The following is a 72,089-nucleotide window of genomic DNA, read 5'->3' as shown; positions in this document are numbered from 1 at the left end:
AACGTTCTAATGGAACGCATTTCTCAAAGAGCATGAGAAATGTGTTAAGGAAAGCATTATATTTGTCATCTGTTATCGGCACTATAAACATCCTGCCACTCTTGTTCCTTGATGAGGTTTTAAAAAACTCTGTTACCGTTGGATTAACGTTCCTACGTAGTTTGCAATAACGTGTACATTTTTTGGGGTACAAAAGCCTTTTAGTGTTAAAATCTGTGAGTCATGGTCTGAAAGGCCATTCACCCTCTTACTAACAGAATGCCCATCTAGTAACGAAGAAAGAATTAAAGTATTGTTTAAGGCTGTCCAACTGTTCCCCTGCACCCTACTTGGAAAAAACACAGTCTGCATCAGATGATTCGAATTTATGAAATCTACCAACATCCTTTTCTTGCACAATCCTATACAAAATAAATATTGAAGTCACCACGTATAATTAATTTCCGGTACTTCATATAAAGTGAATCAAGAACCTTCTCTAGCTTGAGCAGAAATGCTATGAAATACGAGGTAGGGGACCTGTAAACAACAGAAATTAGGAGTTTAGTGTCACCAAATTCAACTGCCCCTGCACAAGATTCAAATATCTGTTCAATGCAGTGCCGTGACACGTTTATGGATTCAAATGGATTACTGCTTTTTACGTACATTTCCAGTCCCCCACTCCGCAAGGAACTCCTCGAAAGACAGCCAGGTAATTTGTATCCTGGTAAAGGAAGCCTCTGAGTTGTCAAATTATTTAAGTGGTTCTATGATATTCCATTAATCTCAGATTAAACATCTATAAGCAGTTCACTAACTTTATATGTAATACCTCTTAAATTTTGATGAAACATGCTAATTACTTCTATACCTGGAAACAAGACGTTCTCCAAAGGTGACTCCTTACTTAGAATGACTTCATTTAAGTAGGTATACCTATCAGCTGACTTCAGTCTAAAAATGGTGCATCTCTAACACCGACTACTAATAGAATTTTTCCATGAGAGATCCCACCACCACCCATCACACTGTCACCTATAAGCTTTGCCAGCCTTCCCTTCCTATACCTTTTGAGGTGCAGGCCATGCCTAGAGAAACCCGATCTATTGATAGACTCAACCGGCACCACTGCAGTGCGACCCGCGCCCTTTGCCATCAGGGCCTTCTCCAGCCCCATGGTAACGCACCTAACAGCTGCATTAAGATGAGGCCGATCATGACGCTGAAACAGTTGCACGAAATGCATATTAGTGCCACCAGTTTGAGTAGCTATCTTTACCAGGTCGCCACCAGCATCATATTCCCTGTCTCTATCAAGATTATACTGAAGGAATTGCAGAGAGTGGGTGTCTCTTTTTCTGTATTTCTTTGAAGTTTTGCTGATCATTCTCTATTACCTGTTATACCATGTATTATGTGCTGATAAGCCGTCTGATTGGCTATAATGTTCCAGCGTAGAGGGCCGTTCCATCGGCCATTCTTCAAAAGTCTCAGGACCTTCCAGGTTTCTCTACTTCTTTTGTCATGCCTAGCTCTTCCACCAACTTAACCCAACGTTTTCTCTTTCTTTCACCCATAAACTAGATTACCGCTTGATCAATCTGAATTGTACTCACTAAATGGTTTGTTCTCAAAGAGGGAGAAAAATTCGTTTAACTGATCTGCTGAACTGTTGTCTGAAGCTTGCACGAGACCTACAACCTCTTGGGATCTAGTTATGGAGCATTCTTGTAGAACATGAGTTCGGGACGGATTCGATATCTGCTACTACCATTTTATCTAAAAAACACTTCGTGTGTTTCAACCAGTCATCAGTCTTGAAGTTATATCGCTTCTTCAATTTTATACATTGTGGGTACACTACTAAGACATATGTTGAATCTATGTTGTGTATTGGGTACGGCTGATCTCACAAAAATGAGATTGGATTGCATTGACGTTTAATTGACCACAATTAAGAGAGGCGAGAGAGGCGGGAAGCTTACTGTCTTGTGTTAAGGACAGATGGCTGGACTCCTACCATATAATCACAGCTTCACCATTTTCGCTGTTTCCACTACATACTCGTAGGCAGGTATGGCTATTGAAACCACCCTCCTCTTGCGCTGCAGCTGTTCAGGGAGGTGGAAAGGAACACTCGAGGTTAGACACAATTTGATAGTTCTACTTATAAGAATTCTATATCATTGTTGTGTGCGATGGCAGTAGCTATTATGATTAGTTCTGGCGTTGTGAATATGGCGTTGCCATACTTATCGTGAAGTCTTTCAACTACGAAGCCCATTTCCGTTTGCTGCTACTCCTGTGGGCTTAGTGAACACAGAGCATCCCAAAGAAGGCCTCTTCTGACAGTCTGAAATGCTTGTACGACCGTTCTGTGTGTTTTACTGAAATGGGAAAGACTATGAACCGCACCAGAACCGTTAACACAGCCATCTTAATGTTTGTCATTTTTTACTAATGTATAAGGGTATAAGGGTATAAAATGGGAACTGATTTCGGTGATTTATCGGTGAAAATATCTTACTTTATGAACACTTTATGTAAAAAGTCAATGAGCTAGCATCACATTTTACTGAAAACTGTAATTAATCATAAATTTTAATTTTTTATTTCATAGGTTCTTTCAGACAATTTTCAGCTGTCGATTCCGGTTTCGGCCGTAAGCCATCACCTGGTACGAAAGTCAATTAAAAAATTTCATTTGTCATGAATATTGAAACACAAAGCAACACATGAAGCACGTAATAAAAAAACTCATTCTTAGCATTTACATGTGAAGGCAGAACGATTGCTGCAGTTGCAAATGCTAAGAATGACTTTTTTATGACATGTTTGACGTGGATTAAAATATTCAATGCTTTGTGTTTCAATATTCATGACAAATGAAATGTTTTAAGTGATTTTCGTATCAGACGATGGTTTACATCCGAAACCGGTAGTACTAATAAAATCTAGTTAATGCAGTTCAGTGTGATGAGGTTTTTTTTTTTTTTATTTCCGTTTGTAACACCATACAAAGCTACATTTGAGTTTTTCTACAGTCAGTGACATATTTCTTTTTCATAGAGTAGTTCATTCTTTGTGTAGCTGTGCGGTAAAGTGTTGACATAGCAGTATACAATACCAAGTTCGTGGTTTTGTAAGCTATGTCAATACCTCATATTTTTAGTACATACGCTTACAAGCCAAAAGATTATGACGACTGCGATGCTGGATGCCGCCTGTTAGCGTTGTGGGCACGTGACGGGGTAACAGAAGTATATAAGCGGAGCAGACACGGACGGGGGACGATCCTAGTGAAGATATGGACTGGAAATGGGAAAATCCATTGAGATAAGCGACTTTGACGGATACTTATTACGCAGAGCCTGTGAACGAGTATCTCGAAAACGGCGAAAGTTCACGTGCTACTATCGTGAGCGTCTACGGAAAGTGGTAGAAGAACGGTGAAACTACCAGTAGGCGCTAAGTGGTTGGATGTCCACGATTCTTCACGGAACGTGGGTTTCGGAGGCTTGTCTACTCTATGAAGTAGCATATATGGGTATCTGTCGTATCTCTGCCGAAAGAACACAATGATGGTGCACGAACAAGTGTTTCGGAGCACACCGTTCATCGTACGTTGTTGAAAATGGAGTTCCTCAGCAGACCACCATTACGTGTTTACATGTTGACCCGACGACATCGTCAATTACGATTGCAGTGGGCAGGGGAAAGTCGGGATTCGACCGTCGACCAATTGAAAAGGGTCGGCTCTTAGGGTGAATCGCATTTTTGCTACACTAGCTCTACGGTCGTCTCCACAAACGCCGTCATCGATGTGAATGGTGGCTCGAAACGTTCAGCACGCCACGGATGCAGGCTGGTGAGAGCAGTATTACGCTATGGGGAACATCCTCCTGCGCTTGCATGGTATATGTGGTAGTGATCGAAGACACGCTGACAGCTGCGAAGCACCTGCATTGCTTTATGCCTGATGACTTCCGCGACTACGATCTCGTGTCTCAGCAGTATAATTATCCGTGTCCCGGAGCCACAACCGTGTTGCAGTGGTTTGAGGAGCAGTATAGTGAACTCACGTTGATGTTTCGGCGACAGTCGCTTGATGTAAATCCTACAGAATTCATCTGGGTCGCTATCGGAAGCCACCACCGCGTACGCAAAGCAGCAGACCGTTATTCAAATGTTAAAGGGTCCAAACTACTGAGGTAATCGGTCCCTAGACTTACACACTACTTAAACTAACTTATGCTAAGAACAACACACAGAGCTATGCCCGAGGGAGGACTCGAACCTCCGGCCAGAGCGACCGCGCAGTCCGTGACATGGTGCCTCAAACCACGCGGCTTCTCCGAGAGGCCAGCCCGATATTCACGCGGATTACATGACCTGTGCGTAATGCCACATACCTCCACAAACCTACCAACAAAATGTCTGATCCCTGATAAGCAAAATCAGTTACGTATTTCGTTAGAAAGAAGGTCGTATAATCTATTAAGCAGGTGATCGTAAGTTTTTACTCATCAGTTTATCACGTCTGTGTGTTGTCTTTAAATGTTGAAATGTATCTAGTATTTAGTGTCATTTTTACTGTTCTAGCTTCTGTCTGTAGTCTACATATTCCTCTCAATATTAATACATATTTAAGAAATATTTGCAACTGTTTCTTCCAAAAATTCTTCCAAAAAGTCGGGCAACGATATGATATTGAGCCCAGGGATTTTTATGGTGTGGGGTGAATCATTGGCTTACTGCCCTGTGTGATGACCGTCAGTTTCCGTTCTCAAGCTGCATGAGCTTTCAGACCGCGGTGTTTCCAACCCTTTTGTAAGTGCCACACATACCGTGCTACTTCTAACCCAGCCATTTTGCACCGCAGTTTTTTCCAACAATGGGTTCCGTCATTGCTGATTTGCACTAATCGTCACCAGCAGCGTGTGTACCATCACCATCAGTCAGGCAGTCCTCTCGTCGACAGCTTTCGTTTCCATATAATTTCGTACGCCTAAACTAATTGAGCTCTACACACTGAGGGCAATTCAATTACGAGGGCAAGTCCAAAATTGTCCGAACTTTTCGATATAGTCTCCCTTCTTTGAAATGCACTTGGTCCAGCTGTCCAAAAGTTTCTGTATTGCTACCGAAAAGGTTTTCGTTTGGTTGCAAAGCCACTGATGCACCACTTCTTGCACATCTGCGTCTGAGGAAAATCCATGACCATGCAAAGCATATTTCAGAGGCCAAAAAAAAAAAAAAAAAAAAAATGAAAATCTTAGGAACAAGATATGGACTGTAAGGTGGATGTTCCAGCATCTGGAAACCCAATTTCTGGATCGTTTTACAAAAATGGTTCAAATGGCTCTGAGCACTATGCGACTTAATTTCTGAGGTCATCAGTCGCCTAGAACTTAGAACTAATTAAACCTAACTAAGGACACCACACACATCCATGTCCGAGGCAGGATTAGAACCTGCGACCGGAGCGGTCGCTCGGCTCCAGACTGCAGCGCCTAGAACCGCACGGCCACTCCGGCCGGCGGATCGTTTTACAGGTGAGCCGTGTGAGAACAGGCGTTACCCTGCAACTGCAACACTTTCCGCGACAAAAGATCTCGTCATTTGGTGCGAACTGCTGGTTTAAGATTGTAAGTCAACAATGTACCGTAACCGTCTTTGTTGATGGGTTTCTCCTTGTCCTTGTGATCTTCCACTGTAGGCCCTTTGGCGTGCCAAAACACGGTTTGCATGACCTTCACACCCCGATAACGCAGACTCGAATTCTTCCTTCAGTGGGATTCGGGATACTTCCATTCCATACTCAAGGATTTTGAGTCTGGCTCATGTTTCATCACAGGTCACTTCTCTTTCCAAAAATGACTAGCCTTCTCTGTTGTAACGGTCGATTAAGTGTTGGCAAACATTAACACTCCTGAGTTTGTGTTCTTCAGTGAGTTGTTGTAGCATCCATCGCCAACAAACTTTATGGAAGCCAAGATCGTCATTGATAATGTTAAAGGTAGAACAATGACTGATATTCAACGCAGGCGCTACGCCATCAATAGTAAGCCTCCTATTCGTCAAAACCATCAAGTGAGCTTGTCCCATTTTGTAGGTCATTGTGGACGTTGACTGTCCCAGTATTGGTGCAAACAGTCTACTGCGAATTTCAGAACCTGTACTCCTTTTGACCAACGGAATCATACCACTGCCCTTTGTTCCTCCTTCGCGCAAACTGCTAGCGGAGCGGACATGTTTGCGCTGCCACTGCCGTCTCACTTCTGTTGAGATGAAGGCCAAGTGTGGCGCACGTCGCCACAGTAGTAACAAGCATAAGCACGCATTCGTGTAACGCAATACGACTACTGCAAAAGTCTTTTTTTTCTTTTTTTTAAGAAACTTGGCATAATTTTTACTTACTCTCATAATTATAACAACGAAAGGGAAGCCATGATTTCTCAGGAATTGGTCATCGCTAACAGGTGCACAGAAAATGTGATGAGTATATGAACTGTGCGAATTCCGAAAAGAGTAATCCCCGAGATTGTATAAAAATTGCAAGAGGCAGAATCATGACTGAACAGCTACACTCTATACCACTTTACGAAGCAGATGCGCGGATTAAGAAACGAATGAATAACTGCAGGAAAGGAGTCCACGGAGAATAGAAAGTGCCTAATTTCTACGTAATTAGGTAAATTTCAAAATATAGAAGATAAAGCTTTAGATTTAGTCTCAAATGTCTGATTGTGAGAACTCCGCGACTGCATTGCGCAAGCCAGAAGGGAAGCTATTGGGACAACTCAGAACCGTGGCACTACTTCAGTTCAACTGAGCGAAGACAGGTAGAAGTTAACCGAAGTTCAGAGTTTTATTTATTTATTTATTTATTTATTTATTTATTTTTGACGATAAGACTTTTCCTGACAAAAGGATCCCGGTATTCGGTTGTGAAGAAGCGGAGACAGTTCTGTGTGAAAGTGGAACTGTTCTTACGGACGTGACATTTGACGGCTGTTCGAAATAAGTCAAGTGTTATACACCTTACATATTAACATCGGAAGCAAAGAAGAAATGAAGACATTTCCTGTTTTATTTGCTTTTCTGTCAGGCAAAAGTCAAAATACGTATGAGGGCATGCTGAAAAGTAATGCCTCCGAATTTTTTATGTAAAAATTCATAAACCTTTTTAAATAAAACTAACCTTATTAACATTCTACGTTTTTATTCTTGATGTTTACATATTTATTTCTCGAGATATCTGCCCTGGTGCACACGTTTCTGCCAACGAGAGACGAGTTCGTTCATACCATCACAGGAGAATGTCTGACTTTGCTGACGAAACCATAACCTCACTCTGCTTGCACCGCTTCATCGCTATCAAAGAGAAGTCGTTAAGCTTTTGAAACAGATTAAAATCGGATACAGACGAACTCTTCGAGTTTAAAACGCGATTACAGCACACTGTTTTTCACGCACCGAAATAGTTACGTTAACATTGCCATGTCACATGCTACAATTCGGAGCCCTTTAGCGGTAGAGGGCTGCAAATATGTAAACGTGAAGAATAAGGATGTAGGATGTTAAAAGCGTTTGTTTTGCTTACAAAGCTTCTAGAGTTTTCATATAAAATATTCGAAGGCATTACGTTTCAGTTGGCATTCCTATGCTACATCTTTTTCTGGATTGCAGAGAGAGGTGCCTGAGTGGTCATCGGAAAGAGTTGTGCTAACCTTTCAAATGGCTACAATAAAAGCTGTGAAAACAGTGATCACCGAAACATTGGCAATTTTTGTTTCAACAAATTTCTGCGGAAGAATGTACAACAACGGCGATTAACAGGGGAATAGAGGGCTAGAGAAAAAATTCGATTGCTTGCCACAGCGCGTTGCAGTGGCATGTATATGAGTTAATGAAGCGTGCACGGTAATGTTGGAGGAAATATCCAGTGAAATTCGCATTCGCATAATATATACTCAATCAATGGCTAGAAAATCCTTGAATACCGATTGTGGATTGTTTTAAACTAGCGCCACCGGACCACGAATACTGTCGAAGTTCGGCATAGGACACTAAACTCCTCCATAACTCAAACATCCGAATGTATATTTCTAACACATAAGCTGAAGGAAGCAGCAGTGAATGCTATATTTGACATTAAAAAGGGTTCTACTGGCTTGCCTCTGCAAAAAAAAAGAAAAAAAGAAAAAAAAGAGAGAGAGAGAGAAAAGAAAAAAGAAGAAGCAGAAAAGTACTTATATCTTGACAGAAGATTAAAAGGTGTTAAAAGAAGATATAAAGAGTCTGTAGGTTTTAAGATGTTTAAAATATCTGGCGTCCTTGCAAAAAGCTGTGTGAGAGATCAAAATTCATAAAATACGACAATAAGTTTAGTAATTTACTGCAGTAATGTTTTAGAAACAAAAAAGGTAAAAATAAAAAAATAAAACCTTGTAAAGAGAAAAATTAAAAAGCCTTTAAATATGCCTACGTACTGTGTGTACAGCCAGTCCTAAGCTTGGATAAAATGTGAAGTGATGTTATTACAAAGCGGTCGACAGGGGCTTCCTCACTGTTTGTGGCTCCCTTTGACGGTCGGAAAACCCACGGATGAGATATTTCAGGTCTGAAACACCACGCTGATGTCACGGGTTGGAAAGCCCACGGTCGGAAGGACCACCACACCCTGTGACGTCTTCCGCGTGCGTAAAGTGCTGCCGTCGGCTGAGAAGAAAAAGATGTTGCAAGGGAATTCTTTTCCAGAAAAAGTCGTGAACGTTGTGAGCAGCCAGTGGTGCGAGAAGCAACCAAATTTTATAATCGTCTTCCAGAGCTCGCAATATGATTATTAAGTTTCCTCTATTGCTACCTTTCGACCATCGAAATTCCTCTCTCCATTGCCCATTACGTCTCAATATTTTAAACATTTCCCTCAATAGCCTAACTCAGCTCCCAATTACATGAAATTTTCTTTAACTTTACTAGTCAAAAAACTAACTCCATCCTTTCAAGAAAAAAACGTTTCGTAGTTCTTTCTCTCTGACCTCTGTGTGAACGTACATTCACATAACGCAAAAATCACTTGTCTCTTAGAAACAGCCGTTCAGTCGGAAACAGTTTGCGCTATTAATCTCATTTCCAGTTGATTTTTACTTCCATTTACTGTCATTTCATGTTCTCCATAGCTGGTGTTAAGTTCCTTTAAGACAACTCCCTTTTCTTCTCACTTAGTAATGTCATGTCATCAACAAATAATATGCATTTAATGATCTTTACTCCTATGATCCCACCATCCGTTCTTGAAAGCTGTTTTTAATTAACTCATATTAACAAATAATAAATAGAGCAAGTCATTATGTATAACTTTCTTTTTTTTCGTTGTACTGCAAAATGCTATTCTAGGCAGACTGTTCAGTTATTCTTGCTATATGATCACCACAGATCAGCCTTCTCTTCTTTAAAACTTCGACGATATTACCGTGTTCGTACAGCACTCATAGTTCATGAATTCTTATTCTTCATTCCATGTTTTCGTAAAATAGACGTCCAAAAGTTTTTCTTAATGTTTTCCTTTCGAATATTAACAGTTTTAAATAATGCTTCACGTCCGTATATGTACCCGTACAGTAGCTGAATGATCCAAAGGAATTTCGAAGTTAGTACTATCTTTTCCTCAAGACATGGATACAACTAAAACAGGTATTTCTGTACTCGTTCTGTTATTGTTAGTAAAAGAGTCCCTCAGTACTTAAAGCGGTTAACTGACTTGAAAGTAAATTTATCTACAAAGGTGCCTCACCTTGGATTTTCTTACTTATGACCAGACACTCCGTCCTCTTTTCATTCATACGTAATATTGCTTTCTCAGCAATTTTGTAATAATTTTGCCTCATTCTGATTTATTCTGTTTTGAAATTACTTATTAATCATACGTCATCTGCGTAGCAAACGCTAGTAATGTTGACCGCCTGCAGTTGGATCCCTTGTGGGTCAGTTTTAGTAAATTCTCGGTCGCTCTCCTCTAAGACAAGGTTAAAAATAACAGGTGAAATGGCGTCCCCCTCATCTCATTCCAGTATACAGTTTAAAATTTACACTTACTCCAACGTCCGCAGCTCGTGGTCGTGCGGTAGCGTTCTCGCTTCACGCGCCCGGGTTCCCGGGTTCGATTCCCGGCGGGGTCAGGGATTTTCTCTTCCTCGTGATGACTGGGTGCTGTGTGATGTCCTTAGGTTAGTTAGGTTTACATAGTTGTAAGTTCTAGGGGACTGATGACCATAGATGTTAAGTCCCAAAGTGCTCAGAGCCACTTGAACCATTTTTTAACTTACTCCTACAGGTGTTTTATACGACATGAAGTTTGTTTCACTCAAATTTTAACTAAGCTGATTAACTTTGAGGGCATTTCAAAATCCCTCATTATGTTACGAAGCGCCCGTCGGTGTATACTGTCATGGTTCTTCTTGAGCTCTAAAATAGCTTGTGGACACCTACACTGAATTCCCACGACTTCGCAGTTATGTGTCTTAGAGTGAGTAAATGATCTATTTCTGCAGAAAGTGCATTTTTACTCCACAGTTAGTTCTTCAATTATAAGGATCAGATTGTTTAATAGGCAAATGGATAGGACTTTGTAAATGACATCCAGCAAAGCAGTTCCTTAGTAGTTATCGCACACAAGGGCTTCATTCATCTTAAGAATGCGGCGTATAGTTGCGGTTCTCGAACCTATAGGTATAGATTTTATCTTCCAAACTGTTTCTGTTAAAGACCGTAGCTCTAATTACAGTTGTGGGTTGCCATTTTTCAACAGTTCAGCTTGCGTCTGGTCTTCACCGCAAGGCTTATTATTCTTTAAATTCCTTACTGCTTTCTATAATTCGTTTACTGATGGCGTGGTGACTTGTACATCAACTGTGCCATGTTCTTCACATTTAAAGTTTGACTGCTGATCACTGCCGTTGAGTTGTTATGAAAATTGCCTTCCATGTTTTTCCTAAGCCACTCTAGTTGATTAGTATTTTCCCAAGCTAATCCTTTATAAACTGTTCTCTTTTAGAGAATTTTCCAAAAGACTTTAGTTTGAATTTCGAAACACCTGCCTCCTAGCGCTGTGACGCTCGAAATCATTCTATATTTCTGTTATCGTGTTGTTGAGGTATTGTCTTTTCCCCATATCTTTATTGTGTTTCCTGGTGGATTTTATGGTATCTTGCCTTCAGTGAATTCATGATTTCCTCGCATTTCTTCTCTCCAGCACATTTCTTGGCACTTCGTGGTCTACATCTACATTATTACTCTGCAGTTCACAGTTAAGTGCCTGGCTGAGGGTTCATAGGACCACCTTCAAGCTAATTCTCTACCGTTCCGTTCTCGAACAGCGCGCGGGAAAACACACACTTAAATCTTTCTGTGGGAGCTCTGATTTCTCCTATTTTATTATAAGCATCATTCCTCTCTATGTAGGTGGGCGCCAACAAAATAATTTCACAATGTGAGGAAAAAGTTGGTCATTGAAATTTCAAAAGAAGATCCTGCCGCAACGAAAAATACCTTTTTCAAAATGATAGCCACCCCATCTCACGTATCATATCCGTGGCGCTCTCTTCCATGTTTCGCGATAATACAAAACGAGCTGCGCTTCTTTGAACTTTTTTGTGCCTTCGTCGATCCTATGTGATGCGGATCCCTCACCGCACAGCAGTACTCCAGAAGAAGACGGACAAGCGTGGTGCAAGCAGTCTCTTTATAAGACATGTCACATTATCTCGGTGTTCTGCCAACAGATCGTAGTCTTTGGTTTGCTTTAACCACACTCTTATCTATGTTATCGTTCCGAATTAAGTTACTCGTAATTCCAATCCCTAAGTATTTAGTTGAATTCACAGTCTTTAGATTTGTGTGAGTTGCCATGCAGCCGAAATTTAGCGGATTCCCCCTGTTACTCATGTGAATGACTTTTACCTTGCATTACTTAGAATCGATTGCGACTTTTCGCACCATACAGATACCTTGTCTAAATCGTATTGCTGTATGTTTTGGTCTTCTGATGACTTTATGAGACAGTAAATGACTGCATCAACTGCTAACAGAGTGAGTGCTACTCAAATTGTCTCCTAAATCGTTTGTTCAGATCAGGAACAGCCGAGAGCCTGGTAACACTTCCTTGGGGAACGCCAGATATTACTTCTGCTATACTCGATGACATTCCGTCAATTACCACGAACTGTGACCTTTCTGAAAGGAAATCAGAAATCTAGTCGCGCAACTGAGGCGATAGTCCATAGACGCGCAATTTGATTAGAAGGCGGTTGTGAGGTAAGGTGTCAAAAGCCTTCTGGAAATTTAAAAAATATGGAATCAACCTGATATCACCTGTCAACGGCACACATTATGTCATGAGAATAAAGAGTTGGCTGTGTTTCACAAGAGCGATATTTTGTGAATCCGTGTTGGCTATTTGTCAATAAACCGTTCTCTGTGATAGAACTCACAATCTTCAGTCATAGTACATGTTCCAAAACCCTACTGAAAATCGATGTTAGCGATATGGGTCTGCAATTTAGCGGATTACTTTCTTGGGCATTGGTGTGACTTTTGCAACTTTCCGGTCTTTAGATACGGATTATTCAATGAGTGATCGGTTGTATATGATTACTAAATATGGACCTATTGTACCAGCATTACTCTGAGAGGAACTTGACTGGTAAACAACCGGGAAAGGAGGCCTTGCCTTTATTAAGTCGTTCAAGCTGCTTTACTATACCGACGATGTCTACTTCTAAGTTACTTTTGTAGATAGTTGTTCTCGGTTCGAATTCTGGAATATATACTTCGTCTTCTCTGGTGAATGAATTCCGGGAAACTGTATTTAGTAGCTCTGCTTTAGTGGCATTGTCATCAACTTCATCACCATTGTTCCCGTGCAGTGCAGGTATTGACTGTGTCTTTCCGCTGATATACTATACCTTCGACCATGATCTCTTTGAACTTTCTGCCAGATTTCGAAGCAGAGTTTCGTTGTGGAGAGTGCTGAAAGCATCTCACACTGAAGTTCGCATTACATTTCGAGCTTCTGTATAACTTCGCAAATATTGAGGGTTTCACTTCCTTTGGAATCTGACGTGGTTTTTTCGTTGCTTCTGCAACAGTGTTCTGACCTGTTTTGTGTGCCATGGAGAATCAGTACCATCTCTTATTGATTTATTTGGATACGTCTTTCAGTATTCGTCGATACTCATTCTTTGAATTTAAACTATATTTTGTGTACATATTCAGACTGGAAGGAGTGGAGACTGTTTCTCACGAAGGCCTCAAGTAAAACAAAATTTTGTTACATCGTTTCCTTATTCCTATAACTTTGGAAGTTACGTCTTGAATACTGTTCTTAAGGTGACTCGATCTACTTTCTAAATCTCATTTTTCCCTAAGGGCAAATCCAGTTTTTGTTCGGTTACTTCCTGTTTGTTTTGCGAAGTATTTTTTAAATGTTATTTTCCGACAGATTTCCTTTGTTGTATGTAATAATTTCCACTTCATTTATAATTATGAGAAGCAGTCATATGAAAACAAGACTGATGGAAAAAGTAAGTTAACTGTTTATTATGTCAAAATTAATCGCCATAACTGTTCATACATTTATCCCACCGAGATACAAGAGAATCACTGTTTTCTTGGAAAAATATTTGCGGTTGCCTACGGAACAATGGTTGTACCAAGGCGTGAATCTCTCTGTCCAAAGCAAATCGACGGCCACGAATATCTGTGAATTCAACTAAATACTTAGGGATTGGAATTACGAATAACTTAATTCGGAACGATAACATAGATAAGATACGTGTACGCTTGGCAAAAACTGAGGCACGACATCAAGTCCAAACGTACGGGCGGCATTATTTTTTTGCAGGATAATGTGCTCCCACATGTTGCCAAGGCTCGATTATCCTAAAAAAATGGTTCAAATGGCTCCAAGCAGTATGGGACTTAACATCTGAGGTCATTAGTCCCCTAGAACTTAGAACTACGTAAACCCAACTAACCTAAGGACATCACATAGATCCATGCCCGAGGCAGGATTCGAACCTGCGACCGTAGCGGGCGCGCGGTTCCAGACTGACGCGCCTAGAACCGCTCGGCCACACTGGCCGGCGATTATCCTAAGAAGTTACAGTGAAAGCTCTTATACATCATCCATACAATCCCGATTCCTATTCACGCGATTTCCATATTTTTGGAGCCCTGAAGAAAGACATTCGTGGCTGTCGATTTGCTTCTGACGAAAGGTTGCACGCCTGGGCACAATCCCTGTTCCGTAGGCAACCGCAAACGTTTTCCTGTGAAGGCACTGACCATCTTGTCTCACAACGGGGTAAATGTATTAATAGTTATAGGAGTTACTCTCGAAACAACAAACAATTTATTGTCTGGCGAAGAGTTCTCGGGCTTCCAGCCGGGTGGCGGTGTCTTCAAACTGCGACGTTTCGACGAGTGACATACTCATCATCTTCTGGCGAAGTGCCGAGACTATTTTTTTTTTTTTATAAAGGATGGGGCCCCTCCACGCCCGCACCAACGTGGTAACCAAACCAAAAGTTCTACTGTCACCTCCGTAAACATGTTAGTTTTTGAATCAGGCGTCACAGGATGCAGGCTGTGATGTTATCCATGCGTCTGGGTAAGATTACTCATTAACATGGTCCATCAGGAGATAGAAGTGGTCGAAAACGATTGAAGGGTAGCGGTTGTAAGGGCAGAGGAAAAAAAGTGCCAAGGCCAGCGCCAATGGAAAAAAACCTCTGCGACAGTAGGACGGGTAGTAAGGGCAGTAGCGGCTTGCTAGCTGCGACAGAGCATGCAAGGTGAGGGAAGGTTAGCGTGAGGTATCGTGCATCGTTACCTATGTGCTGCGTGGTCGTTAGCTGGGTCAGACCGGGTGCTGCGGCCGCAGTGGCTTCTTCCCTGTAACATAAGAGTCCGGCGCGGCAACGCATGCGTTGCTGTTAGGCCCTCTGCTGCGCCTTGTCGTCAGTGACTTGGTGCAGCTTCATCAGGCTGGTGCAGAACGGCGGCGATCGGCTACCGTTCAGCGTCCTCCTCTACTGCACGGCGCAGGACTTCTGCATTGCAGCTTCGAGCAGCTCCGCTTGTTCAGTGAGCTGCGCCGCTTCAGCGTCGGAGAAATGTATGCCGTTCGCTCTCGCTGTCGCGAAGATGGACGCTCCGGCAGCGGTCGGCGTCGCCACCGGTTCCGCTGGGGCGGCGGTTGTCTTCTTTGCGCCTCTCACCTGCGGTGCTGCTGGGACAACCGCTGGGATAGGCGCGCGAACTTCCTTCTGCGAGGTCGCAGGAGTGTTCGCAGGTGCGACTGCGCTGAGGCCTCGGGCGAAGACTGCTCGCAGTTGCCTCGAGGCATCTTCCTTCTCTGCAGCCACGGCGGCTGTGAAGGCAGCCCTCTCCGCCGCCATGACGGCTTTGATGGCTGCTGTGGCCTCCTTCACGGCGGTGCCGAGTTCGAGGTCACATCTCTTCACGGGAGAGCGAGCTGCGTCCTGGCTGCCCGTTTCCGAGCGGCCGTCCCCGCCCCTGGCAGGTGGATCTGCTGCTGCGCCGTCCCTCAGCTGCGCCGGGCTGTTCTGCGTCCTACGCCGTTTCCGACGTCGTCTTCGCTTCTGCCGCTGCGTCGGTGCGGCCGCGGCCGCCTCGCCGCCCCCGGCACGGTTGCGGCTCGAGAAAGCCGCAAAACCGCGCCAACTGGCGACGTTCGGGCCGCCACACCGGACACAAGTCGGCAGAGCGTTGCTGCCGCGGTCGCAGGCGCGGCTGTCGTGCTCGCCTGAGCACTTGACGCACCGCGCCGCGTTGCGGCAATACTTCGCAACGTGGCCCTCGCCCTGGCACCTGAAGCACTGGGGCTGAGGGTCCGTGGCGGTCGGGAGAGCCTCCGTCGTAACCGGGAAGCCCAGCAACTTCCGCAAGTCGAAGATGTCGCTCCCGCCGTCGACCGATTGCACGGTCACGGCATACAGCGGCGCCCTCTTCCTGTTGGTCCGGTTGTGCAACCTTGCGGCTGCATTACCAAACCCGGCTCGCAGCAGCCCTTCCCGGACCGCTGCCTCATCACAGCACCGAGGTAACCCCCTGAGGAATGCCTCGGTCGTCTTCGTCACTCCTACGGAAGGTGCCTTCTCACGCGCCGGCGGCGCGTCGACGATGTGGTCGGCCACTGCGACCTCGATCGCCCTGTGGCCGGCCACGTTTGCGGCCCGAATGCAGATCAGCGAGTCTGTATCGACAGACTCGTAGACCAACTCGTTCCTAGCGCAATGCGTCACGGTGTCGAACAGCGCTGTCCACCCGCCTTTGCACTTGACGTACAAAGGGGGGACAGGCCGCGACTCGTCTTCTCGGGAGTTCCTTGCACGGTCGGCAGACTCAGTGAGTTGCACAACGAAGGAGACTTTGAGGATGCCGGTCCCTTTATACCTGCGGTGTGCCCCCCACCACCTGGCCGCGGGAGGCTGGGTCCAGAGGAGCCGGCGGGCGGCGTGGAGGGGGAAGCGGGTGCGCCGTTCGTGTCTCCGTCAGAGCATTCTGATCGCGTCTCGTGAGCTGGACGGTTCTTGTTGCGTTCCTGGCGTATTGCGGCTAATGCTGGATTCCAGGCCGCGCTCGGTTGATAGCCTTCGTCCTTGTTCACAAGATTCTCGTGGACCCGTACTTCTATTGATTCTTTAATGACGCTATCCCAATAGCTCCCGGCTCGGCACAGCACCCTGGTGTTTTCGAAATCAAAGGTGTGGTTTTCTTTGATGCTATGTTCAGCTACAGCAGATTTCTCTATCTGTCCAAGTCGAACATGCCTGATGTGTTCCTCGCACCTTTTAGAGATGCAGCGCTGCGTTTGACCAATGTACTGCACACCACATTCGCAGGCAATGCTGTATATACCAGGTGTGTTTAGTTTGAGTGGGTCTTTAGCCGAGCCCAGCAGCTCTTTCGTCTTCGGCGGTGGTCGGAAGACGGTATTTATGTTTGATTTTCTTAATAGCCTCCAGATTTTGGCTGATGTGGGCACCAAATATGGAAGAAAGGCGAGTCTCTTGTTAACTTCCTCTTCCTCTTCCTGAAATTTCTCAGCCTGTCTCCTCTTGAAGGCCCTGCCAATCTGTGTTTCATTGTACACGTTTTTCCGAAATACCTCTCTTAGGTGGTGTAATTCGTCTGAGAGGTTTTCTTTGTCACAAATGACATGCGCCCTATGTACCAAGGTGGTCAGTACTGACTGGCGTTGCGCCGGATGGTGGCAGCTGGTTGCATGGAGGTACAGGTCTGTGTGCGTCTTTTTTCTATATACTGAATGGCCCAGCGTGCCGTCCGCTTTCTTCCTGATCAGTATGTCCAGGAATGGAATACAGCCATTCTCTTCTACTTCCATCGTGAAGGTGATATTCTCATGTATGCCGTTTAGGTGGTCCATAAACTCCTCCAGTGCCTGCCTGCCATGCTGCCAAATCACGAAAGTGTCGTCCACATAGCGGAAGAAGTGCCTGGGTTTACGGTGAGCAGTTTGTAGTGCCACCTCCTCAAAGGGTTCCATATAAAGATTCGCGATCCCTGTAGCAAGGGGAGATCCGATAGCTACTCCATCCACTTGTTCATAATGCTCTCCATTGCACTTGAAGTAGGTGGTCGTAAGTGCATATTCAAAGAGCCTCACTGTTTCAGGCTCGAAGAGCTGATTAAGGAGCGCCAAGGCGTCTTGTGGCGGTACTTTCGTGAACAAGGAGGTGACGTCGTAGCTCACGAGTACGTCATCACTTTGTATTCGGATGTCCTTCAGTATTCTGACGAAATCTGAGGAGTTTTTCACGTGATGACTGCAGTGTCGCACCAGTGGTTTCAATACTGTCGCCGGCCGCTGGTGGCTCAGCGGTTCTGGCGCTACAGTCTGGAACAGCGCGACCGCTACGGTCGCAGGTTCGAATCCTGCCTCGGGCATGGATGTGTGTGTTGTCCTTAGGTTAGTTAGGTTTAAGTAGTTCTAAGTTCTACGGGACTTATGACCTCAGCAGTTGAGTCCCATAGTGCTCAGAGCCATTTGAACCATCAATAGTGTCGCCAGGTATTTGGCCAGTCCATAACTGTGCGAGTTGATAGTGTCCTGAATCGGCCGTAGAGGCACCCCATCTTTGTGAATCTTGGGCAATCCATACAGGCGCGGTGTCGTTGGCGCTCTGGGATACAGCCGTTTCTGCACTGCCTCTGGTGCTGTGCCGAGCCGGGAGCTATTGGGATAGCGTCATTAAAGAATCAATAGAAATACGGGTCCACGAGAATCTTGTGAACAGGGACGAATGCTATCAACTGAGCGCGGCCTGGAATCCAGCATTAGCCGCAATACGCCAGGAACGCAACAATAACCGCCCAGCTCACGAGACGCGATCAGAATGCTCTGACGGAGACACGAACGGCGCACCCGCTTCCCCCTCCACCCCGCCCGCCGGCTCCTCTGGACCCAGCCTCCCGCGGCCAGGTGGTGGGGGGCACACCGCAGGTATAAAGGGACCGGCATCCGCAAAGTCTCGGCACTTCGCCAGAAGATGATGAGTATGTCACTCGTCGAAACGTCGCAGTTTGAAGACACCGCCACCCGGCTGGAAGCCCGAGAACTCTTCGCCAGCTGTATACGCCGGGAAAGCATACATTCAAATTTACTGTCTTTTTGCCATCTGCGTCGTTTTCATTTGACTGCGCCTTATCCCTTGTATGGTTTGTAGCTCATTTTCGGCATTCAAGAAAAGTGATGTAAGCTCTTTTTTTATTCGATGTGCCATACTTCATATCTGTGCATGGGATACTTCTCAGAGGTTTTAAATAGGTGATGTGTTACGCCATAGAGGTTCTCAATATAAGCTACGTGCTCTTTGGTTGCTAGTAGCAGTGTTGTTGCTATAGCATTCTCAGAGAAGCTAATGGGTTGGGTATTGGTCATTGTACTGAGGGGTTTGCAAATAGCTTACAGAACATTAAGATAAAGATACAAAGGACGTTGAATTTGGGAAATGTGATTTGCTAAAGATTAATTTGAGAAGTAATGATTTCCAGGTATTGTTGTTGCTGCACTGTTGCTTGCGCTTAATTTATGATATGTCTGGCAAAAATAATTTTTTGGTAGGATTTTTCTTTATTTGGCTTTGTGTTATTGTTCAGACGTGATAAAGTATTCAGCTCTCATCGTTTGCACTCAGAATGTATACATTTACCACTCCTTTACGATTTCATTACCTAATTCAAAAATGGCTCTGAGCACTATGGGACTCAACTGCTGAGGTCATTAGTCCCCTAGAACTTAGAACTAGTTAAACCTAACTAACCTAAGGACATCACAAACATCCATGCCCGAGGCAGGATTCGAACCTGCGACCGTAGCGGTCTCGCGGCTCCAGACTGCAGCGCCTTTAACCGCACGGCCACTTCGGCCGGCATTACCTAATTAATTTGTCAAAATAGTCACACGTTTTAGTAAGAAATAATTTCTGCAAAGGCAGTTGCAATACCTAAAGAATGAATTTAATTATTCACAATACACAGTAGCTAAAGAATGAATTTAATTATTCACAATACACGGTAGCGACAATAAGTATTTTGACACATTTTTAACGCAAGGGTGTGCGTAGTACGTTTCCCTGCCTAGCTAGCCCGTCTCTATGCACTAGTGATGTGAAAAACACTGTTGTTAACAAGCGATTGGTCAATCGATTTCTCTGTCGTTCAGTCGGTTTTTTCAGTCGAATGAAACAACCCAATGAAACTAGTCTTCGCAGCCATGGCAGCTTTATGGATGTTTTCACTCGTTCGCTGGTTTTACTTATTGCGAGACAACCGACTGAAACAAGTCTCCATCAGCTGCAGCCGTCATATGGATGTTTTCGCTCGATCATCAGGTTTGAGTGGTTTCATTCGATGTGAGACAACCAACTTACACAACTGTCTATCGGTTGCGACCGTTATACGAATTTTTTCACTCAGTGTCCGCATTTGAGTTATTTTGTTCACATTCTCTTGTATGACACTATACGTGGCGGCATGCCTATTCCAGTGATACCACAGCTTAATTAGTTAGGCGCTAATGGAACTTGGAACAACTTGATCCACACTTATATACACTACTGGCCATCAAAATTGCTACACCATGAAGATGACGTGCTACAGACGCGAAATTTAGCCGACAGGAAGAAGATGCTGTGATATGCAAATGATAAGCTTTCCATAGCATTCACGCAAGGTTGGCGCCGGTGGCGACACATACAACATGCTGACATGAGGAAAGTTTCCAACCGATTTCTCATACACAAACAGCAGTTGACCGGCGTTGCCTGGTGAAACGTTGTTGTGATGCCTTGTGTAAGGAGGAGAAATGCGTACCATCACGTTTCCGACTTTGATAAAGATCGGATTGTAGCCTGTCGCGATTGCGGTTTATCATATCGCGACATTGCTGCTCGCATTCGTCGATATCCAATGGCTGTTAGCAGAATATGGAATCCGTGGGTTCAGGAGTGTAATCCGGAATGCCGTGCTGGATCCCAACGGCCTCGTATCACTAGCAGTCGAGATGACAGGTATCTTATCCGCATGACTCTAACTGATCGTGCAGCCACGTCTCGATCCCTGAGTCAACAGATGGGGACGTTTGCAAGACAGCAACCATGTGCTCGAACAGTTCGACGACGTTTGCAGCAGCTTGGACTATCAGCTCGGAGACCATGGCTGCGGTTACCCTTGACGCGGCATCACCGACAGGAGCGCCTGCGACGGAGTTCTCAACTACGAACCTGGGTGCAGGAATGGCAAAACGTCATGTTTTCGGATGAATCCAGGTTCTGTTTACAGCATCATGATATACGCATCCGTGTTTGGCGACATCGCGGTGAACGCACATTGGAATCTTACATTCCTCATCGTCATACTGGCGTATCACCAGGCGTGACGGTATGGGGTGCCATTGGTTACACCTCTCGGTCACCTCTTGTTCGCATTCACGGCACTTTGAACAGTGGAAATTACATTTCAGATGTGTTACGAACCGAGGCTCTACCCTTAATTCGATCCCTGCGAAACCCTACATTGCAGCAGGATAATGCACGACCGCATGTTGCAGGTCCTGTACGGGCCTTTCTGGGTACAGAAAATGTTCGACTGCTGCTCTGGCGAGCACATTTTCCAAGTCTCTCACCAATTGAAAACGTCTGGTCAATGGTGGCCGAGCAACTGGCTCGTCACAATACGCCAGTCACTACTCTTGATGAACTGTGGCATCGTGTTGAATATGCATGGGCAGCTGTACATGTACACGCCATCCAAGCTCTGTTTGACTCAACGCCCAGGCGTATCAAGGCCGTTATTACGGGCAGAGGTGGTTGATCTGGGTACTGATTTCTCAGGATCTATGCACCCAAATTGCGTGAAAATGTAATCACATGTCAGTTCTAGTATAATATATTTGTTCAATGAATACCCGTTTATCATCTGCATTTCTTCTTGGTGTAGCAATTTTAATGGCCAGTAGTGTATGAATCAGTTTCAAGCAATGAAAAGAAAAATTACTCCACCCTGTATATAATTAAGCGAACATGTATACTGCTTACTTCATGTTCAGCATACCGCCTGAGATATGTCTTCACTTACCCCTGGGGTTACGGCTACCTTTTAGCAGCATAATGTAGCACTGCTTTAGTTCATTTACTGAAAGTACTGCAGGCTGATTTCACTCAGAAGAATGAATGAGTATTCCAACCGACTGAATCGATTGTTTTTATTCGGTTGCTCCCACAAACCAGTTTCATTCAAAATAATGAATGAAAAATTCAGGCAGTACATAAAACTACAACCGAATGAGTCGATTTTTTTCCAACAACCGAATGAGTCGATTGTTTTCATTCGGTTGTTCCCTTCACTGCTGTGCAGCAACACGAGTCCATGTAAACACATACATCTGCATTCAGGGCAGTGGCGGAAGTTACAACACTGACAATACTGTGGTGGCCGGTCTAAAAGTATTTTGACACTGTGCTTTATTATCGGGACACAAATGCCCTACAGCGAGGCAAATTTCAGGTAGACGTTGCGCGGGATTCTGGGTTGTCCAGACAAATTGAGTGTTTAGAATAAGAAGAAATGATTAACAGGGACCACAGACAATAAACAAAGACACACACCAAATGAAGAACCTCGTAAGGAGGATGTCAAAGGGCAACGTAAAGAATGTTACTGTTGACATAAAGGGAGAGCTACGTGAATTCCGCAACGTGGAAATACAGAACAGTATCGCAAAACGGATTCTCGGCGAGTCTAACCTTCATAGACGGCGCTCAAACGAAAAGCCTTTAATATCGCCAAAGAATCGGCAAGCCCGACTTCACTTTGCCAGGGCGCATAAGGACTGAATACCTCGCCAGTACTGGCGTGCGCTCTGAATAGCTGAAAATAGTTTTAATTTTTTTTCCTATGGGATTCGATATGTTCTAAGACCGGTCAGTACCAAGTGCCCAAGTAGCATGACAGCGGGAAATTTGTGGTGCGGGGATGCTTCTCCCGTTTCGGCCCTCTGGTGCCTATTGAAGGCATAATGTGAAATCTTGAAAACGCAAGTGATGCCCCATGACAAAGACAAAATGCGACGAAACTGGGACTTTCAGTATGACAATGATCCTAAGCACACCTCTGCTCTTGTCACGAACTTCTTGAGAAGGATGTGAGTAAGGGTGCTTAAGTGGCCTAGCCAGAGCCCATATCTCATTCCCATTGAACACCTGTGGTAGAAACTGGATCGAAGGACGAAAATTCTCCATCCATGACCAACTATTACAATCTTTGGTTAAAGTATGGCAGAAATCACCCCCCCCCCCCCCCCCCCCGCGTCGTTTGGCTCCCTCTTTGATTCCACTTCATCACGCTGTAATTAAGGCGATAGAATACACTGCAACTCACCTGTATTGAATATTATAGAATTTATATTGGCAGTCTATGAAGGGGATGCTTATTTTTGCTAGCAGGAATTTCTTTTATTCTTTTTGTTCCGGCCTGCTGTGATAGAACATCTTCGGCACATTCTTATTTTTGGCGACGTAACCTTCTCTGATTAAGGTTTAGGCCCACCGAAGTTTTCACAACAATCTTTATACCAATTGAATTTATTATTTCCGGGTGTTCCTTTTCACCCGCGGATATTATAAGGTCGCAACGGATAACGCAAAAATTTTTTGGGGGGCAGTCAGAGAAAGCTACGTGCTGTGAACTAATCTTGTGCCAAGAACCTTAGATTCGAGGAGCGTATTCATCAAATGCAACTAATATTACGCTCTTTTCCGGCATTTTCAGAAATAAATTAGCGATAACGGAAATTGGCTTCAAATGACAAAATCTTTAGTTTTGATTAATCTTTTGCATTTTTAACAGTAATCTTTTTGCATTTAACAGATGGACAAACATTCATGATATTTTTGTAAGGGATCCTATGTCTTTCTCACATGAGAATTACAAGCCCCATTGGCTTTAACGTGCATAGTCCTGTGGGGATCGGAAGATCTGGGGAGCACGTGGTCACTGCTCTATTTTAAAACACAGACATTCACATGCACTAAATCCACACGGGTAAGCGAATGTCGACAGCATTTTTAGTCAAAAGAATTGTATACACCTCGTGGCTGGAATCGAGCAGGATTTGGTGGCGGCATATTTTTAGCGTGAAGCCCTTGGAAACAAATCGACTCATTTTGCAACATGCACACTCGATACCGTTTTTTTCTTTTTTTTTTTTTTGTTAATTTAAAACTGTGCACCACAAATAAAAATAAGAAGGCAAGCTGTAACTTTTAAGGTTTGGATTGAGATATGAATTTATAGACAGCGTGGTCGCGCCTAGTGGAAATCACATTATTCTGCACCCGATTAATTAAACTAAAAATTATAACCGGTATCTAAATGATCATTGCAAAAATAACTACGAGAAAAATTGTTGAGTTTAACAAATAAGTAACATACTCAAATACCTTATATGTCGTGTTCGACGCAGCCGTTCTGAGGGAACGTCTGGTCGCTTACCCGTCTTCAAACACACTCTCCAGACTAAGCATCGCGCGGAGCTCTCCCCGAGCAGCCCGAGGTGGTGGCGGAGGCCCATGACCAACCTCTGCTAGGAAAACGTTTAGCTTTACACATCTTTGGCCAAACCCTTGTCTTCCTGCTCTCTCCCTTCCACTGACACCATTTAGGTTGGTAGAAGATTAAGAAACCCACCACTTCTCTCGTTTGTCTGCTACTACATTCAAATCACTCACATATGAACACTCACTTTAAGGAAGGGCGAAAAAACAGAAATAAGGACACAGGACGTGCACGCAAGAGTGAAAAATAAAATACGTCGACCTTTATAGTTTCTACAGGCATGCGGTTGTTGGTGCTGAGATTATCTGACAGTTAATTAGTTGCATGAAAGATCGATTTCATTCTGTTTTTGTATAGTATGAAGATAAGTTTTATCACTAATTTTAATCATATAACGACACCTATTGTGACTTTCAATACAACCAAGTTCTAACGACAGTTCGAGTTCCACAAGTCTTTTAAGCTGTAACATGACTCTGACAAAAGTAGTTTTGTAACACTATCTGTGATATTAGCAGTTACGGAACACATTGCTCCATGTTTTGGAATATTAGCACAATTAGCGCTGTTAATCGAGTGGAATAACATTGACAAAGATTCTCCTTTGAGTAATTTATTTTTCTTGTGAAAATGTGTTTGTCGAAATACTTGTTCGCTAATGTAGCTCTTTAAGAAAGGTTATTCTCCTTTCATTCATTCGGTAAACTTAGATTCTAGCACAGTCTCCTCACAAAATTTTATTTTTCTGGTTATGGGTATCACGGCATTGCACTGAGTGGAACACAGTTGCTTAAAAAAGTAAGCAAGATATGTTTAGAAGCGGTTGCACGTCCCTGCATTAGACTGCGCAAAGCTTATTCTTTTATTTAGCTAATCTGCTGCTGCGCTACATATTTATGTTCATGGCTTCGAGCAGTGCTGCATTTCCGTTGTCAGAGGTAATCCAGGAAAATTTGTTGGAGCCAGTTACATTACAGTAGAGACAATAAGATCACTCATAATTAGGTGTTACACTTCAAAATTGTCAGTGTGAGATTAAGTGAAATTCATTTCGGATCTGATCTCCGGTGCAGATGCTTTCATTTTCACAGTGCTGCCTCACATTTTCATGTGTATCATGCAGACTTAGGAAATTTGTTTGGTAAGTTTGCGTTCGCAAAATTACAGGGTTGTTATTGTTGTTGTTGTGGTCTTCAGTCCTTAGATTGGTTTGGTGCACCTCTCCATGCTACTCTATCCTGTGCAAGCTTCTTCATCTCCCAGTACCTACTGCAACTTACATCCTTCTGAATCTGCTTAGTGTATTCATCGCTTGGTCTCTCTCTACGATTTTTACCCTTCATGCTGCCCTCCAGTACTAAATTGGTGATCCCTTGATGCCTTAGAACATGTCCTACCAACCGGTCCCTTCGTCTTGTCAAGTTGTGCCACAAACTCCTCTTCCCCCCAATTCTATTCAATACTTCCTCATTAGTTATGTGATCTACCCATCTAATCTTCAGCATTCTTCTGTAGCACCACATTTCGAAAGCTTCTTTTCTCTTCTTGTCCAAACTATTTATCGTCCACGTTTCACTTCCATACATGGCTACACTCCATACAAATACTTTCAGAAACGACTTCCTGACACTTAAATCTATACTCGATGTTAACAAATTTCTCTTCTTCAGAAACGCTTTCCTTGCCATTGCCAGTCTACATTTTATATCTTCTCTACTTCGACCATCATCAGTTATTTTGCTCCCCAAATAGCAAAACTCCTTTACTACTTTAAGTGTCTCATTTCCTAATCTAATTCCCTCAGCATCACCCGACTTAATTCGACTACATTCCATTATCCTCGTTTGGTTTTGTTGATGTTCATCTTATATCCTCCTTTCAAGACACTGTCCATTCCGTTCAACTGCTCTTCCAAGTCCTTTGCTGTCTCTGACAGAATTACAATGTCATCGGCGAACCTCAAAGTTTTTACTTCTTCTCCATGAATTTTAATACCTACTCCGAATTTTTCTTTTGTTTCCTTTACTGCTTGCTCAATATACAGATTGAATAGCATCGGGGAGAGGCTACAACCCTGTCTCACTCCCTTCTCAACCACTGCTTCCCTTTCATGTCCCTCGACTCTTATAATTTCCATCTGCTTTCTGTACAAATTGTAAATAGCCTTTCGCTCCCTGTATTTTACCCCTGCCACCTTCAGAATTTGAAAGAGAGTATTCCAGTCAACATTGTCAAATGCTTTCTCTAAGTCTACAAATGCTAGAAACGTAGGTTTGTCTTTCCTTAATCTTTCTTCTAAGATAAGTCGTAGGGTCAATATTGCCTCACGTGTTCCAACATTTCTACGGAATACAAACTGATCTTCCCCGAGTTCGGCTTCCATTCATCTGTAAAGAATTCGCGTTAGTATTTTGCAGCTGTGACTTATTAAATTGATAGTTCGGTAATTTTCACATCTGTCAACACCTGCTTTCTTTGTGATTGGGTTTCTTATATTCTTCTGAGGGAATTTCGCCTGTCTCATACATCTTGCTCACCAGATGGTAGAGTTTTGTCAGGACTGGCTCTCCCAAGGCTGTCAGTAGTTTCCGGGGTCTTGTTTCGACTTAGGTCTTTCAGTCCTCTGTCAAACTCTTCACGCAGTATCATATCTCCCATTTTATCTTCATCTACATCCTCTTCCATTTCCATAATATTGTCCTCAAGAACATCGCCCCTGTATAGACCCTCTATATACTCCTTCCACATTTCTGCTTTCCCTTCTTTGCTTAGAACTGGGTTTCCATCTGCGCTATTGATATTCATGCAAGTGGTTCTCTTTTCTCCAAAGGTCTCTTTAATTTTCCAGTAGGCAGTATCTATCTTACCCCTCGTGAGATAAGCCTCTACATCCCAACATTTGTCTTCTAGCCATCCCTGCTTAGCCATTTTGCACTTCCTGTCGATCTCATTTTTGAGACGTTCGTATTCGTTTTTGCCAGCTTCGTTTACTGCAGTTTTATATTTTCTCCTTTCATCAATTAAATTCAATATTTCTTCTGTTACCCTCGTCTTTTTACCTACTTGATCCTCTGCTGCCTTCACTACTTCATCCCTCAGAGCTACCCATTCATCTTCTACTGTATTTCTTTCCCCCACTCCTGTCAATTGTTCCCTTATGCTCTCCCTGAAACTGTACAACCTCTGGTTTAGCCAGTTTATCCAGGTCCCATCTCCTTAAATTCCCACCTTTTTGCAGTTTCTTCAGTTTTAACCGACATTTCATAACCAATAGATTGTGGTCAGAGTCCACATCTGCCACTGTAAATGTCTTACAATTTAAAATCTGGTTCCTAAATCTCTGTCTTACCATTATATAATCTATCTGAAACATTCTAGTATCTCTGGGGTTCTTCCATGTATACTACCTTCTTTGATGTTTCTTGAACCAAGTGTTAGCTATGATTAAGTTATGCTCTGTGCAAAATTCTACCAGGCGGCTTCCTCTTGCATTTCTTACCCCCAATCCATATTCACCTACTACGTTTCCTTCCCGTCCTTTTCCTACTGTCGAATTCCAGTCACCCATGACTATTAAATTTTCATCTCCGTTTACTATCTCAATAATTTATTTTATCTCATCATATATTTCATCAATTTCTTCATCATTTGCGAAGCTAGTTGACATATAAACTTGTACTACTGTAGTAGGCATGGGCTTCGCGTCTATCTTGGCCACAATAATGCGTTCACTATGTTGTTTCTAGTAGGTTACCCGCACTCCTATGTTTTTATTCATTATTAAACCTACTCCTGCATTACCCCTATTTGATTTTGTATTTGTAACCCTGTATTCACCTGACCAAAAGTCTTGTTCCTCCTGCCACCGAACTTCACTAATTCCCACTAAATCTAACTTTAACCTATCCATTTCCCTTTTGAAATTTTCTAACCTACCTGCCCGATTAAGGGATCTGACATTCAACGCTCCGATCCGTAGAACGCCAGTTTTCTTTCTCCTGATAACGACGTCCTCTTGAGTAGTCCCCGCCCAGAGATCCCAATGGGGGACTATTTTACGTCCGGAATATTTTACCCAAGAGGACTCCATCATCATTTAATCGTACAGTAAAGCTGCATGCCCTCGGGAAAAATTACGGCTGTAGTTTCCCCTTGCTTTCAACCGTTCACAGTACCAGCACAGCAAGGCCATTTTGGTTAGTGTTACAAGACGAGGTCAGTCAATCATGCAGACTGTTGCCCCTGCTACTACAGAAAAGGCAGCTGCCCCTCTTCAGGAACCACACGTTTGTCTGGGGTATTTCACAGAAATGACTACTCATCTGTTTATGAGCATATGCTATCCCATCACTTTTGTCTCCCCAGTGTAGTTCACAATCAATAAAAATACGATATCACAGTGCCTGGGTTATTCTGAATTACGGTGCAAATTTCCTTTAAATATGCTGTTCGTACACGGACAGCCAAATCAAATGAAATGGGCGTATGGGTGCGGAGTGGCCGCGCGGTTTGAGGCGTCCTGTCACGGACTGCGCGGCCCCTCCCGCCGGAGGTTCGAGTCCTCTCTCGGGCTTGGGTGTGTGTGTTGTTGTTAGTATAAGTTAGTTTACATAATGCAGCAGTCTAGGGACCGATGACATAAGCAGTTTCGTCCTTTAGGAATTAACACACATTTGAACATTTGGGCGTATGGTAGCGTTGGCCTGGAGGCCCCTATTCGGGGAAATTCGGCCGACAGGTGCAAGTCTTGTTTTAGTCGACACCACATTGGGCGACTTGCGCGCCGGCGATGAGGATGAAATGATGACGAGGACAACACAACACCCAGTCCCCGAATGGAGGAAATCTCCAACCCGGCCGGGAATCGAACCTGGGCCCGCTTGCATGGGAGGCGAGCACGTAACCACCCCCCCCACTCCCCCACCAACCCCCACTCCAGGTAAGCAGGCGGACACGGATAGCGAAACGGTCGACCGGACGCGATAATGGATGTACGAGTACAGACTATAGATGAGTGTTTCGCCACATAGGGAAGCTTGGTTCTGGTCTGAGTTGCGTGCATATAGCCAGCTGGTAAGGCGATCACTCGCGGTAAGCGGAAAATCCGTGTTCGAGTCCCGGACCCTACAAATTTTCATTGTCGTCATTCCATTCTACACCTGATGGTCGTCCATATTCGCTATTGCAAGTATGTACGAGTAAAAATTGTTATTGTTTGAGCTTTATTTTCATTTGTGATACTGTTAATAAAAATAATCTGTCTCTCAGTCCTCTCCCCTAAAACTTCTAACATCGTTAACACTGTTCTGAAATCTTTCTGGATAGTTACATAGTCAATCTGATTCACTACTTCTTCAGACATCGCTAAGCCAAAGCGCAATCTGGCAATGTTCGTTCGTCCTCGAAGCTTCCACACATGGATACGACTATCGTGTTGCTGTAGAGACCATATGGTGCCGGCGTTGCCTCCAGTGTAGTCATTGGGAGCACCACGGGCTCTGCCCCTGTGTCAGGGGGACCCGCAGTAATGCTCGCCGTACCGACAGACACTCCATGATTCTGCATACCTCGTCGTACTCTACGTATGACTACATTTCGTTTTGCACACAAGACCATTTCCTGACTCAGAGTACATGACTGGTTCTACGATCCTGCACGGGCATGCAAGTAGTACAAGTTTTGGGACAAACAGAATAGTTTTCTATTTACTTTGAGAAATAACAGATAAACAATTAAACGTATTATGTTTGTTATTCCAACAGACAGAGTAATATTGACAGAGCAATAAACTGAACATTTTACTGCATTTAATGACTCACAAAACAAGTTTGATTCCATATTTACTTGAAATGACATAGATTTGTCTTCGCAAAAGTTTTGGGACAAAGTGCTGAAATAAACCGAAAACTAGGAAATAATGAGGAATTAGTATTTTGTACTTCTACCGTAACGTTGTAACACTTGTGTCAGCCGTTTTGGCAGCCTTTGTACAAGCTTCTGTAAGTACGAAATACTTAGATTTTTCCCATTCTTCTTGCAGCCGTCTCTTGACGTCTTGTCTGGACTGGCTCAAATGGCTCTGAGCACTATGGGACGTAACATCTGAGGTCTTCAGTCACTTAGAACTACCTAAACCTAACTAACCTAAGGACATCACACACATCCATGACAGAGGCAGGATTCGAACCTGCGACCATAGCCTTGTTAGGACTGTATGGAGACTTTTCGAACTTTTCTTTCAAACGCTTCCCGTAAATTCTCTGTAGGGTTCATGTCCGGATTTTGTGGAGGGAGGATGTACAACTTTTGGACAGCTGTACAGGAGTCACAACCGTACAATATAGGTGGTGTGTTTGGGGTCGTTGTCCTGATGAAATTTGAAACAGTCTCCAATCCCGATATTTGTTGTGCTCTTCTTCAAATTGTTCCCTAGAATCTGCAGGTATACTTTTTTATCCATTCCTTCCTCAATGAAGACCTGCTCACCCACTCCCCCGGCAGCCATACAACGCCAAACCGTAACATGGCCCCTGCCATGTCTCACTGTAGCTTGCACATCTTTTTTCTTCCAGCCCTTTGTTGGGCTGCTGCCAGACCGTTATTCGTCCACCCGGCCCTGATATAATACATTTTGATTCGTCCGAAAAAATTGATTCCACCACTCCATGTTTTTGTTCATGTGTTCCCTTGCGAATAGCAGCCTCTCCTTCCTATCGGCAGGACTGATGTAAGGTTTCCTTCTTGCTGTTCGCCTATGGTAATTTTCTCTGTACAGTACTCGTCTGATTGTCTAGGTCTGGCCTTCTTCCCAAACTCTTCCTAAGCTTCAATGGCAATTCGTGTAGCTGTGATTCGTGGATTTTTTTGATCTTTTGTACTATTGCCCTCTCTTCTCTCCTCACAAATATCCTTGAACGGGCGGTCTGTGTCAGATTTTCTGTCATGTCTTCATATTTATGTCGACGGACGATGTTCCCTGCAGAACTTTTCTTCATATCGAGTAACGTTGCTATTTCTCGGCATGTTCTTCCGTTTTCGTGGCGGAATGTTACCAACCGCTTCTGTTGAAAAGTACTCTTTTCACCTCTACGTACCATTGTATACAAACACACTTGTGTTTTGTTTCAGCTCTCGACAGGTAATCACTGACATTGCAGGAACTAACGAATAACAGAGATGCACACTTACACTGTTGCCAACATTTGTCCCGAAACTTTTGAAGTGCAGAGTTTCATATCTCGCAGTAATAAATCGGTCTTGTTCTGTTGCAAACAAGCAAACATATGTTATTGCACTTTTCATCGCCCATAATTATATGTGCAACTTGCAGACGTACATCTATACTTCTGTATTAACCGTTATAAATTCTTTCATAGGCAGACATATTGTTCACACTGTTTGCCCCAAAACTTATGAGAGGCACTATATCCGTCCTCTCAGGTGCTAGTCGCGTGGGTGGGGCCGTTGAGACCTGTGCCAATACGTCGACAGCATCACAAGTGTCGACAGGTTTGTGTATTCGATTTAACTTGCAAAGAGCTTTCCTCCTCGTGCTTTTGTCGGAAGAACTGAGTCAGCAGCCGGCCGTGTCAATATGTGGGATGGAGTTCCACGCCTGTTTCACTTGCTAGGAAAATACAGGGGCGGTTAATGCTGGTCGCGGATGACGCTGGGTTGTCGTCCGATAATACCATACGTGCTCGATTCGAGACAGATCTGGTGGTCGAACAGGCCAAGGCAACATGTCGGCACCCTGTAGAGCATGCTGGGTTGCAACAGTGATATGTGGGCGAGCGTTACCCTGCTGGAAAAGGCCTCCCAGAAAGATGTTCATAAATGGCAGCAAGACATGTCGAATCACCAGCCTGACGTAGAGTTTTGCAGTCAGTATGCGCGGGATAACCACGAGAGTGGTCCAGCTGTCTTACGAAATTTCACCGCACGCAGTAACTCCAGGTGTAGATCCAACGTGACTACAACGCAGACAGGTTAGTTGCCGGTCCTCAGCCGGCCTCCTTCTAACCAACACACGGCCATCACTGGCACACTGGCAGAACCAGCTTCCATCAAAAAACACAACAGACTTACACCCGCCCCTCCAATGGACTCTCGCTTAACACCACTGAAGTCGCAAATGGCGGTGGTTTGGGATCAGTGGAATGCACGCTACAGGGCGTCTGGCTCGGAGTTGTACTCCAAATAAGCTGTTTGCAACAGTTCGTAGCGTCACTGCGGCGCCAACGGCTGCTCAGACTGTTGCTGAAGATGCAGTGCGATGCGCCGCAATCGTGCGTCGAACTGGACGGCCTTCCATCTCGGTAGTGCCACGTGGCCGTCCGGAGCACGGTGTTCTTGCGATGCTGTATTCCCGTTACACCGCTGCCAGCCAAAACGTGCAGTGGCTACATTCATGCCAAATCTTTCTGTAGTATCGCGGAAGGAACATTCAGCTTCTCATAGTCCTATTGCACAACCACGTTCAAACTCAGATAGCCATAATGATGTTTTGTCACCTTAAAGACATTCTCGACTAATATCAACTCACCACGTCCAATCTCAACAGTAACTAACGCTCACGACCGCTACAGCTTGTATTTCAAGCAAAACCTGATTTCCTTCATCATACTGGTGCTTCTAGTGCCACTCTTATGCGGCTGGTGCGAAATTTTAATGCATATCGTCTTTGAGATGTAGAAACGCGCCTGATAACTTTTCCTTACGTCGCACAACTCCTTAGTGTTGAAATTTTTCTTACGTCAGTGTAGAAAATCAAAACAACCCTCGGCGACAGCAGTAAAATTAAGAGTTAAATGGTAATTCAACTGTTAAATGCTCAGGAGAGCGCCGATCGATAGAAAGAGTACACTGGGGGCCTCTGTGAAGGGGTATATTTGTCCGATGACGTGACAGAAGAACAAACAGGAGTCCACAGGAAACAAATAGGGGATCCAGTATTAGAAAGAAATGGTTCAAATGGCTCTGAGCACTATGGGACTTAACTTCTAAGGTCATCAGTCCCCTAGAATTTAGAACTACTTAAGCCTAACTAACCTAAAGACATCACACACAGCCATGCCCGAGGCAGGATTCGAACCTGCGACAGTAGCATTCGCGCGGTTGCAGACTGTAGCGCCTAAAACCGCTCGGCCATCCCGGCCGGCTCCAGTATAAGAACCAGAATTTAACACAGCTTCGGAAGACTAAGGCAGAAGGGATAGATACCATTCCAGCAGAATTTCCAAAATCGTTGGGAGGCGTGACGACAATATTACTGTTTATGTTGGTGTGTACAATGTATGAGACTTTCGGAAAAACATCATCCACACAATTCCCAAGATTGCAACAGAGAATTACCGCACATTCAGCTTAACAGCTCGTACATCCAAGATTATGACAAGAATAATAGACAGAAGAATGGAAAGGAAAATGGAAGATGTGTTAGAGGACGATCAGTTTGGCTTTAGAAAAAGTAACGGCACAATGGAGGCAGTTCTGACGTTGCGGTTGATAATGGGGGCAAGAGGTGAACAAATATCAAGACATGGTCATAGGATTTGTCGACCTTAGAAATATAGGAGTCAACTATAGGGAAAGATGGGTAACGTACAATACGTACCAGAACCAAGAGGGAACAATAAGAGTGGAATATCAAGAACGAAGTACTCTGATTAAAAAGGTTGTAAGACAAGGATGTCCTCTTTCAGCACTACTGTTCAGTCTATACATAGAATAAGCAATGACGGAAATAAAAGAAAGGCTCAAGAGTGGAACTGAAGCTCTAAGTGAAAGGTTATGGGCAATAAGATCCGCTGACATTGCTACCCTCAGTGAAAGTAAAGGAGAATTACAAGATGTGCTCAACGGAATAAACAGTCTACTAAGTACAGAATATGGACTGAGAGTAAATCAATGAAAGACGAAAGCAACCAGAAGTAGCAAAAATGCGAACAGCGAGAAACTGAACGTCAGAATTGGTGACCATGAAGTAGACGAAGTTGAAGAATTCGTGGCGGGTCGTATCAAACCAGTCGGAAGACGGATGACAATAAATGAAAAATAAAAAAAGTGATGGCTAATCGAAGGACAGTGGAATGTTACAATACCTATTAAGGAGTTCCTGCTGTAGTGTGTTGCTACATCAGTTAGCCTCCATATACCAGGGAGGCTTTTTCGACTCTTTAAGTAGCAGCTGTTTTTCTTGCGTCTGGTAGAGAGTAACGCAGATTATTCTGCTGATCTTCCACGCCACATCACGTGATGATAATTATCTTCATTTCATGCGTTTTACTGCGTAAAAGATTAATCCTTTTACGTACAGAAGTGGTAAGAGTTAACATCTCCCTCAAAGTTCGGGCATCCACTAATTTTTGATCACTTCTATAACTGTATTTGAATACGATACAAAACACACCAAAGACACACAGAAAGTCGAGAACAATGCTGGTGGACACAGCAATGTAGTCATGCCAGCGGCACCTGCTGTGTAAGAGCACAAGAGCACGTGAACACCCTAACTTCCGACACCTTGCCGATTTTTCCGTTAAAAGTAACTTATATGCTGCAATCTGAAACATAAGGGAATTAAATCTGCTGTGCCACTGTTCGTCTATATTCTGTGAAACTTGCAATGAGTGTCGTGAGCACACCTTCTGTTGTGACACATTTTAAGGAGATTTTGCACATGCACAACTCCCGTGACGAATTTGCCTTATGGGCCTCCCCTTCACAGAGGCCTCCAGTGTACTCTTTCTATCTTTCTATCTATCTGCGCTCTCCTCTGCATTTAACAGCGGAATTCCCATTCAACTCTTAACTTTACTGCTCTTGCCGAGGGTTGTTTTGATTTTTCTACACTGACGTAAAAAAAATTGCCACGAAGGAGTTGTGCGACATAAACAAAAGTTAGTAGGCGTGTTTCTACATGTCAGAGACGATATCTATTAAAACAATGTGCATGGTTCACAATGTGAACAGGTAGCCCATGAAGTTTACGTCAGTACCACCAGATGGTAGCACACTGCGGCAGACGTCATCCCCGTTCGCTCGGCATCAATCCTGCTAGATGATAGCACACTCCTCACATACGCTAATTCATTCAATATATACTATAATACAATTAGATCGGACGTCAGTATGTGTTACAGTTGTACTGACAGTAAACGTACTTTATATGTTTCTGAATGAGTGTATTAAATTATGGATTTTATCGTACAGTATTCCATTTGAGAGGCTGAGAATCACAAGGGTCTAAAGCACATCACTGTCGAATGTGAGATTATAGAATTTATTCATACTTCTGAAATTTGTTTATCTTACGGTGAGTCAGGTTTATCTGTGCTGTGGGCCCACATTGTGTATACGAAAATTCACAGGTTTCTCTGACATTCACTTAAATAAGGGATCGACGGCGGTGTGCTTTAGGCCCTTATGGATTTCAGCTCCTCTTTTGTATTCTAGTCAAGTGACCATGTTGATGGACATTACTACTTGAATTTAATCATTTCCACAAACGGTACTTCGTATTTGGAGTTGACTGTTTACTGTGCGGGAATCGGCTTTCGTCCGCAATCTAAACATGAACTATGCTGAATCTGTTTTAAATGCTAACAGAAAAGTAAAGCTGTGAGGACTGGTCGTGAGACGTGCTTGGGTACTTCAGTCGGTAGAGCATTTGCCCGCGAAAAGCAAAGGTCCCGAGTTCGAGTCTCTGTCCGGCACACAGCTTTAATCTGCCAGAAACGTATCAGCGCACACTTCACTGCAGAGTGAAAATCTAATACTGGAAACAGAAAAGTAAATTACCAGGAAAAGTTAGCCACTAAGGAACTAGGGCCTCCGACAACAGATCCTTTGATTGGGAGAGTGACGAAACCAAATAAGCGTGACTACAACGACCATTTAACAAGGAAGTGTACCGTTAGTTGTTGTATGGGTACAGCGTAATAATAGGTGATTTTCAGCCTGGAAGTAAATTCGTGAGCTAATACATCTGTTAAGGATCTTGTGCATTTATCCGAAAAAATGTAAAAGTGTGAAAACTCCCAGTTACACAAAAATGCAAAATGGAGAGTTGCGAAAGCTTACACAATGTTTCGTTATTGCCCTAGACTGTACTTAATTATGTACAAAATAACACAATTCCGCAAAATATTTTTTTCTTTTGTCGCATAAGTTACGCATCTTATTATTATCATTACTGTTGTTATTATTATCGGCAGTGGCTGTAGCTATATAAACTTGTTGATAAGCATAACTGTTATGCAGCGGGCGCTATTAACTTTACACTATCACATTTATCTGAAACTAAAACTTTCTGAACAACCAGAATGTATACTCACGAACCACGACTGAGTAAACCGTATTGCAACTTTTGACAATTCTGCTACTCCCATCAACCACCCCCGTAGTGTCAGCTCGGACTGCGCGAGTAGTATACTGCAGTTGCGACCAGCAGCCTTAACGATCGTCTTCCATCTGAACATCAGCGGCGATCCTCGGACTTCGCCAACGGCATCCCTGCAGGCTGGTTGGCTTCTTTTCCATCTTTTCAATTTTCACGCAATTCCTTTTTTTGGTGTGTGATCAAGCGTACAAAAAAATACAAATGCCGTCTCGGTGCTCAAGGCCGGTGCCTACCCGGCCTTTGCGTAAATCCGGCCCTGTACACGAAATAGGCAGGTTCTTACGGACCAGTAATAGATATTTTAAACAGTAGAAAGCCTCAGCCACCGTTATTTCCCGTGCATCCCCTTAGTACTTCCACGAAATGTCATCAAGGCGACTGACTTCGACAGACAAATTAACTTCTGTGTGTTGATATTCAGATGTTCCGCGCTGCACAAAATGTGCGTCGGCAAAGTAAAGGAAAGAAAGACGAGATCTTTGGTTGCCGTCAGTCCATTTAGCGGTTAATTAAAGGGAAACGTGCTTTCCTCGTAGGACGCCACATAATTAGAGTCTTAATGAGTGCTGTGTTTGGAATTTCGCAGTAGGGAACCGATTCTCCCAACAGACTCGTCAAGAACCATTATTAACCTTGTCTGTGTACATTCCTATTCAAACATCCAAAAAATATTCCGCACTTTTCAGTTAAATATCAGTTCATTTACTTTAAATTTAAGAGCCCTGTCCAGCAGCTCACGGGACATATAATTAAAACAAAATACCATATTTTTTGTACATAATGTGCAAACCATTGCGAAGAGGGTAATTAGCATTTTAACACAAGTTGGGACATTTTTTCCCCGTTGCGATAGCGGATGAAGCGATAGAAAAGCGACTGCTTAAATGTCTCTATAACGGCTATAATTAGTCTAATCTTGTCCTTGCAAATAGTAGAGCTAGGTACACACGAACACAACAGGCCCAGTGTTCTCTTTATGTAAGTAATGACGTCACTTTACCTGATCGCCTTGTATTAACAAGATACACTTGGCTGAGGCCCTGATGTGAAGAAAATGGTAGGAAACGCTTTGATTCTAATGTAAAAAAAAAAAAAACTCACTTTGCTTAGTGTCTTTAAGTAAACAAAATGGTGGTCTGATTCTTTGATCCTCATGTAAACAAACCATGCTTGTGCGCTCTTAAGTTATGTTTATGCATGTGTAATTTCTGATTCCAGAGTAAACAAACTGCGCTCTTTCAAGTTTCTGCCTCCTCCTCCTATCCCGCCCTAAACCACTCACCACATTCCTCCAGGATAACTGGATGACGTATAAATGTTGGATTGGGTTGAATTATGCTAATTATCATAATTTTTACTAAAAAAAACATCAAACACTTTGACTGTACAGTGGATGTGTGAAAAATAGCGAGACGTTTCCTATTAGCTGAAGTTTAGTAGCATTCATCATCTATAGTTTATTACCCAGTTACATAATCACTATATTTATGTCACTCATGTCTTAATTACTATAAATTGTACAATTCCACTTACCTTAATTAACATAATTGATGACCACTGGCCGGCCAATGTGGCCGAATGGTTCTACGCGCTTTAGTTTGGAACCGCGCGACCGCTACGGTCGCAGGTTCAAATCCTGCCTCGGGCATGGTTGTGTGTGATGTCCTTCGGTTAGTTAGGTTTAAGTAGTTCTACGTTCTAGGGGACTGATGACCTCAGATGTTAAGTCCCATGGTGCTCAGAGCCATTCGATGACCACCATCGAAATTTGGCTGCCTCTAACACACCCTTACGTCACTATGATTTATGACCCAAAAATGACATCAGGCACTTAGACAGCACAGTGTACATGTGAAAAATGGAGGGCTGTTTTCCTACTGGCTCAATTACTAAAATTTAACGATATCATGGCTTTCTAGTGATATCTTCTGCAGTGTATGACCACCTTCCATTTATATTTACAGTTTTGGAGAAACCTGTAACATTTTTTGTCACTTTTCTGCCAGTATTCAAAATACACACTTTTCAGAATCACGGATAAATACGAGAGTTTAAACCTTTAACAATTAACACAGTGCATTGTTTCAACAAATTACACAGACATCTCGCATTTATAACTTTTGACGTTGTTAACCAGAAGACACATCCACTGCAGCTCTCACACAAGATACCGCTCACATCCCTTTCTCACACTGGCACAGTCTTCATAGATCACAGTCGGTTGTAGTATGAGTGCAGCAGGATGAGAGACGTAAGCGCTGTATTTAAAACAAGCAAAGATGTGGAGGGTTATTTTCTGTCGTTTGCTTAGTATGCACCGCGCCAACTCCGGCGAACATTTGCACTGTTCCTGGTCACTGCCCCCTTCTGGTCAGCTACCACTGTGGCGGAGAGAGCCATTCAGCCTGCTGGTGTGTGCAGGCAGAATAACGCCGCTGAACCTAGCGCTCGGAGGACAGTTAGCCTCTGTTCAGTAGCCATGTGCCAGAACCACGATCTGCCACGACCACCGTGTCTGGCGGATGGAACTGCCGCAAGTCTTAAACACACTCTAAGAATTTTATGTAACATGTCTGGCTGCCACTGCGGATTTTTCAAGAAACGTGACACTAAAAATATTTCTTCATCCTGACGTCAGGTATACAATGTTTAAATGAGCTATGATGGCCATCCCGATGTCACTGAACTAGCACACTTGAAGCAGACAGGGATGCACATATATAATCCATCTTTCCTTAGGACACCGAATCTTCAGTACATGTTAAACAACTCCACACGCGCACGCGGGCACACACACACACACACACACACACACACACACACTCTCTCTCTCTCTCTCTCTCTCTCTCTCTCTCTCTTTTTCGACGAACACTGACTGCCACAGATAAAAAAAATGATGAAACTCTTGTAAAGTAACGACATAGTGACTGCATCAACGGTCACCAATATCATGGGTCGTCAATAAAGTCACTAACTGGGCCTTCGCTCGCTGGTCAAACAGTTCTTTTACTACCGGGAGGAAAGTTACTTTATAGCCAAATTCTTTACTTAAATTTCGTTCCAAAGACGGAAATTCTGGTACTATACTAATTAACGTCAGTCCCTGCTGGTACTACCGTTTAACGTATATTCCCGTTCCACTCATCACTGGAGCATGCATAGGATGTTTGTCGGTAGGCCTCCATATTAACTTTAATTTCTCGCCCTGCTTATACCACGAGATACGTCTAGGAGGAAGTAATATAAGACTTATTTTATAAACAAGTCGGTAACTCACATTTCGTTAAGAAGACACAGTCTTTGTGAGCAGAGTGTAATCTATTACTACTGTACAAACCTAATGCTAGAAAGAGGTCAATTATATTTTGCTTCACAGAGCAGAATCCTCCAATACCTAGATATCGAATACTCCAACAGCGATGACGTCGCTTCCCTTTTAGCTAACCTTGTCGTACTCTGCGATCTACATTGTGCATGCTCTGTATGATGAAACGTATGTGGACATCTACTGGTAGACATTAATACAGTGTGTGTGTCTACCAGTCAAAATGCAGATCGTATTAAGGATTATTGTGGAAAAGTACGGAAGATGCAATCTTCTGTATATCTCGAAGAGAATGGTTGTGATAGTGAGGATAGGGAGAGCAAGACTAATAGTTTTCCAGAGAAATGGTCAAATAACCCTTGCTGCTGCGCATTTAATTATACATTGTGAAACACGTGCATCTACCTTGCACTTCTTTCATTTATTTACGATTTACGAAATTATAGTCATACTATCATTACTAATACGGCAGTAGCATGCCTGATATACTGCTCATTTTTCGGTATCGACAGCATAATGAAACTGGAGGGAGGATTGGAGCAAGGTACTTTTATTTTATTTTCGTATTCAGTAGTCTCTATCAGCTAGCCATGTTGGCTTTCCTTTTCCCGCTTTGACCTTTGAGTTTGGAACTATGGGCCGATACCCAGAATGAGATTTTCACTCTGCAGCGGAGTGTGCGCTGATATGAAACTTCCTGGCAGCGCACACTCCGCTGCAGAGTGAAAATCTCATTCTGGAAACATCCCCCAGGCTGTGGCTAAGCCATGTCTCCGCTATATCCTTTCTTTCAGGAGTGCTAGTTCTGCAGGTTCGCAGGAGAGCTTCTGTGAAGTTTGGAAGGTAGGAGACGAGATACTGGCAGAAGTAAAGCTGTGAGTACCGGCCGTGAGTCGTGCTTCGGTAGCTCATATGGTAGAGCACTTGCCCGCGAAAGGCAAAGGTCCCGAGTTCGAGTCTCGGTCGGGCACACAGTTTTAATCTGCCAGGAAGTTTCATATCAGCGCACACTCCGCTGCAGAGTGAAAATCTCATTCTGGAAACATCCCCCAGGCTGTGGCTAAGCCATGTCTCCGCTATATCTTTTCTTTCAGGAGTGCTAGTTCTGCAGGTTCGCAGGAGAGCTTCTGTGAAGTTTGGAAGGTAGGAGACGAGATACTGGCAGAAGTAAAGCTGTGAGAACCGGGCGTGAGTCGTGCTTCGGTAGCTCAGATGGTAGAGCACTTGCCCGCGAAAGGCAAAGGTCCCGAGTTCGAGTCTGGGTCGGGCACACAGTTATAATCTGCCAGGAAGTTTTATGGGCCGATAGTTTGAACGACTTGGAGAAGCCAAAGTAGTCCTTCTTCTTATTCTTCTAAGTAGTAGCACCAAACTAAAACTCATTTTCTCGTGCACGTTTGGTTCTGTAAAGAAGCCTTCCTGACAAATCCTTGACTAAATTCTATCCAATCACGAGTCACACCGCCAGTCTGGAATGTCTGCTTGAACGGCAGCTAGTTCGGCAGCAGATCCGTTCTCCCTGGTTGGCCGGCGAAAAATACGCCAATTCCCACCCCCCACAAGGCGCGGCTCCGCTGGAGCAAAGGTAGTAAGCGGTTAGCAGTCGCGGGGAGTCGGTGGCGAGATCCAGAAGAAGACGGTTGCAAGCTGGTAGGCATGCGTGCTCTTGCGAGGTTCAGAAGTGGACTGAGTCGCGAGTACATATTAAAGTGTTAGGTGATCTTTAATTTCGGGAGGATTTGCGCCTCAAAGCTTTTGGTTCTTCCTCAATTTGCAATTTTGTTCTTGGCCTTGGCATCAGAGCATAGTCGGCTGCAGTATGCAAAATATACGTGGTTCTCTCAGTCACCACGTTCGGTAAAATTCAGCCCCCTTGTTACCACTTCGCTTTCAGCGAATGTCTTTCCTTCTCCAATACTCCGGGATATTAGTAAACATTCCATAACGGCCTTCTTTATTGCCTGTGTGTGAACACGTGACGAGTAGTACCGGACACAATATCTAAATGGCCCAGTTTCCTTGTTATTCGTATTTGTAAATCAAGGTGTTGCGGAATGAGTTTTATGAATTTTATTCGTTTACGGACGGGAGGCCGCTTTAACAAAGTGTACCCACAAGTAGTTCATAGTCTGCCTTTTCAATACATCGACTTTTTTTATTAAATAACTCTTATATTAATTATTCGCAAACACGTCTCACAAAATGGCACGACAATAAATTCGAGTAAATGCGGAAGTTTACTGTCAAACATGCTTTCCATGCTTCATTCTACACTCCTGGAAATTGAAATAAGAACACCGTGAATTCATTGTCCCAGGAAGGGGAAACTTTATTGACACATTCCTGGGGTCAGATACATCACATGATCACACTGCCAGAACCACAGGCATATAGACACAGGCAACAGAGCATGCACAATGTCGGCACTAGTACAGTGTATATCCACCTTTAGCAGCAATGCAGGCTGCTATTCTCTCATGGAGACGATCGTAGAGATGCTGGATGTATTCCTGTGGAACGGCTTGCCATGCCATTTCCACCTGGCGCCTCAGTTGGACCAGCGTTCGTGCTGGACGTGCAGACCGCGTGAGACGACGCTTCATCCAGTCCCAAACATGCTCAATGGGGGACAGATCCGGAGATCTTGCTGGCCAGGGTAGTTGACTTACACCTTCTAGAGCACGTTGGGTGGCACGGGATACATGCGGACGTGCATTGTCCTGTTGGAACAGCAAGTTCCCTTGCCGGTCTAGGAATGGTAGAACGATGGGTTCGATGACGGTTTGGATGTACCGTGCACTATTCAGTGTCCCCTCGACGATCACCAGTGGTGTACGGCCAGTGTAGGAGATCGCTCCCCACACCATGATGCCGGGTGTTGGCCCTGTGTGCCTCGGTCGTATGCAGTCCTGATTGTGGCGCTCACCTGCACGGCGCCAAACACGCATACGACCATCATTGGCACCAAGGCAGAAGCGACTCTCATCGCTGAAGACGACACGTCTCCATTCGTCCCTCCATTCACGCCTGTCGCGACACCACTGGAGGCGGGCTGCACGATGTTGGGGCGTGAGCGGAAGACGGCCTAACGGTGTGCGGAACCGTAGCCCAGCTTCATGGAGACGGTTGCGAATGGTCCTCGCCGATACCCCAGGAGCAACAGTGTCCCTAATTTGCTGGGAAGTGGCGGTGCGGTCCCCTACGGCACTGCGTAGGATCCTACGGTCTTGGCGTGCATCCGTGCGTCGCTGCGGTCCGGTCCCAGGTCGACGGGCACGTGAACCTTCCGCCGATCACTGGCGACAACATCGATGTACTGTGGAGACCTCACGCCCCACGTGTTGAGCTATTCGGCGGTACGTCCACCCGGCCTCCCGCATGCCCACTATACGCCCTCGCTCAAAGTCCGTCAACTGCACATACGGTTCACGTCCACGCTGTCGCGGCATGCTACCAGTGTTAAAGACTGCGATGGAGCTCCGTATGCCACGGCAAACTGGCTGACACTGACGGCGGCGGTGCACAAATGCTGCGCAGCTAGCGCCATTCGACGGCCAACACCGCGGTTCCTGGTGTGTCCGCTGTGCCGTGCGTGTGATCATTGCTTGTACAGCCCTCTCGCAGTGTCCGGAGCAAGTATGGTGGGTCTGACACACCGGTGTCAATGTGTTCTTTTTTCCATTTCCAGGAGTGTAGAATGGGACAGGAGTAGATGTTAAATGATGGTAGTAAAAGAAGTTCTGTGTTTGTAACGAGATACACGTAATTACCTTGGTTATAAAACAACTTTTTTCTAAGCTTATAAGTACATAATCGAAGAATTCTTTAGCCAGCAAGGGGAAGCACAACTAGCATTAGTAACAGAGTCCCATGGTCTTGGCTGTTGTCGCTGCATTCCTTATGTCACTACTGCAAAGGAGTTTCATAATTTTTTTAATCAGTAGTAGTCAATCTCGTCCCAGTAGTGGGCGTTTCAGTTTTCATGGTGGGGTGCAGAAGGTAAGGATTTTTAAAAATGTCCATCAGGTTTTCAGAAAGTTTTGACATAAAATGCAATGTAATTATTATTTTATTCTTTAAACTCTGCATTATTAGTATTATGAGGAAAAGCTGCGATTATTTCATAACTCACTATTGCTGCGGTACCAGTGGGAGGTCAGAAAAGTTTACTAGTAACAGAAATTTAAACGTGGACAGTGCGTAAAAAAGCTGTCTACCACTGGCTTTAATGTTCATACCTGAAACGTGTGTGTGAATCTCTATGCTGGGAAATGTTGTTTAATATGTACTACGAGGCGCGGCTAGAAAAAAACCGGACTGATGCTGGAAAAAACATTTATTTACAATTATTTACAATTTCATGTTATCTCCTTCAATGTACTCTCCTCCTCGGTCTCTACACCGCTCCATACGAATTTTCCACTGTTCATAGCAATGCTGCAGATCATTTTCGGTAAGTCCATACATTACTTCCGTCGCTTTTTCTTTTACTGCTTCAACAGTCTCAAATCTAGTTCCTTTCAAAGCTGACTTGACTTTAGGGAAAAGAAAAAAGTCACAGGGGGCCAAATCAGGTGAGTAGGGTGGATGATCTAAGATGGGAATGTTGTGTTTTGCCAAAAACGTCTTCACTGACAACGCACTGTGAGCTGGGGAATTGTCTTGGTGAAGGATCCATGACTTTTTTTTTCCACAAATCGTTCCGTTTTCTCCGTACTCGCTCACGTAGGGTAGCCAGGACGCTAATGTAGTAATGCTGATTCACTGTTTGTCCCTCTGGTACCCAATCAATGTGCACAATCCCTTTGATGTCAGTTTTTGCTGACAATGGTCTGCCAGTGCGAGTGTCATCACTGGTGTCTTCGCGGCCATCTTTAAATCGTTTAAACCACTCAAACACTTGTGTTCGCGATAAACAATCATCGCCGTACACTTGTTGTAACATTACAAACGTTTCACTTGCAGATTTTCCTAGTTTGAAACAAAATCTGATGTTAACACGCTGTTCTTTCTGTACACTCAACATTTTCCGACGCACAGACAAAACGTCAACTACTTAAAACAGACGCCACGGGCAGACTGAGTGCAGGAGGCAGATGAAACTCGAGCAGTAGGCGGAGCGAGAGTCACGTGACAGGCCACGCGACTTTCAGCCTTATTGCATTCGTTTTATTGTTTCACCAGTACTAGTCCGGTTTTTTTCTAGCCACACCTTGTACATATTAGGTGTCTTGAAAAAAGACGAATTACACGTAAGCCGGCCGGGGTGGCCGAGCAGTTCTAGGCGCTACAGTCTGGAACCGCGCGACCGCTACGGCGCAGGTTCGAATCCTGCCTCGGGCATGGTTGTGTGTGATGTCCTTGGGTTAGTTAGGTTTAATTAGTTCTAAGTTCTAGGGGACTGATGACCTTAGAAGTTAAGGCCAATAGTGCTCAGAGCCATTTGACCCAAATTACACGTAACAGTGTTCGAAGTCAGAGCATCCCTGGCTACTGACGTTCGGACAGCCATGATTACTCATCTGAATATAATACAGCTGACATAAAAATTGTTATTGTACTGGTCTGTCTATGGAGAATATATTTCAGGGTGTCTGAATGTTTATGATGTATCATTTCCGGAAACGTCCCCAATGGTTAATGGACAACTTACGTAAAATTATTGAAGTGTGTCTAGCACTCGCGGCTACTCCGTCCATCACAAAAGATGGCCATGGCAGTGGATGGCTCAGGCAGATGGCAAACCGAACAACGGCTATCTGGTCTCCAAGCGCTAGACTGGGAGGGCTTTACTCTGCTTGCATGCACCAGCAGTCACACTGGCTGCATCCACCACAGTGGTGGGCGGTGGCTGTGAGCAGTGTAGAGTTTTGTCGCTGTTGACATGGTGCATACAAAGTACACAACGAAAGATACCATCCTTTATTTTTGCTTGTTTTAAATAAAGTGCATAGATTTTCCGTTTGTTCCTACTACAAACTACTGTGACCTGTGTTTCAGATTGCGCCATTGTGGTAAATTAATTTAACATCAAATATGAAAGATACCTTGTGTAACCTGCTGTGGATGCGTTCCCAGATTAACAATATTAAGTTATAAAAATGTTATATCAGTGTAATTTGTTTCAATAATGCATTGGGCTTAACTGTTAAACATTTAAAGTCTCGCATTTATGTGTGTCTGAATGATATTGAAAAGTAGCTATCTGAAATAATGGGAGAAAATCAGCAAAACTTGTAACAACAAATTTCCCCAAAACTGTAAACAGAATGCACCGCAAAAATGCCATTACATAGCGATGACGTCATTAAATTACAGTAATTCAGCCAATAGGATACCACCCCACCAGTTTTCACTCATCCACTGTACTGCCAACATACGGGAAGTATTTTTTTTTTGAAGGGGACAGGAAACATCGTAATTTAGGTATATCAGCACAACCAAAAGTTTATACATCACCCAACTGACTTTGGGGAATGGGGCGAGAGGTTGAGAGGGATGAGAGAGGAAATGAGGTCGCAACTTGAAATAGTATCGTACATCAGGGCCACAACTTACACTTGCATGAAAGTAACTTAAGCTCACACATGTGCAGTTTGTTTGCGTAAGTATCAAAGCATCTGGCCACCACTCGATTTATATACAGGGTGTTACAAAAAGGTACGGCCAAACTTTAAGGAAACATTCCTCACACACAAAGAAAGAAAATATGTTATGTGGATATGTGTCCGGAAACACTTACTTTCCATGTTAGAGCTCATTTTATTACTTCTCTTCAAATCACATTAATCATGGAATGGAAACACACAGCAACAGAAAGTACCAGCGTGACTTCAAACACTTCGTTACAGGAAATGTTCAAAATGTTCTCCGTTAGCGAGGATACATGCATCCACCCTCCGTCGCATGGAATCCCTGATGCGCTGATGCAGCCCTGGAGAATGGCGTATTGTATCACAGCCGTCCACAATACGAGCACGAAGAGTCTCTACATTTGGTACCGGGGTTGCGTAGACAAGAGCTTTCAAATGCCCCATAAATGAAAGTCAAGAGGGTTGAGGTCAGGAGAGCGTGGAGGCCATGGAATTGGTCCGCCTCTACCAATCCATCGGTCACCGAATCTGTTGTTGAGAAGCGTACGAACATTTCGACTGAAATATGCAGGAGCTCCATCGTGCATGAACCACATTTTGTGTCGTACTTGTAAAGGCACATGTTCTAGCAGCACAGGTAGTGTATCCCGTATGAAGTCATGATAACGTGCTCCATTGTGCGTAGGTGGAAGAACATGGGGCCCAATCAAGACATCACCAATACTGCCTGCCTAAACGTTCACACAAAATCTGTGTTGATGACGTGATTGCACAACTGCGTGCGGATTCTCGACAGCCCACACATGTTGATTGTGAAAATTTACAATTTGATCTCGTTGGAATGAAGCCGCATCCGTAAAGAGAACATTTGCACTGAAATGAGGATTGACACATTGTTGGATGAACCATTCGCAGAAGTGTACCCGTGGAGGCCAATCAGCTGCTGATAGTGCCTGCACAAGCTGTACATGGTACGGAAACAACTGGTTCTCCCGTAGCACTCTCTATACAGTGACGTGGTCAACGTTACCTTGTACAGCAGCAACTTCTCTGACGCTGATATTAGGGTTATCGTCAACTGCACGAAGAACTGCCTCGTCCATTGCAGGTGTCCTCGTCGTTCTAGGTCTTCCCCAGTCGCGAGTCATAGGCTGGAATGTTCCGTGCTCCCTAAGACGCCGATCAATTGCTTCGAACGTCTTCCTGTCGGGACACCTTCGTTCTGGAAATCTGTCTCGATACAAACGTACCGCGCCACGGCTATTGCCCCGTGCTAATCCATACATCAAATGGGCATCTACCAACTCCGCATTTGTAAACGTTGCACTGACTGCAAAACCACGTTCGTGATTAACACTAACCTGTTGATGCTACGTACTGATGTGCTTGATGCTAGTACTGTAGGGCAATGAGTCGCATGTCAACACAAGCACCGAAGTCAGCATTACCTTCCTTCAGTTGGGCCAACTGGCGGTGAATGGAGGAAGTACAGTACTGACGAAAGTAAAATGAGCTCTAACATGGAAATTGAGCGTACAGGAAGTACAGTACTGACGAAAGTAAAATGAGCTCTAACATGGAAATTGAGCGTTTCCAGACACATGTCCACATAACATCTTTTCTTTATTTGTGTGTGAGGGATATTTCCTGAAAGTTTGGTCTTACCTTTTTGTAACACCCTGTATAAGGGCGCTATGCAAAGTGAGTGCTTTGTTTACATTGAGATCTAAGTATCAGCCACAATTTTGTTTCTTAAGAGCCTCAGTCAAGTGACTGGTTAACTGAGTGTATGTTTACAAACAACGTCAGGAAAGACCTTCTGACCAGTACATGAACAATCACAATGGTAACAGACCTGCACGACAAACTGGTGTGATGCAACAGTTTTGTTCATGTGTGTAGACAAACAAGGTAACCGATTCACGATCTGTAAGCTCCTACGTTTGGTTAAATAAATATTGTCTACCTTCCAAGGGAAATACGACGAAGGACCTTGGTGAATCCACGTTACTGAGGCAAATACGTTCCATTCTCTAAGCAAAAAAATGGTTCAAATGGCTCTGAGCACTATGGGACTCAACTGCTGAGGTCATAAGTCCCCTAGAACTTAGAACTACATAAACCTAACTAACTTAAGGACATCACACACATCCATGCCCGAGGCAGGATTCGAACCTGCGACCGTAGCGGTCGCGCGGTTCCAGACTGTAGTGCCTAGAACCGCTCGGCCACTCCGGCCGGCTTTCTCTAAGCACAACGCTGACTTACTGAGAGATCTAATCTTAGTTAATGTTTTGGAGTTCTTCTGGATTTAGAATATCTTTAAGGGAGTGGATGGTCCACCTAGTCGATAGGTGGCATGTCTAAGCGTTTTGCAGTATGCGAGGAGGGCAACATTTTTTGGGTTTTCGGCGACGTTGATATTCGAAGATGAGAGCTGTGATTTGGCCTAGGCGAACGTGTCTTTTCGGCCCACTCTTATGTGATGACAGCTTTTTCAGTAGTTACGACCTCACTAAAAAAGACAAAAACTGCTGTCCGTATGTAACGGCAGAGACATTATTCTACCGAACAGAATTAGTGTGGACTCTGCGTCGTCCTACGATGTCTGTTCGTAACTGACGTCCACTGTATCACCGTGGCGCACGGTGCATATGTGAGGAGTCTTTCATGTGTGAAACTGTGTGAAGGTAGCAAAAAAGATACAGAATACGTTTGGTGTTTTGCATAACTTTCCTTTGAATGCGGCAGACGCCGTTAACACATCTGAAAGTATGTTTTTAATGTGCCATATGTTTCCATTTCAGTTTCCAGTTAAGCAATTGGACATGGAGGGGGAAGTAGACAGGTCGTGTCCGCTTCAGAGGTACCATCCCGACATTTGCTTTAACTGATCTAGGACACCGTGGGAAACCTAAATCAGGATGGCCGGTGTAGTATTTGAACTGATGTCGTCCCACGACCAAATCCATTGCTTAACACTACGCCCCCTCACCCGGTCACATTCGTCACGTAATTCGCACTTTGTCTTGTTCTGATCCATTACTGGAACTACTCTTTAAACGATTGAAAGTGTGGAAACCATGATATATTGCCATAGATTATTATTTCAGTATCCATTTAACTGATATAAACACAACTTTTCGCAGTATCGACCATTACAGGGCCCATACACTGTACGTTTGTGTAATTCATTAATACATTTAACCAACTATATATCTCAGCGTATGTCATCAATAACACAGTTATTTCATTTTTCTAACTCTCACACTACATATCTATGTAAAAATTTCTAAATAAGTGAAACGAAACATGGAAGATTTATCTGAATTACAGTTAAAATAACAGAAAATAAAATGTTAAAACTTCTTACCCATGAGCAATAATACATGAAACAGAAAAAACTTAGAGGCAGATCAGTTTTGGAGTCTTTCCCAGAGAGCGCTCGTCTTTCCAGACTGCCAACTTGTAAGTGCAAAAGAAGGAAAGACGATGAGCAAGCTGCTAAAATGTTTGTTTCCTGTATGAAGTCGTGTAAAATTTACTGCACGAAAAGATATGTCCAAGTGGAAAATTTTTCCATCATAACGCCGATCACAGCACTTTGTCATCAGCGTGGAAGAGGAAAGTAACAAGCTTGTGACTGTATCATTACAAGGCTGGCGGCTTTTCGGAAACCCGACAACGTTATTGAAATAAAGAGTAGTTACGGTCTCCTGGTGCTAGTGGTTCAACCATAAGAAAATAAATTACGCTAATCTCGGGACCAGTTGATGGTAACTCTGTTTACCGAAACCGGTCATCGTAAATAAAGTTTTACAAATGCGATCTTGGCTGAGAAATCGTTCCTCAAACTGAATATTTACAGATCTCCCCCTTGTCACCGAGTATGAGGAAATTAATAGATGAAATATGCGTAGAACAATGTATGAAACATGTTAAATATGTCATCGCGGCAAGAACAGTGATTCCTCTCAGAACTATAGTACTTGAGAAAACTAGCCTTAATGAATTAACTCTATAATGGTCGTATAGGAATAGTAATAGCTTCCTTTAAATTTCAAGGATATATTGTTGGCAGTAAATTCCATTACATTTTTCGTAAGCGTTGGGGCCACTTCAGACGTGCTTTTCAGTGACATAAACTTGTCATTTGTCTTGCTAAATTGCAGTATGTGTAATATGTGACATGTGCGCATGCAGAAAAAGACTTACTTGTCACATAAATGCATTTAATATTTCTGCTGCAGAAATAGAATAGTTTTAATACTTAAAATATTAAAGCTTTTCGTTTAAAGGCTTGTGATTAGTTGCACACTGATGGCAAGAAATACATTATAATGAAATCACTTTTCTGCTTGAGTAATCACTCTGTTTTTAACTGACTTTAGTTAGTAGCAGGATTATTTCTGCTTTGTTTTCGTTTTAATTTGTTCGCTTGCTTTAATAGGTTATACAATGAAGCACCAAAGAAACTGGTATAAGCATGCGTATTCAAATACAGATACATGTAAACAGCCAAAATAGGGCGTAGCGGTCGGCAACGCCTATACAAGAAAACAAGTGTCTGGTGCAGTAGTTAGATCGGTTACTGCTGCTACAATGGCAGGTTAAGATTTATGAGAGTTTCAACGTGGTGATACAGTCAGTGCACGAGCGATGGGACACAGCATCTCTGAGGTAGCGCTGAAGTGGGGATTCACCCGTACGACCATTTCACGAGTGCACCGTGAATATCGGGAATCCGGTAGAACATCAAAACTCCGACATCGCTGTGGCCGGAAAAAAGATCCTGCGAGAACTTGACCAAGGACGACTGAACAGAACGGTTCAACGTGACAGAAATGCAACGCTTCCGCAAGTTGCACCAGATTTCAGTGCTGGGTCATCAACAAGTGTGAGCGTGCGAACGATTCAACGAAACATCATCGATATGGGCTTTCGGAGCCGAAGGTCCACTCGAGTACCCTTGACTGCACGACAAGGCTTTACGCCTCGGTTGGACCCTTCAACACCGACACTGTACTGTTGATGACTGGAAAAAATGTAACCTGGTAGGAAGAGTCTCGCTTCAAATTGTATCTCGTGGATGGATGAGTACGGGTAGGGAGAGAATCTCATGAATGCATGGACCCTCCATGTCAGAAGGGACTGTTCAAGCTGGTGGAGGCTATGTGAAAAAGCTGAATCAATATCAGCCAAACTTGGTACACATGTTACCCTACTATCTGGAAACATACTGTGGGGACTAGAACGAGCAACCTTCTATCGGGGTGGGTGTGGCAACATGGAAAGAGGAGGGTGGAGGGTGGAGGAAGGGAAGGAAAGGAAAGGATGGATGGAGAGGGAGAAGAGGAGATGGACAGGAAAAGGGGGAGGACAAGGTCTACAGAGAAAGAGCAGGAAGGAGAAGAGGAGGAGGAGGGGGAGGACGTACTGGACTCGGAGAGGGTGATGATGGGGTAGGAGCAGCAGGAGATGGGCATAGAGGTGTGAAGAAGAAATGGGTGTAGGGGGCGAGGAGAAGATGGACGGAGGGGGAAAGTGCAGGTGGACAGAGAGAGGGGGAAAAGTGGTTGGGCCGAGAGAAGGGCAGGAGAAGTCAAGTTACACGTATGTTTGAAGTGGCCAATGTTACTGAACATCTTTCCGGTTTTGCTCTCTTATAATAGATAGTTTGTTTACTTTCTTTAACGAAAGCTTTTTAGTCAATTATTACATGAAATTGATTGTTAACAAACTTCTGCAGATATACAGGTGATTGCTCCTGTTTAAAATAGGTAGTCTGGCATTTAGCGCAAAATGTTCGTCCACATTTAGCACTGAATCCAGCTTTCCAATTTGTGGACGTGAAATCTCTCGTTGTGTATCCCCAACACGTAAGTTTCCCTCCGGCGTCCATTCACTCATCGTGATGTTGGTTTTGTCATAGTTAATTTTTAGACCAACTTCAGAGCAGATCTAAACAGATCCCCTACCTGGTATTTTAAGAGCGTGTCTCAAGTTATTTAATACCTTTTGCGGAAATAGGATTCCCTTTCTTTTCCACTTTAATTCAGACGTTGATTTACTAACACTGCTCAGAATAGTTTTGTAAAAATAGCGTCAGCATGTGTTGCACCATTTTCAGTGATAATTTTACTGATATGAAAAATGAAAACTGTTATATATAATAAATTAATCCTTGAAATTATCATTGAAAATTGTGTAAAACAATATATATCGGCAGAAAATATATATATATATATATATATATATATATATATATATATATATATATATATAACCATACAATAGGTACCCACTGTTTTTGACACGTCACTCCCACTCCCCACCGTAAAGGATGTTCTTTAAATTACCCATGATTCACTTATTGCATGTGAATACAGTACTTAAAGATGGACGTATAAATAAATGGCGTTTAGGAGTCGATGTGAAGGGACACTGAGACTGCAGAGACGATGCAGGCAGCAGGTACCTGAACGCAGCACCCTCTAGGTATCTCTGCTGTTTGCTCTAGCCGGCTTGCTCCGTGTCTTGCAAGTACGCCAGGAACGCCAGGTGGCCCGGATTCCACGGAAAGTTGGGCCTTCCCTGTCCTCCAGCCAGTCGCCTATCGGCCGCCGAACGCCTGTGGTGTCACACAGCCGCAAACTGCCTTCGCTAGGGGCTGGCTAGGAGAGCCGTGGGATTATCTCTGAGTAATCTCCATCACCGTGCAAGCACACTCCTTGATGCTTCAGATATGACTGATTGTTTTGAAATAAACAGGCAGACATTCTGATGTGCGATTTCAGAAGAGCGTATCATTGAGACACTAATTAGGAAGGAAAACATAGATTACGGCAGGACAGCATATAGGGTTGTTCAGCAGTTACATAAATTAAAAGAAAAACCTTTCCTATAACAGAAGTCTGATACTGCTAGGTATTAGGCCACAGAAAATTTTAACTGCAAAATTTAGTAAGCCTTTATTTTAATTTTTAATTTATCAAACTTCACAAGTAATAGCAAACATCGTAAACATAAGTTATTTTTGTGGTGTCACCGCCAGACACCACACTTGCTAGGTGGTAGCTTTTAAATCGGCCGCGGTCCATTAGTATACGTCGGACCCGCGTGTCGCCACTGTCAGTAATTGCAGACCGAGCGCCGCCACACGGCAGGTGTAGAGAGACTTACTAGCACTCGCCCCAGTTGTACAGCCGACGTTGCTAGGAAAGGTTCACTGAGAATTACGCTCTCATTAGCCGAGACGATAGTTAGCATAGCCTTCAGCTTAGTCAATTGCTACGATCTAGCAAGGCGCCATTTATCCTTTGCTATGTATCTAATGAAGCATGTACACTAACAAGACGAATGTTCACCAATTGTGGATTAAAGTTAAGTATTCCAGCAGCTACGTACTTTTCATTATAGCATTCATTAAGTATCCTGTTTCAGACCTCACGCCAGCCTGCGTGAGCTTATAACGTGCATTTCGGCTTCCTCAAACAACACGGTGTTGGCACTTCTGCCGACACTTCAATTTTCATAAGTTTAACAAGCATTACAGGAAAGGCGTTAACCTTAATTATTACAGAATGTGGAATTTAACACAAAAGGTTTTCGTCATAACAAATCTGAAGCCAGTTCATTCTTCGTCTCCGCTCATAGGCACCCACTATTGAAACGGTTAAATACAGTTCAATAAAACTGAAACAGAGAAGAGTGTACAATGTAAAACTATCACAAGATGCACTGAACAGCCAAAGCAAGTAGAACTGCCGCAACACGACGTGGCATGGACTCGAATAATGCCTGAAGTGGTGCTGGAGGGAGCTGGCACCATGGATCCTGCAGGGCTGCCCATGAATCCGAAAAAGTACGAGTTGCGACCTCATTTCCTCTCTCATCCCTCTCAACCTCTCGCCCCATTCCCCAAAGTCAGTTGCGTGATGTATAAACTTTTGGTTGTGCTGATATACCTAAAGTACGAGGAGATCTCTTGTGAACAGCACGTAGCAAAGCATTCCAGATATGCTCAATAATGTTCACTTCTGGGAAGTTTGGTGGCCAGTGGAAGTGTTTAAACTCAGAAGAGTGTTCCTGGAACCATTGCGTAGCAATTCTAGACATGTGAGGTGTCGCATTGTCCCTCTGGAATTGCCCAAGTCCGTCGTAATGCACAATGGACATGAATGGATGCAGGTGATCAGACAGGATGCTTACGTACGTGTCACCTGTCAGTCGAATCCAGACGTATCGGGCTCCCACATCACTCCAACTGCACACGCCCCACATCAGTACAGAGCCTCCACCAGCTTGAACAGTCTTATTCTGACATGGGGGGGTCCATGCATTCATGAGATTGTCTCCCTACCCGTACACATACATCCACGAGATACAATTTGAAACGAAACTCTTCCTACCAGGTTACATTTTTTTCCAGTCATCAACAGTACAGTGTCGGTGTTGACGGGCCCAACCGAGGCGTAAAGCCTTGTCGTGCAGTCAAGGGTACTCGAGTGGGCCTTCGGCTCCGAGAGCCCATATCGATGATGTTTCGTTGAATCGTTCGCACGCTCACACTTGTTGATGACCCAGCACTGAAATCTGGTGCAACTTGCGGAAGGGTTGCAGTTCTGTCACGTTGAACCGTTCTGTTCAGTCGTCCTTGGTCACGTTCTCGCAGGATCTTTTTTTCCGGCCACAGCGATGTCGGAGTTTTGATGTTCTAACGGATTCCCGATATTCACGGTACGCTCGTGGAATGGTCGTACGGGTGAATCCCCACTTCATCGCCACCTCGGAGATGCTGGCCCATCGCTCATGCGCCGACTGTATCACCAGATTCAAACTCAGTTAAATCTTGATAACCTGCCATTGTAGCAGCAGTAACCGATGTAACTACTGCGCCAGACACTTGTTGTCTCGTATAGGGGTTGCCGACCGCTGCCCCGTATTTTGCCTGCTTAAATGTATCTGTATTTGAATACGCATGCTTATACCATTTTCTTTGGTGCTTCATTGTATAACCTATTAAAGCAAGTGAAAAAATCAAAACCAAAACAAAGCAAAAATAATCCTGCTACTAACTCAAGTCAGTTAAAAGCAGTGATTACCCAAGCAGAAAAGTGATTTCATTATAATGTACTTCTTGGAATCAGTGTGCAACTAATCACAAGCCTCTAAACGAAAAGCTTAAAATATTGAAGTATTAAAACTATTCTATTTCTGTAGCAGAAATAATAAATGCATTAATAATAAGACATGTAACACTTTAACTGACCAGCTAATGCACATAGTTTAAGAGTACATAGTCGTTTTATTTACCTTTTCTTCTTTCGTTAGCACTATAGTCAGCACAACAGACAGAGTAGAAGCTAGTGACTGTGAAATAAACTGTTATCTAAAATTGTAATTCGTTAAGGTGCGCCTTGTGGTTGCAGCTTGTCCCACACGGAAGTAGAGGCGCCCTGTGTGAACCCAGGTGTCAGTGGAATCACGCACATGTTGGAGGAACAGGCAAGCAGCTACACGCGTCCTCTACTTGGGTGTGAGACGATCACAGTCGCACGGCTCCTAGGTGCAACGCGCACAGGTGCAAACGCACGTTTATAACTATTTGTAAGTGAAATCATGATAATATGATATGATTTTAAAAAATTAAAAGCTTAAAACAGTTGTAGTAGTAGAATTTGACTCAGCTAAATAATTAACCTTTAGTTATACTTCAAATGCTCCTATGCATCGAACACATCCGATGCTCATCTTTGAGTGCGGCCGAGTGCGTTTGTTAGTTCCAAAACCTGTTCCCAATCTGTCTTCCTCTGCTGTTTATACCCTCTAGTACAATGGAACTTATTTCCTGATGTTTTAACAGACGTACTATCACTCTGTCAGTGCTTTCCTTTCCTCACCGATTCTGCGCAGAACTTCCGAATTTCTTACTTTATCAGTCAACCTAATTTTTTCAACATTCGCCCGTAGCACCAGATCTCAAATGCTTCGATTCTCTTCTTTTCTGCTTGTCCCACAGTGTAGGTTTCACCACCATACTCAGAAATTTCTTTCTCAAATTAAGGCCTATGTTTGATACTACTAGACTTCTGTCGGCCAGGTTTCTGCGCAGGTGGCAGAATTCCTTACCTTCGTTTGCTTCGTGACCACCAATCCTGATAAATTTCTCGCTGTTCTCATTTCTGCTAGTTCTCACTAGTTTCGTCTTTCTTCGTTTCACTCTGTGTATATTCTGCACTCATCTGACTGTTCATTCTGTTTAGCAGATCATGTAATTCTTCTTCACTTTCACTGAGGATAGCAACGTCATCAGCGAATCTTATCAATGATATCCTTTCACCTCGAATTTTAATCGCACTCTTGAATCTTCCTTTTATTTCCGTCATTCCTTCTTCGATGTATCGATAGAATAGGAGGGACGAAATACTACATCCCTGTGTTTCACCCTTTTTAATCCAAACTGAGTGTCATGTAGGGCTAACACATTTACAAATGCACACTGTAAATGGCGTCAAATCGCTGCGCACGGAGCCGGCTACACCCCGCACTAACTGGAACTTCCTTCGCTGCAGTAGACGTCAGTATCGTCAAATAAGCCGCCGAATGATCTCGAATTTGCGGGTTTATGCCTTTGTTAAAACAGATTAAGCCCCCTGCAGAACTTGGCCACCGCATCTGAATAGCTCGTGGTGACGTAAATCAAAATCGTCAGTGCGCATCTTGCAGAGAGATGTGGCTGACTGTCAGCCGAGACTGCGAGAAAGCCTCTTAGCCACCGGCGACTTGGAATCATAATGTCGTCGTAGCGCTTGCGACACGCAACCTAGTGGGCGCTACAACGCATGCCGACCGGGCGGCCGTGTCGTAACTGACCAACCGCACTCGAGACAGCACTAAACTGAGTCAAAAGTCAGCGCTTCGTACTCAATAGGGATAAACCCAGGCGTGGCAGAATTTTCAGGTGCACCCAGACTGATTCGTACACCACCGTTATTGTTCAGCATATGCATGGATTATGTTGTGAATAAGAGCGAAAGCACTTACTGATGCATATATTAATGCTTATTGGGGCGCTCCTCCCCTTCCTACTGCTGCCCACAGCTTTCAGTCATTGCTGGCACCACTTCTCGCCACTAACTTAGCAGTTGCCGACGAGAGGCAGGGAGGCATGAGGAGTGGTTTGTCTGGATCTGATTCTGAGAGATTATTGATGTAGCAGCTGGAGACAGTGGTCATGTGTGCATGAGTTGTCTGAGTGATTGTGTGAATGTGTGTGTGTGTGTGTGTGTGTGTGTGTGTGTGTGTATGCTCTCATTTTGTGACAAAGGCTATTGCCGAAAGTTTTGTTGTGAGGGTCTGATTCTTTTCTACATGCCTGTCTGCTGCTCAGAGATCATCTTTATGGTGAGTTGATGATGATGATATTTGGTTTGTGGGGCGCTCAACTGCATGGTCATCAGCGCCTGTACAAAGTCCGAATTTTTACAAAGTCCAATTTTTTCACAATCCAATCTAGCCACTGTCACAAATAACAGAAACACCCATACCCTGGGCAGAGAAAATCCCCAACCCAGCTGGGAATCGCACCTGGGATCCCATGATCCAGAGGCAGCAGTGCTAGTCACTAGACAACGAGCTGCTGACTTTATGGTGCGCTGATACCTATCCTCATTAGTATTGATTCACAGAGTATTTGAGGAAGTTATCTGTTGCATGGATTGATCACCAAAGTCTCATTTCATCGGCACGGTGTCTGTGATCCATGAGTAGCTGGCTACATCTGTGGACTTCCACAATGGGCCAAAACTGCAGGCCATTTCTACGGGCATCTCTAATGTATTGGGCCTACTGATGTGAAGCCCATTGTTTCCCACTAATGTGCAGGCCCTGCCCATTGGATCTAGTCTCACCGATCTGCCCACAGACTGGTCTGTTTATGTGTGGCATAATGCAGTGGACGGACTTCCACAGTTTATACAACGACCCAGGAGACTGCGGTGCTCATCGGCAGGCCAGAGGCCACGGGCGATGGATTTCAGGAATTGCGACTGTCTCACCACAAGTAGAATCTACAGTATTGTTGAGGCTTTCGTGGCCACTTGTTGACAAACTGCCTATTGGCTTCTGTCTCGGGTTCTTCGGCCGACGTTCATCTAATGATTTTTCTGACGTTTCGCCAGCACGAGTGGCTGGCATTGTCAAAGCTTCACCCTCCATTGCCGGCGGTGAACTGGAGCCGAGCTCGCGGGCGCAGGCTATATGTACCTGGCGCGCCAACGTCCGAGGGCTTCTCCGCGGTCATTTCCGGTGCGGTTCTCCTCTTGCTACCTGCGACGGTCGTTCGCTGCAGTACGGGAAGCCAGGATCCGTTGACCTTAAGGCTTTCCTCTTTCTTGTTCAAACTGTTCGCGTGTTTTTGTATTTCTACAGCTTCTCTGAACAAGCGCGTGTGATAGTGCTTCTCTACAGCCAGAACTTCCGTGTCGGCGAATTTTATTACATGGTCGGTCTCATTCAGTGCGTGCTCTGCCACGGCCGATTTCTCCACCTGCCCCAACCTGCAATGTCGCTTATGCTCTTTGATCCTGGTGTTAATGGATCGTCCAGTCATTCCGACATAAACTTTTCCGCATGTGCATGGTATGCGGTATATTCCCGACATTGCAAGTGGGTCTCTTTTCTCCTTCGCCGATCTAAGACACTCTTTGATCTTCCTTGTCGGTTTGAAAATAGTCTTTACGCCATGTTTGCGCAATATACGGCCGATTCTGTCCGTCACTCTGGAAATGTATGGCAGAAAGGCCGTACCCGACAATTCTTTTTCCGGTTCCTTACTTCGCCGAGGGTTGGGCTCTGTTACACTTCTAATATAATTTGTGGAGTAACCATTGCTCCTCAGGACAGTTTCCAGGTGTTGCATTTCTCGTTTGAGGTGTTGCGGCTCACATATTCGTCCTGCTCTCGTTACGAGCGTACTAATCATGCCTCTTTTCTGGCTCGGGTGGTGGTTTGACAATTTGTGCAGGTATCGGTCCGTGTGAGTCGGTTTTCGATACACGCTGTGTCCCAGATCTTCGCCGTCCCTTGTGACCAGAACATCTAGAAATGGCAGTTTCTTGTCCTTTTCTACTTCCATGGTAAATGTTATGTTGGCATGGAGGCTGTTCAAGTGTCTTAGGAAGTCACTGAGCTGTTCTTCACCATGGCTCCACACCACGAAAGTATCATCGACGTACCTGTACCACACCTTAGGTTTGCAAGTCGCCGAGTCCAGTGCCTGTGCTTCGAATTGTTCCATGAAGAAGTTGGCCACCACTGGACTGAGAGGACTACCCATGGCGACGCCTTCCAGCTGTTCGTAGAAATCGCCATTCCACGTGAAATAGCTCGTGGTGAGACATGCATGGAAGAGCTTTCTGATGTCTAGCGGAAAAATGGAACCGATGTGCTCCAGAGCGTCACTGAGTGGCACTTTCGTAAATAACGAAACAACATCAAAGCTGACCAGGATGTCGTTTGGTGCAAGTTTCACTTTCTTCAGCTTCTCAATGAAATGTCCTGAGTCCTTAATGTATGTGTCGGTCTTTCCCACGTGTGGCTGGAGCAGAGAGGCCAAGTGTTTTGCCAGTTTATATGTCGGTGATCCAGGAGCGCTAACGATCGGTCTCAGTGGAACGTTGTTCTTATGGATCTTGGGTAATCCATACAGCCGAGGTGGTAGGGCTTCTGTGTTGCGCAGGTTTCTCTGTATGTCCGCCGGCAGAGAAGACGCCTTGATTAATCGATTCGTATTCCGTGTGATACGTTGCGTCGGATCTGCGCTTAGTTTTCGGTACGTCGTCGGATCTAATAGGTCTCGGATCTTTTGCTCATAATCTTCGGTCTTCATTACGACGGTCGCATTCCCCTTATCGGCAGGCAGTACCAATATACTCTTGTCGGCGTTGAGATTCTTAATGGCTTGTACCTCTTCTTTCTTCAGGTTGCAAGCTGGTGGTTTTGCTCGGCGCAGTATCCTGGCTGTTTCCGTGCGTATTTCCTCTGCCCTTTCACAAGGAAGGGTACGAATGGCTGCTTCGGTGCTGGCAATGATGTCCTCCATAGGTATAGTTCTTGGGATGATAGCGAAATTCCCTCCTTTTTGAAGAACAGACACTTCCTCTTCGGTCAATTGTCGTTCAGTGAGGTTGACCACTGTGTGTGACATGTCGGGAGTCGCCTTGTCGGTGTGCTTCCGGCATCTTTCAAACTTTTTCTTCTGTCGCTCGGTGCAGCGCTCGAGTTCGTTCTGCATGCTCCTGTGAGTGATGCTGTCAATCTTGTCCCAGTCGTCTCGATGCATTCTGCTACTTAGTTGATAGAAAAGGTCCAGAAGTTCCTGATCCGTTCTTGCCAAGTCTCTCCGTGTTGTATGTATTCGCTCACGAAGAAAAGCTCGTTCCATTCTGTCGTAGATACGATGTGCTTGGGCGGTGGTGAATAGGCGCTTACATCTCAAGAACTTCGGTGTAGCACATTCATCTCGGCAACGTGACAGAAAGGCGAGAGAGGACATCAGTCGCGCTTTCTTCTTCCGTCGTTGGTCAAGGCGTCGGTACAATATGCAAATCTCCTCCCCGTAGAGGCGTAATACAAAATTGTTGAGGCTTTCGTGGCCACTTGTTGACAAACTGCCCATTGGCTTCTGTCTCGGGTTCTTCGGCCGACGTTCATCTAATGATTTTTCTGACGTTTCGCCAGCACGAGTGGCTGGCATTGTCAAAGCTTCACCCTCCATTGCCGGTGGTGAACTGGAGCCGAGCTCGCGGGCGCAGGCTATATGTACCTGGCGCGCCAACGTCCGAGGGCTTCTCCGCGGTCATTTCCGGTGCGGTTCTCCTCTTGCTACCTGCGACGGTCGTTCGCTGCAGTACGGGAAGCCAGGATCCGTTGACCTTAAGGCTTTCCTCTTTCTTGTTCAAACTGTTCGCGTGTTTTTGTATTTCTACAGCTTCTCTGAACAAGCGCGTGTGATAGTGCTTCTCTACAGCCAGAACTTCCGTGTCGGCGAATTTTATTACATGGTCGGTCTCATTCAGTGCGTGCTCTGCCACGGCCGATTTCTCCACCTGCCCCAACCTGCAATGTCGCTTATGCTCTTTGATCCTGGTGTTAATGGATCGTCCAGTCATTCCGACATAAACTTTTCCGCATGTGCATGGTATGCGGTATATTCCCGACATTGCAAGTGGGTCCCTTTTCTCCTTCGCCGATCTAAGACACTCTTTGATCTTCCTTGTCGGTTTGAAAATAGTCTTTACGCCATGTTTGCGCAATATACGGCCGATTCTGTCCGTCACTCTGGAAATGTATGGCAGAAAGGCCGTACCCGACAATTCTTTTTCCGGTTCCTTACTTCGCCGAGGGTTGGGCTCTGTTACACTTCTAATATAATTTGTGGAGTAACCATTGCTCCTCAGGACAGTTTCCAGGTGTTGCATTTCTCGTTTGAGGTGTTGCGGCTCACATATTCGTCCTGCTCTCGTTACGAGCGTACTAATCATGCCTCTTTTCTGGCTCGGGTGGTGGTTTGACAATTTGTGCAGGTATCGGTCCGTGTGAGTCGGTTTTCGATACACGCTGTGTCCCAGATCTTCGCCGTCCCTTGTGACCAGAACATCTAGAAATGGCAGTTTCTTGTCCTTTTCTACTTCCATGGTAAATGTTATGTTGGCATGGAGGCTGTTCAAGTGTCTTAGGAAGTCACTGAGCTGTTCTTCACCATGGCTCCACACCACGAAAGTATCATCGACGTACCTGTACCACACCTTAGGTTTGCAAGTCGCCGAGTCCAGTGCCTGTGCTTCGAATTGTTCCATGAAGAAGTTGGCCACCACTGGACTGAGAGGACTACCCATGGCGACGCCTTCCAGCTGTTCGTAGAAATCGCCATTCCACGTGAAATAGCTCGTGGTGAGACATGCATGGAAGAGCTTTCTGATGTCTAGCGGAAAAATGGAACCGATGTGCTCCAGAGCGTCACTGAGTGGCACTTTCGTAAATAACGAAACAACATCAAAGCTGACCAGGATGTCGTTTGGTGCAAGTTTCACTTTCTTCAGCTTCTCAATGAAATGTCCTGAGTCCTTAATGTATGTGTCGGTCTTTCCCACGTGTGGCTGGAGCAGAGAGGCCAAGTGTTTTGCCAGTTTATATGTCGGTGATCCAGGAGCGCTAACGATCGGTCTCAGTGGAACGTTGTTCTTATGGATCTTGGGTAATCCATACAGCCGAGGTGGTAGGGCTTCTGTGTTGCGCAGGTTTCTCTGTATGTCCGCCGGCAGAGAAGACGCCTTGATTAATCGATTCGTATTCCGTGTGATACGTTGCGTCGGATCTGCGCTTAGTTTTCGGTACGTCGTCGGATCTAATAGGTCTCGGATCTTTTGCTCATAATCTTCGGTCTTCATTACGACGGTCGCATTCCCCTTATCGGCAGGCAGTACCAATATACTCTTGTCGGCGTTGAGATTCTTAATGGCTTGTACCTCTTCTTTCTTCAGGTTGCAAGCTGGTGGTTTTGCTCGGCGCAGTATCCTGGCTGTTTCCGTGCGTATTTCCTCTGCCCTTTCACAAGGAAGGGTACGAATGGCTGCTTCGGTGCTGGCAATGATGTCCTCCATAGGTATAGTTCTTGGGATGATAGCGAAATTCCCTCCTTTTTGAAGAACAGACACTTCCTCTTCGGTCAATTGTCGTTCAGTGAGGTTGACCACTGTGTGTGACATGTCGGGAGTCGCCTTGTCGGTGTGCTTCCGGCATCTTTCAAACTTTTTCTTCTGTCGCTCGGTGCAGCGCTCGAGTTCGTTCTGCATGCTCCTGTGAGTGATGCTGTCAATCTTGTCCCAGTCGTCTCGATGCATTCTGCTACTTAGTTGATAGAAAAGGTCCAGAAGTTCCTGATCCGTTCTTGCCAAGTCTCTCCGTGTTGTATGTATTCGCTCACGAAGAAAAGCTCGTTCCATTCTGTCGTAGATACGATGTGCTTGGGCGGTGGTGAATAGGCGCTTACATCTCAAGAACTTCGGTGTAGCACATTCATCTCGGCAACGTGACAGAAAGGCGAGAGAGGACATCAGTCGCGCTTTCTTCTTCCGTCGTTGGTCAAGGCGTCGGTACAATATGCAAATCTCCTCCCCGTAGAGGCGTAATACAAAATTGTTGAGGCTTTCGTGGCCACTTGTTGACAAACTGCCTATTGGCTTCTGTCTCGGGTTCTTCGGCCGACGTTCATCTAATGATTTTTCTGACGTTTCGCCAGCACGAGTGGCTGGCATTGTCAAAGCTTCACCCTCCATTGCCGGTGGTGAACTGGAGCCGAGCTCGCGGGCGCAGGCTATATGTACCTGGCGCGCCAACGTCCGAGGGCTTCTCCGCGGTCATTTCCGGTGCGGTTCTCCTCTTGCTACCTGCGACGGTCGTTCGCTGCAGTACGGGAAGCCAGGGTCCGTTGACCTTAAGGCTTTCCTCTTTCTTGTTCAAACTGTTCGCGTGTTTTTGTATTTCTACAGCTTCTCTGAACAAGCGCGTGTGATAGTGCTTCTCTACAGCCAGAACTTCCGTGTCGGCGAATTTTATTACATGGTCGGTCTCATTCAGTGCGTGCTCTGCCACGGCCGATTTCTCCACCTGCCCCAACCTGCAATGTCGCTTATGCTCTTTGATCCTGGTGTTAATGGATCGTCCAGTCATTCCGACATAAACTTTTCCGCATGTGCATGGTATGCGGTATATTCCCGACATTGCAAGTGGGTCTCTTTTCTCCTTCGCCGATCTAAGACACTCTTTGATCTTCCTTGTCGGACCGATACCTGCACAAATTGTCAAACCACCACCCGAGCCAGAAAAGAGGCATGATTAGTACGCTCGTAACGAGAGCAGGACGAATATGTGAGCCGCAACACCTCAAACGAGAAATGCAACACCTGGAAACTGTCCTGAGGAGCAATGGTTACTCCACAAATTATATTAGAAGTGTAACAGAGCCCAACCCTCGGCGAAGTAAGGAACCGGAAAAAGAATTGTCGGGTACGGCCTTTCTGCCATACATTTCCAGAGTGACGGACAGAATCGGCCGTATATTGCGCAAACATGGCGTAAAGACTATTTTCAAACCGACAAGGAAGATCAAAGAGTGTCTTAGATCGGCGAAGGAGAAAAGAGACCCACTTGCAATGTCGGGAATATACCGCATACCATGCACATGCGGAAAAGTTTATGTCGGAATGACTGGACGATCCATTAACACCAGGATCAAAGAGCATAAGCGACATTGCAGGTTGGGGCAGGTGGAGAAATCGGCCGTGGCAGAGCACGCACTGAATGAGACCGACCATGTAATAAAATTCGCCGACACGGAAGTTCTGGCTGTAGAGAAGCACTATCACACGCGCTTGTTCAGAGAAGCTGTAGAAATACAAAAACACGCGAACAGTTTGAACAAGAAAGAGGAAAGCCTTAAGGTCAACGGATCCTGGCTTCCCGTACTGCAGCGAACGACCGTCGCAGGTAGCAAGAGGAGAACCGCACCGGAAATGACCGCGGAGAAGCCCTCGGACGTTGGCGCGTCAGGTACATATAGCCTGCGCCCACGAGCTTGGCTCCAGTTCACCACCGGCAATGGAGGGTGAAGCTTTGACAATGCCAGCCACTCGTGCTGGCGAAACGTCAGAAAAATCATTAGATGAACGTCGGCCGAAGAACCCGAGACAGAAGCCAATAGGCAGTTTGTCAGAATCTACAGTGCAGCATTTTAGAGATTTTATTTATTGTAGTAGATTTTGGCATTTCGAAAATCTACATCTACATCCACACTCCTCAAGCCACCTCACGGTGTGTGGCGGAGGGTACCTTGAGTACCTCTATCGGTTCTCCCTTCTATTCCAGTCTCGTACTGTTCGTGGAAAGGAGGATTGTCGGTATGCATATGTGTTGGCTCTAATCTCTCTGATTTTATCCTCATGGTCTCTTCGCGAGATATACGTAGAAGGAAGCAATATACTGCTTGACTCCTCGGTGAAGGTATGTTCTCGAAACTTCAACAAAAGCCCGTACCGAGCTACTGAGCGTCTCTCCTGCAGAGTCATCCACTGCAGTTTACCTATCATCTCCGTAACGCTTTCGCGATTACTAAATGATCCTGTAACGAAACGCACTGCTCTGCATTGGATCTTCTCTATCTATTCTATCAACCCTATCTGGTACGGATCCCACACTGGTGAGCAGTATTCAAGCAGTGGGCGAACAAGTGTACTGTATCCTACTTCCTTTGTTTTCGGATTGCATTTCCTTAGGATTCTTCCAATGAATCTCAGTCTGGTGCCTTCATTACCGATGATCAACTTTAAATGATCATTCCATTTTAAATCACTCCTAATGCCTACTCCCAGATAATTTATGGAATTAACTGCTTCCAGTTGCTGACCTGCTATATTGTAGCTAAATGATAAGGGATCTTTCTTTCTATGTATTCGCAGCACATTATACTTGTCTACAATTTTATTCAGTTGCCTTTCCCTGTACCCTGCGTCAATTCGCTGCAGATCCTCCTGCATTTCAGTACAATTTTCCATTGTTACAACCTCTCGATATACCACAGCATCATCCACAAAACGCCTCAGTGAACTTCCGATGTTATCCACAAAGTCATTTATGTATATTGTGAATAGCAACGGTCCTACGACACTCCCCTGCGGCACACCTGAAATCACTATTACTTCGGAAGACTTCTCTCCACTGAGAATGACATGCTGCGTTCTGTTATCTAGGAACTCTTCAATCTAATCACACAATTGGTCTCATAGTCTATATGCTCTTACTTTGGTCATTAAACGACTGTGGGGAACTGTATCGAACGCTTTGCGGAAGTCGAGAAACACGGCATCTATCTGGGAACCCGAGTCTATGGCCCTCTGAGTCTCGTGGACGAATGGCGCGAACTGGGTTTCACACGATCGTCTTTTTCGAAACTCATGCTGATTCCTACAGAGTAGATTTCTAGTCTCCAGAAAAGTCATTATACTCGAACATAATACGCGTTCCAAAATTCTACAACTGATCGACGTTATATAGGTCACTAGTTCTGCACATCTGTTCGGCGTCCCTTCTTGAAAACGGGGATGACCTGTGCCCTTTTCCAATCCTTTGGAACGCTACGCTCTTCTAGAGACCTACGGTACACCGCTGCAAGAAGGTGGGCAAGTTTCTTTTAATTTTATTTATTCCTTCAAATCCTATATGAATAGAATATATACAAGGATATTGGACATGGTTAGGTATTTACAAGATAAAATACAGTTTGTATTGCAATCCTAAGGACTAGAAGTAATTTAGCACAGATTCATAAATACAACAAACATTACAGGCAACATACAAAGTAGAATATTAATAATGCATCTTTATTTTTGTTGTTTGGCTTTTATATATTCTGTCAGACTCTAAAAGCAATGATCAATTAAATATTCCACTACTTCAGCCTTAAAACTACAGAGTTCACCTATTGATTTAATATGTTCAGGTAGATTATTGAAAATCTTTATCCCAGTATGCAGTGTGCCTCTTTGGCACAATGATGTCCTCACCTGTTTCATATGAAGGTCAGATTTTTGCCTTGTATTCTGTGCAGGTATATCTTCCTTTTTAATAAGATATCTGGGTGTCTATCGATATATTGTTTGATGAAAACTGATGTTTCGTAGATAAAAATGCAAGGAAGAGGAAGAACTGACAGTTTTTTGAATATGGGTCTGCATGATTTCGTATTGTTTACCCCTTCAATAATTCTTAGTATTCTCTTTTGCATCCTGAAAAGTTTAATATTTGTTGTTGTATTGCCCCAGAAGATTATGCCATATTTAATTACAGAATGCACATAGGAGTAGTATACATTTAACAGGCTGGCTTTGCTGCAACAAATTTTTAAGATCCGTATCATGTAACAGGTTTTGTTTAGTTTTCTTTGCAAATATTCAGTGTGTACCTTCCATTTTGTGTTGTTCTGGAGCCAGAGTCCCAGAAATTTAGTGCTGTCAACACTTTCAAGAACTCTGTCCCTAAGTTCTAGTTCTGTGTTTGGGTGGTGTCTTCCTTTTATATTAGAGAAGTTCAGTGCTACTATGTTTTCTTTGTTTATAATTAGCTTGTTGTAGCTGAACCACTGTTCTACACCGTTCATTGTTTGGATAGCGGAGTCTTTTAGTTTTTCTTCCGTTTTACCACTAATAAGGAAGCTTGTATCATCTGCAAATTGGAGGGTAGTTTTTCAATAATTGTTGTACATAAGATCATTGACATAGAGGAGAAACAGAATGGGTCCTAATACTGATCCTTGAGGGACACCATATTTCACATTTTCATATCCTGAATAGTAGTAGCTGATTTTGTTATGGTCAGTATATTGCACTTCAACCACCTGTTTGCAACCACATAAGTATGTCTTGAGCCACTCATTGGATATACCTCTAATTCCTAATTGGTCAAGCTTCTGCAGTAGGGCATTATGGTCAATGACATCAAAAGCTTTAGATAAAGCAAGACATATGCCTGTCACAAACTCACTTGCATCCAGTTTAGTATAGATTTCATTAAGAAATTCAAATATTACACTTTCAGTTGAATAGCCTTTCCTGAAGCCATGCTGTGAAGGAGAGAGAATTTTATTTTTATTTAGGAATTCAGACAATCTCTTATAAAAAACTTTTTCTTAAATTTTTGAAAATTCAGACAGTAGGGCTATTGGTCTATAATTTGAAACACATTCTGGATTTCCTTTTTTTGAACAGTGGTTTCAGCTTTGCTGTTTTTAAGTATGAAGGGAAGGTTCCTGATGCCAGTGAGCTGTTGCACAAATGTGTCAAGTGTTCAGCTAAGGCAAGACATCATTTTTTAATAATTTCATCTGGTATTCCATCAATTCCACATGAGTACCCTGTTTTCAAGGTTTTTATAACTGATAAAATTTCTTCAGAATTTATGGGTGAAAGGAACAAAGATGTAGACACATTTCTCACACTATTGCATGGTGGAGGTGATATTCTGTTGTGTTCTTCCAGTCCACTCACCAACTGTTCACTTACGTTTGCAAAATATTTGTTGAAGGTCCCTGCAATTTCTGTTGGGCAAGAAATCATTTGTCCTTCATAACATAAGTGCATATTTTTATATTGTTTCTCTGCCCCATCAGGTCCAGCGGCCTTTCCTCTTTTGAGCGATTTTAATTGTTTCTCTATCCCTCTGTCATCTATTTCGATATGTAGCATTTTGTTATCTCAGCGACAATCTAGAGAAGGAACTACAGTGCAATCTCCCTCTGTGAAACAGCTTTGGAAAAAGACATTTAGTATTTATTTATTTTTATTTATTTATTTATTTATTTATTGTTCCGTGGGACCACATTTAGGAGAAGTCTCAATGGTCATGGAACGAGTCAATACATGAAATTATAACACGATTGTAGAAACAGATAAAATGAAATATAAGAAACATATTCAGGCGACAAGTCGTTAGTTTAAATAAAGAAAATCAAGAATGTAACGCTGGAATTTGCTTAATTTTTTAGGTCTTCCAGGAGCTCCTCGACAGAATAGGAGGAGTGAGCCATGAGGAAACTCTTCAGTTTAGACTTAAAAGTGTTTGGGCACTGCTAAGATTTTTGAGTTCTTGTGGTAGCTTATTGAAAATGGATGCAGCAGAATATTGCACTCCTTTCTGCACAAGAGTCAAGGAAGTGCATTCCACATGCAGATTTGATTTCTGCCTAGTATTAACTGAGTGAAAGCTGCTAACTCTTGGGAATAAGCTAATATTGCTAACAACAAACGACATTAAAGAAAATATATACTGTGAGGGCAATGTCAGAATTCCCAGACTATTGAATAGGGGTCGACAAGAGGTTCTCGAACTTACACCATACATAGCTCGAACAGCCCGTTTTTGAGCCAAAAATACCCTTTTTGAATCAGAAGAATTGCCCCAAAAAATAAACCATATGACATAAGCGTATGAAAATATCCGAAGTATACTACTTTTCGTGTTGAAATGTCACTTATTTCAGATACTGTTCTAATGGTAAATAAAGCCGCATTTAGTTTCTGAACAAGATCCTGAACATGGGCTTTCCACAACAGCTTACTATCTATCCGTACGCCTAGGAACTTGAACTGTTCCGTCTCGCTTATAACATGCCCATTCTGTCTGATTAAAATGTCAGTTCTTGTTGAATTGTGAGTTAGAAACTGTAAAAACTGAGTCTTACTGTGATTTAGCATCAAATTATTTTCCACAAGCCACGAACTTATATCATGAACTACATTATTTGATAATGTTTCAATATTACACACAAGATCCTTCACTACCAAGGTGATGTCATCAGCAAACAGAAATATTTTTGAATCACCTGTAATACTAGAAGGCATATCATTTATATAAACAAGAAACAGCAGTGGCCCCAGCACCGACCCCTGGGGAACGCCCCATTTAACAGTGCCCCATTGGGACTGAACATCATTACCACTCTCAATATTGCGGAGGATTACCTTCTTTGCGGTGTGGGGGAGTAGCCATGTATGTGAAAAACGGTATCCCATTTGAGTCAATTGATGTTTCAAAGTACTGCACTGAAAAGGTGTTTGAATGTTGTGCAGGTGTGGTTAAATTTAGTGGAGCTAAACTTCTTACTGTTGTTATTTATAGATCCCCAGACTCCGATTTCACAACATTTTTGCTAAAGCTGGAGGAGGTTCTTGGTTCACTTTATAGGAAATACAAAAAGTTAGTTATATGTGGTGACTTCAATATTAATTGTATAAGTGATTGTGCAAGGAAAAGGATGCTGGTAGACCTCCTTAATTCATATAATCTTATGCAATCCGTATTCTTTCCAACGAGAGTGCAAGGGAACAGTAGAACAACCATAGACAATATTTTTGTTCATTCGTCATTATTAGAAGGGCATTCTGTTAGCAAAAAGGTGAATGGCCTTTCAGATCATGATGCACAAATTTTAAGTCTAAAAGATTTTTGTGCTGCAACACATGTTAAATATAGTTACCAACTTTTTAGGAAAGCTGATCCAGTTGCTGTACAGACTTTTGTAAACCTTATCAAGGAACAAGAGTGGCAAGATGTTTATAGTGCTGATACAGTAGACGATAAATATAATGCTTTCCTCAAGACTTTTCTCGTGCTCTTTGAAAGTTGCTTTCCGTTAGAACGTTCAAAACAGGGCACTAGCACAAACAGGCAGCCTGGATGGCTGACTAATGGGATAAGAATATCTTGTAGAACAAAGTGGCAATTACATCAAAACGTTAGAAACAGTCAAAATCTAAATGCAGCAGCCCATTACAAACAGTATTGTAAGGTGCTTAAAAAGTTATTAGGAAGGCAAAAAGTATGTGGTATGCAGATAGAATAGCTAAGTCTCAGGATAAAATTAAAACCATATGGTCAGTCGTAAAGGAAGTGGCTGGTCTGCAGAGACAGGTCGAGAATATAGAATCAGTGCGTAGTGGGGATGTCCGTGTTACTGATAAGTCGCATATATGTACAGTACTTAATAATCACTTTCTGGAGGAGGCGAACCAATTGTAAGCTACTCCCCTTACTCCATAATGTTCCAACTTCTGCAGTAATATTTTGTGGTCAACACAGTCAAAAGCCTTCGTTAAATCAAAGAAAACACCTAAAGTTCGCAACCTTTTATTTAATCCATCCAAAACCTCACAGAGAAAAGAGACTATAGCATTTTCAGTTGTTAAGCCATTTCTAAAACCAAACTGTACATTTGACAGCAAATTATGTGAATTTAAATGCTGCACTAACCTTGTATATACAACCCTCTCGATAACTTTAGCAAACACCGATGGCATAGAGATAGGTCTATAATTGTCAACATTATCCCTGTCTCCCTTTTTATAAAGTGGCTTCACTACCGAGTACTTTAATCGGTCAGGAAACTGACCACTCCTAAAGGAAAAGTTACAGATATGGCTAAGTACTGAGCTAACATACGTGGAACAATACTTCAGTATTCTGCTAGATACCCCGTCATATCCATGAGAGTTCTTGGTCTTTAGTGATTTAATTATTAACTCAATCTCCCTCTTGTCAGTATCATGGAGGAGCATTTCAGGTAACAGTCTTGGAACACTTTTTTCTAAGAGCGCTATATGATTCCCTGTTGGGACTAGGTTTCTATTTAGTTCATCTGCTATATTCAGAAAGTGATTATTAAGTACTGTACATATATGCGACTTATCAGTAACACGGACATCCCCACTACGCACTGATTCTATATTCTCGACCTGTCTCTGCAGACCAGCCACTTCCTTTACGACTGACCATATGGTTTTAATTTTATCCTGAGACTTAGCTATTCTATCTGCATACCACATACTTTTTGCCTTCCTAATAACTTTTTAAGCACCTTACAATACTGTTTGTAATGGGCTGCTGCATTTAGATTTTGACTGTTTCTAACGTTTTGATGTAATTGCCACTTTGTTCTACAAGATATTCTTATCCCATTAGTCAGCCACCCAGGCTGCCTGTTTGTGCTAGTGCCCTGTTTTGAACGTTCTAA

The sequence above is a fragment of the Schistocerca nitens genome, chromosome 2 (assembly GCF_023898315.1).
Source record: "Schistocerca nitens isolate TAMUIC-IGC-003100 chromosome 2, iqSchNite1.1, whole genome shotgun sequence".
NCBI lineage: Eukaryota > Metazoa > Arthropoda > Insecta > Orthoptera > Acrididae > Schistocerca > Schistocerca nitens.
The sequence above is the reverse complement of the archived record's forward strand: the minus strand, read 5'-3'. Positions refer to the sequence as shown.